Raw genomic sequence first — 71,678 nt, forward strand, 5'->3', positions numbered from 1 at the left:
CTAATAGACCCTAAGTGTCCGTTACACTTTCCTGACAGGACTATCCCGCTAAAATAGGGACTCTTGGTATGTTGGTTCCCCGGGGTAAAATAGCCTGTTTAATATACATACACACCCTGATCAGCCATAACATTATGACCACTGATTGGTGAAGTGAATAACAAGGGGAATCTTGTAACCGTGGCACCTGTCAGTGTGGGGGGGGATATATTAGGCAGCGAGTGAGCATTTTGGTTATGCGAAGCAGGAAAAATGGGCAGCGTAAGGATCTGAGCAACTATGACGAGGGCCTTATTGTGATGGGGAGACGACCGGGTCAGAGCATCTCCAAAACCGCAGCACTTGTGGAGTTCCTGGTCTGCGGTGGTCGGTACCGGTCAAAAGTGATCCAAGGAAGGAAAAGCGGTGAACTGGGGACACGGTCACGATTGGCCGAGGCTCATTGATGCACATGGGGGGGAAGGCTGGCCCGTGTGGTCCAATCCAACAGACGAGCTGCTGGAGCTCAAATTGCTGAAAAAGTTACTGCTGGTTCTGATAGAAAGGAGTCAGAACATGCAGTGCGATGCAGTTTGTCGCTTATGGCACTTCGTAGCCGCAGAACAGTCAGGGTGCCCATGCTGACCCCTGTCTACTGCCGAAAGTGCCTTCATTGGGCACGTGAGCATAAGAACTGGACTGCGGAGCCATGGAAGAAGGTGGCCGGTCTGATGAATCACATTTTCTGTTACATCGGGTAGATGGCCGAAATTATCTTAATTTGTCCGGAAAAGTCCCGGTTTTGGGGTCTGATTTGTTAAAGTCTTTCTTTGTCTGGTTGTGATGTATAAAATACTTTAGAGCGTATTTAGGATGAGAATACTGTCTTTATTGTTTTTATAAATATATTTTTTCTGATAGATACAAAAGAATGAAAAGCGCAAAATCCAGGTAATAACATTTTCCTAGAAAACCCCGTATGTAGCAGCGTAAACGCAATGCATCACTTTATAACAGGGCTATGGTTTCAACCAAATCTCACACAAAAAAAAAAAAAAAACAGTTCAAAAGTTTGGGGTCACTCAGCTTTATCCATGGAAAATGAGAACATTTCTGCCTGTAACATAATTGCAAAAGGGTTTCTAAGAATCAATTAGCCCTTAAGCTTGGATCAGCAAACACAACGTGCCACTGGAACACAGGAGTGATGGGAGTGATAAAGGAGTGATGGGAGTGATAAAGGGCCACTGGAACACAGGAGTGATGGGAGTGATAAAGGGCCATTGGAACACAGGAGTGATGGGAGTGATAAAGGGCCATTGGAACCCAGGAGTGATGGGAGTGATAAAGGGCCACTGGAACACAGGAGTGATGGGAGTGATAAAGGGCCATTGGAACACAGGAGTGATGGGAGTGATAAAGGGCCATTGGAACACAGGAGTGATGGGAGTGATAAAGGGCCATTGGAACACAGGAGTGATGGGATCGATAAAGGAGTCATGGGAGTGATAAAGGAGTGATGGGAGTGATAAAGGGCCATCGGAACACAGGAGTGATGGGAGTGATAAAGGGCCATTGGAACACAGGAGTGATGGGATCGATAAAGGAGTGATGGTAGTGATGGGAGTGATAAAGGGCCATTGGAACACAGGAGTGATGGGAGTGATAAAAGGCCATTGGAACACAGGAGTGATGGGAGTGATAAAGGGCCATTGGAACACAGGAGTGATGGGAGTGATAAAGGGCCATTGGAACCCAGGAGTGATGGGAGTGATAAAGGGCCACTGGAACACAGGAGTGATGGGAGTGATAAAGGGCCATTGGAACACAGGAGTGATGGGAGTGATAAAGGGCCATTGGAACACAGGAGTGATGGGAGTGATAAAGGGCCATTGGAACACAGGAGTGATGGGATCGATAAAGGAGTGATGGGAGTGATAAAGGAGTGATGGGAGTGATAAAGGGCCATTGGAACACAGGAGTGATGGGAGTGATAAAGGGCCATTGGAACACAGGAGTGATGGGATCGATAAAGGAGTGATGGTAGTGATGGGAGTGATAAAGGGCCATTGGAACACAGGAGTGATGGGAGTGATAAAGGGCCATTGGAGCACAGGAGTGATGGGAGTGATAAAGGGCCTCTGTACGCCTATGAAGAGATTCCATTAAAAATCAGACGTTTCCCGCTACAATAGTCGTTTACAACATTAATCCCATCTGTGCTGGATTTCTGATCCATTTCATGTTAATGGACCAAGGCCTCCCAGGGCAATTCGCACCTCGCCATCATACCTGGACACTCTCAGGGTTCTTTACTGCTTTGAACATACATAAGACTCTCAATTGGTGCTTTTGCTATCACTGCTTGAATGCAGGTGACTCATTTAAGTATATCTTTAAATAATGACAAGTCAAGGATTCCACGACTACCAGTATTATAACCACTTGGTTAACACATTTGATGATTCACTACATAGAATCTGGGCTATTAAAGGTTTAACATTTCAAGCGTCTCAGGGTCGACTCATTTTGAAAGTTCGCAGGTATGGATATGATGTCATATTCTGATGCTCACCAGAGAAGACGTGATGTGGCCACTGCCTTGAGTTAGCGCTAGTCGGCCCACAGCCTGCATATACCTCTCTATATGTATTAGAATACTGCCTTATGTATAGCACGGGGGGGGGGGTATCTTAACTTCCTATTCTACTATGTAAAAAAACACAGGGTAACTTTGAAGACGTTTTTACTGACAACAACCTATCACTGCTTGCATCTGTGTCACATGACAATTAAGGGTTCCCTGCAAAACTACAGAATTTTTACTCACTAAATAACTAATTATGGGAAAAGTTTGGGTATTTAAAACTACAAAGAATGATAGTTCAAATGCTGCAGTCAGTATGTGCCACTTAAGGAGGAGGAGCTGTACATGTATGTGGGCGGGGTTTGTATGGGGTGGGAGTGGAATAGGGCAGAGAGTGGGCGTGTCTATTACCTAGCTCGCATCCTGAAGAGCGCACAATGTGACTCAGAGATTGGCCGCTTCACCCAGAGACTCCAGGTGAAACCTTGTGTGTTCCCAGGTATGATAATATTCTGTTTTTCACAGCGGTCTCCCGGTGATTGGAGGAGAGGACAACTTGCAGATCCGAGCCACGGAGAACATTTACACGACTGGAAAAGAAAGATCGAACACTTGTTGCATCGCTAACATTTCAGACGGAAATAAAACTGTATAATTCTCACGGCTTTCTAAGCAGCGCTGCAGAGTATGACGAGGCTATATAAATTAATAAATAGTAATAACACAATATTTTTCTGAAAATATTGTGTAATCAATAATATATTAATAATTTCACCAGACGAGTTACAGCACTTCAGAGGAAGTAAATATTTGTAGACTTTGTATCTTAATCTGTAAAAAATACATTTCTGTGTTTTTTTGTAAGTTTTCTATGTATTAAATGTAGCAGAAAATAAAGTGAATGCTGGAAAAACCCAGCCTTTCAGCTGCCGCATCAATAACACATTTGGTAACTTTACAGGATCCAACTCCAAGGATCTGGGTGACTTTTGGGGAAACTCAGGAGACATGACTAGAGGCACCGCCAAGTTACCTTCACAAAATAAGACACGAGACACCTGAGTTGGATTGAGAAGGCCACTGTTTTATTAACCACGAAATAAAGAGTTAAAGAATAAACACAATTGAGTGAATAGATATACATATTTAACATATTAAACGTAACCGCTCTTAACCAACTAGCTATGGCTAACCTTTAACCTTTTTGAAGATTTAGCCCAAACTAACTGAACTAGCCAGACCATAATTAACCCTCTAGCCTTCGGTAACCTGCCCAGAGGGCTCCCGTTAGTCTACCTCCTGCGCCTTCTGGCTACCCCGTGATGTAAGCTGTCACTCCATACAGGGCTTAGATCACCTCCCGCTATCTACTGGAAGGGAAGCTCGACATACTTAAGCTTTCCGACCCCCCAAAACCACCAAGGCCTTCTCAATCCCATCCTGTAACCCGGAACAAAGTATATCGAGACCAGTATAATTTAAATGAACACCATCCTCCTGAAAGATGGAAGGTAAATCGATCTCTAAAGACCGGTGCCGAAGCACGATACCCCCGTTATGGGCAACAAACTGGGAAATCGCCTTATTTACCTTGATCCTGGCCCGATTGACGGCTGCTGTAGACCTAGCCATGCGCCATACAAGCCGGGGAACAATCTCGGACCATACAATTAATAAACCTGGAATCCGTGACCATAAACAAAGCAAATCCGACTTAATATCTTTAATTAATTGGAGAATGGGAATCAAACCCAAATCATTCCCACCCGCGTGTACCAGGAGGATCCTGGGACAATTCTCGGAGAGGGAGCGCCTCAACATTTCGGACAGCACGTCACTCCACACCATACCTCGCACGCCGAGCCATCGGATGACGGCCCTAGACTTGGGAAATCCCAATTGCCTACCACTGGGATGAACCTCCGCTCTTCGCGCTGCCCCATGGATGAAAGAATGTCCCAGAATCCAAACCCTGACCGCACTGCCATCCCCTTTTGGAGCGTCGTCTACCAAACTAGACGCCGCTGACTTTCTAGACACCACAGTGCAAACGGGGCTTGCAACAGCAGAGACCGCCACGGTTTTGGCGCCAACTGGAGCGGAGACACTGGCCGCTATCCCATCAGATGCCCACGCAGACCTAGGTAGTGATGAAGAAGACTCAGACACTATAGCAGGGGGGCAAGGCCCCAAAGCAGGGACAGCACCTTCCCAATATGACACTGGCCATGGTACAACACCTTGTGAACTATAAAATGGCATATTACCCTCAAACAAGTTAGGAAGCATCTGAGACAAAAATGGAGTGGAAACCAGTGGCCACTCACCCCCTGACTGCACCACACCAGCTTGGCCAGCCGCAGGTCCTGAAGCATGATGAAACTGTCTGGGTCCTGGGACCCCCAGCATGCCTGCATCACACCCTGTATGGGCATCTTGCCTGTTGCCGAAAGCTCCACAGGGTGCACCCCCTGCGCAGGTTAAGCCGGCCCCCACACTGGAACCCAGCGCTGCAGCAGGTGCCGAAACAGTGCCAAGTACAGGCCCCCGGCCTTCCACACGCCATTTGGAGACTCCAAGCCCCTGTTGATGGTCTCTACCTCTCTGTGGCACCTCGACCACCCGAGCCGAATAGCCCGAGGGTGCATCCATCCGGCCAGATGTCTCTTCAGCGATGCTCCTCTCCGGCGAGGCCTCCCAAGTCGCTGAGCTTGGAGGCCGTCTTGACCTCTTCCTGACAGGAGCCGCATCGCTCTCGGCAGGCCCAGCCCGTCTCGCCTGGTCACTTGGGGATTGCATCACAGCTCCCACTCCACATGACGGGGTTGAGCCGTGCAGGGTGAGACTCTCGTACCTGGAAGAGGCAGACCCCTCTTGCGAGGGTCCCGACCTGAAAGAAGATGCAAAAAGAGAGGAAGAGAGAGGTAAGAAGGAGAGGGAGGCTCAGGGACCGGGGACAGAGGTCTCACTCTCACTGATCTCTTCTGGGATGAAGGTGCATACTCTCTTCGACGAGCCCCGGAGGTGGAACCCCTCTGCCATTGGCATCTGCCGTTTCCTGGATCAGAACTGTTCAGCCTTGTTGCAGGACTGGAAACTCGTCCGTTGGATGATCTCCGCGCATGACCTGCCGACACTTCTTCCTCAACGGAGACAGCCGTCAGCATGGGTCTGATGTTCCGTCGGAGCCAATCCTCTCCCTGCACCGCTGCCATGTGCCTCAGCTGAGAAAGCATTTCTTCAATCGAGGACATGACGATAAGAAACAACTTTCCTGCAGTCTGCTCTTCAGTGATTGCCCTACAAACAGACCGGCAGCAATCCTCAGATGAGTCCCATTTATTTGGAGTCAGATCCGGTACCCTTTACTGCAGCTCCACCCCTTTCCTGCAGCCCCACCCTTTTCCTGCAGCCCCATCCATTTTCTGCAACCCCACCTCTTTCCTGTAGCCCCACCTCATCAGGAATCATTAACCCCTCCTTCAGTCTGCCTGGGCCAATCACTGTGCCCTTACAGCCGGATGTTCCCAGGGCTGCCTGTATATATTTTAATAAAATATACTGGATTTTAGTGTTAAACTGCGTTTAAATTATTAAAATATTGAGCCACAAAAATCCATGGAATCTTCAGGACAGAGTCAGTAGAGTTACTGTTATAAAGGAAACTTATTGTTGTTTGGACTTATTTTGCGCATTTAGCGATAGAAATCCCTGTCAAGATATTTTCTTATGTTCTTTGTTTTATTTTTGCAGCGTAGGCTGCCTAGTCCCAAAAAAACCTGATTAGTGTTACAAAAAAGGCTTAATATGTCCAAAATACATTTATTGTCTACACAAAATGTGGCCCTTTTTACACATCAACCAGCTTCAACATTAACTTCCCCTCCCCCTGCTAGAATTGTGTTGCTAGGCAGTGATGTCATAATGATGACTCCCAGGTGATGTCATAATGATGACTCTCAGTAACTGAGCCAACATTAATCTCTCACACATCAGAGGAAGATAACATACAGCAGCCAACACACACGGCAATCAGCAACATACATACAAGCAAAACACAACATACATACACGCAAATCAGCTACATACATGTATATATATATATCTGATACATACACTCCATGCAAAGCACGCATGATTGATTCATTTTATGGAGCCGTCTGGACGTTTCTTGACTGTTTGGTGAAAGTCGGGTAGGACGATAATCTTTCTATTCTCTGTTGTTTATTTCAAACTGTATTTCTATTTGATGTTTTTTTCTGCCTTCCCTATTTTCAGTTTTTTTTCCCCATTGCTTTGTATTTTTATGTTTCCATTTTATGTATATTCGGTGGTGGCTGGTGGGTAATTCCAAAGGGGTTTCACAATCTATACATTTTGAAAATGAAATGTACCTTTACGACATAATGTACAGGTTAAAATACATTTCCCTAAATTAACCCTAAATACTCCATCAACCATAACTGCCCCTAAATGAAACCTAAACACCCCATCAACCATAACTGCCCCTAAATTAGCCCTAAACACCCCATCAACCATAACTGCCCCTAAATTAGCCCCAAACACCCCATCATCCCTAACTGCCCCTAAGTTAACCCTAAAGACCCCATCAACCATGAATAAAATATACTGGATTTTAGTGTTAAGCTGCGTTTAAATTATTAAAATATTGAGCCACAAAAATCCATGAAATCTTCAGGACAGAGTCAGCAGAGTTACTGTTATAAAGTACATTTATTGTTGTTTATTTTGCGCATTAAGCGATAGAAATCCCTGTCAAGGTAATTTTTATGTTCTTTGTTTTATTTTTGCAGTGTAGGCTGCCAAGTCCCATAAAAACCTGATTTGTGTTACAAAAAAGGTTTAATATGTCCAAAATACATTTATTGCCTCAGAACTTTGCATAAAACATCATATACAAAATGTGGCCCTTTTTACACACCAATCAGCTCCAGCATTAACTTCCCCTCCCCCAGCTAGAATTGTGTTGCTAGGCAGTGATGTCATAATGATGACTCTTAACATCAGTGAGCTTACCTTAGTCTTTCTCTCACACATTACTGGAACATAACATACAGCTACAGCATATGTAACAGCAGCCAACACACACGCCAATCAGCAACATACATGTATATATATATCTGATACATACACTCCATGCAAAGCACACATGATTGATTCATTTTATGGAGCCGTCTGGATCGGGTGCGTTTCTTGACTGTTTGGTGAAAGTCGGGTAGGACGATAATCTTTCTATTCTCTGTTGTTTATTTCAAACTGTATTTCTATTTAATGCTTTTTCTGCCTTCCCTACTTTCTGTTTTTAGTGTTTTTCCAGTTGCTTCGTATTGTTATGTTTCCGTTTTATGTATATATCAACGACTTTTTAACACATTTATTGTGAAAAATGCAAAAATATTTTTAATATGTCAGAATTTGTCCCAAATTAAGGCAATTAGCTCATAATTTTGTGTATTAACCAGCCCCCAATCCCAAAAAACAAATTTCTTAATTTCTGGTAGCCACCATAGGACGAAATCCAAGACTTTAGATGAAATCCGCTGAAAGTTTGTCATTTAACTTCTAGTCTTCCATTGGGACAAAACAATGCATAATATTGAAATTGTTTGCTTTTGTTTAACCCTTTCATGACCAGTGGTATTTATTCAACTATACTTTCTTTCCATCATTTAATGCACCCACAGATAATAAGGCGAGTCCATTGATGCTTTATTTAAATGAATATAATGCCTTATTTTGGATGTTTAAATTATAAAGAAAACATTTTGATAAAGGAAAGAAAGACGCTGAAGGAAATACCCAGACTTATCGTTCAGACATTTACCCTGTGTAAATATAACAGTGATCGGACTATTTCTTCCAGCTCTGGTGGGGCCACAAATCTCGCCCCTTTTTTTCGGCCACCAGATCTCCCGGATAGATTTGGGGAAACAGTAAGAATCTGATAATATTTTGGCACTAAGCTTTTTCACCCATTAGATACTTTTGAAAGTAATGAGAATGATTGAAGTGAAAAGCTTTGTGTTTTCCTGGCATTGGGAAGCCCACGGGCACAATTTATATTAGAATGAAATATATTGGATTTTAATATTCAGCTGCATTTAAATTTGGATTTATTTTGGCAAATTAAGCAACAGTCAGCACTGTCAAGATATTTGCTAATTTTCTTTTTTACTTTTGCTACTAATTCCAAAAAAAGCTGGTTAATGTCCAGACAAAGGCTTAATGTGGCCAAAATTCCACTTATTGTCTCAGAACTTTAAAAACAAAATGTGGCCTTTTTTTTCTCACATTAATCAGCTTTCTCATTAATTGTTTTTTTTCTTCAAAGAAAGAGCTAAAAATTTGTTGGAAAGTTTAGAGAATAAGAGCGTTAATTGAAGGCTTTTCATTTATGGTTGGATAAGTTTTTATACAACTAGCAAAAATATGTATAGAGTTTAAAAAATAATATGTGATGAAAATTGTTTGCATTGTATGCCACTGATTTTTCATTTTAGGTATTGATTTCAGTTTAGGTAGAGAGCTGCAGCCGATCACCTCCTCCATGGGCTAACATTTTGTGCTTTCTGCCCATGCACATGGAGGGGTCTATCTTTAGGAAAGATTTGGCAACTTTACAATTATAAACTTATGTTTTTGCCTAGAACAGTTTTTACAGATAAAACAATGAAGAGACTGATCACAGAAGGGGAAGATAAACACAAACAAATACTCAGACTAATACAACCAGGCACACACAAACGTAGCCAGACACTCACACTAACACAGACACCTAAACTCAAATACTTTATAGTGTAACACTTGGAGGACCAGCGTTGCAGGAAACTTTAAGAGAGTAAAATCCACAACAGGAGGATTTTCTCTGACGTGTTATCTGCTAATAGCGCTCAGTACTATGCACCCTTAGGACCACAGGACAGTGAGAGAAAACAAGTCGCTGATCGCGGAAGGGGCAGTTACACTAACACACACACAAGCACTCACAGACCAAAGCCACTCACACAAACACCAAGACACAAATACGTATAGTGTAACACTTGGAGGACCAACGTTGGAGGTGCCCGATAGAGAGTTGGTTTCCAGACCGATGGATTTTGAGCGGTGTAGCACCGAGTAATAGCGCTCAGTACTATACACCCTTAGGACAGCAGGACAGTCAGAGACAACAAGTCACTTTAAGAATGAAAGAAAGAATCACAGGTAGCCTGAAGAGACACAGACAGGTGGAGAGGTGCAGATAGAATCGGATAAGGAGGGTTTTCCTCTTATGTTGTCTGTAAAGGCTTGAGCTGGTAAAATGCAAAAGAGCTTCTCTGGTAAGTGCTTGTCGGCGACGACAGATGGGAGAAGTGGCACATCCAGAGACTGATCGTGGAAGGGGCAGTTACACTAACACACACACTCACACTAACACAAACCAAACCACTCACACAAACACCCTTAGGACAGCAGTACAGTCAAAGACGACAAGTCACTTAAAGGATGAGGCCAGAGACCTTACATGAAAGAATCACAGATAGCCTGAAGAGACATGGAGAGGTACAGATAGAATCCGATAAGGAGGGTTCTCCTCTTACATTGTATGTGATGGCTTGAGTTGGTAAAATGCAAAAGAGCTTCCCTGGTGAGTGCTTGTAGGAGACTGCAAACGGGACAAGTGGTCCATCCAGAGACTGATCGCGGAAAGGGGCTGATACACAAACACACACAAACACTCACACAAACACAGACAATGCCACCAACACAAACACCTTGACACAAACACTTTGGACCGCAGGAGAGTCAGAGACAACAAGTCACTTCAAGGATGAGGCCAGAGACCTTACATGAAGGAATCACAGATAGCCTGAAGAGACATGGAGAGGTGCAGATAGAATCCGATAAGGAGGGTTCTCCTCTTACATTGTCTGTGATGGCTTGAGTTGGTAAAATGCAAAAGAGCTTCCCTGGTGAGTGCTTGTAGGAGACTGCAAACGGGACAAGTGGTCCATCCAGAGACTGATCGCGGAAAGGGGCTGATACACAAACACACACAAACACTCACACAAACACAGACAATGCCACCAACACAAACAACTTGACACAAACACTTGGAGGACCAGCCTTGCAGGAACCTGATAGACATTAAGATTCTAGACAGATGGATTTCAAGCGGTATGGTACCTGGCAATATAGCTCAGTACTATACATCTTTTGGAACGCAGGAGAGTCAGAGACAACAAGTCACTTCAAGGATGAGGCCAGAGACCTTACATGAAAAAATCACAGATAGCCTGAAGAGACATGGAGAGGTGCAGATAGAATCCGATAAGGAGGGTTCTCCTCTTACATTGTCTGTGATGGCTTGAGTTGATAAAATGCAAAAGAGCTTCCCCGGTGAGGGCTTGTCGGAGACGACAAACGGGACAAGTAGTCCATCCAGAGACTGATCGCGGAAAGGGGCTGATACACAAACACACACACACTAACACAGACAATGCCACCAACACAAACACCTTGACACAAACACTTTGGACCGCAGGAGAGTCAGAGACAACAAGTCACTTCAAGGATGAGGGCAGAGACCTTACATGAAAGAATCACAGATAGCCTGAAGAGACATGGAGAGGTGCAGAGAGAATCCGATAAGGAGGGTTCTCCTCTTACATTGTCTGTGATGGCTTGAGTAGGTAAAATGCAAAAGAGCTTCCCCGGTGAGGGCTTGTCGGAGACGACAAACGGGACAAGTGGTCCATCCAGAGACTGATCGCGGAAAGGGGCTGATACACAAACACACACACACTAACACAGACAATGCCACCAACACAAACACCTTGACACAAACACTTTGGACCGCAGGAGAGTCAGAGACAACAAGTCACTTCAAGGATGAGGCCAGAGACCTTACAAGAAGGAATCACAGATAGTCTGAAGAGACATGGAGAGGTGCAGATAGAATCCGATAAGGAGGGTTCTCCTCTTACATTGTCTGTGATGGCTTGAGTTGGTAAAATGCAAAAGAGCTTCCCTGGTGAGTGCTTGTCGGAGACTGCAAACGGGACAAGTGGTCCATCCAGAGACTGATCGCGGAAAGGGGCTGATACACAAACACACACAAACACTCACACAAACACAGACAATGCCACCAACACAAACAACTTGACACAAACACTTGGAGGACCAGCCTTGCAGGAACCTGATAGACATTAAGATTCTAGACAGATGGATTTCAAGCGGTATGGTACCTGGCAATATAGCTCAGTACTATACATCTTTTGGAACGCAGGAGAGTCAGAGACAACAAGTCACTTCAAGGATGAGGCCAGAGACCTTACATGAAAGAATCACAGATAGCCTGAAGAGACATGGAGAGGTGCAGATAGAATCCGATAAGGTGGGTTCTCCTCTTACATTGTCTGTGATGGCTTGACTTGATAAAATGCAAAAGAGCTTCCTCGGTGAGGGCTTGTCGGAGACGACAAACGGGACAAGTGGTCCATCCAGAGACTGATCGCTGAAAGGGGCTGATACACAAACACACACACACTAACACAGACAATGCCACCAACACAAACACCTTGACACAAACACTTTGGACCGCAGGAGAGTCAGAGACAACAAGTCACTTCAAGGATGAGGGCAGAGACCTTACATGAAAGAATCACAGATAGCCTGAAGAGACATGGAGAGGTGCAGATAGAATCCGATAAGGAGGGTTCTCCTCTTACATTGTCTGTGATGGCTTGAGTAGGTAAAATGCAAAAGAGCTTCCCCGGTGAGGGCTTGTCGGAGACGACAAACGGGACAAGTGGTCCATCCAGAGACTGATCGCGGAAAGGGGCTGATACACAAACACACACACACTAACACAGACAATGCCACCAACACAAACACCTTGACACAAACACTTGGAGGACTAGCCTTGCAGGAACCTGATAGACAGTAAGATTCGAGACAGATGGATTTCAAGCGGTATGGTACCTGGCAATATAGCTCAGTACTATACATCTTTTGGAACGCAGGAGAGTCAGAGACAACAAGTCACTTCAAGGATGAGGCCAGAGACCTTACATGAAAGAATCACAGATAGCCTGAAGAGACATGGAGAGGTGCAGATAGAATCCGATAACGAGGGTTCTCCTCTTACATTGTCTGTGATGGCTTGAGTTGATAAAATGCAAAAGAGCTTCCCCGGTGAGGGCTTGTCGGAGACGACAAACGGGACAAGTGGTCCATCCAGAGACTGATCGCGGAAAGGGGCTGATACACAAACACACACACACTAACACAGACAATGCCACCAACACAAACACCTTGACACAAACACTTTGGACCGCAGGAGAGTCAGAGACAACAAGTCACTTCAAGGATGAGGCCAGAGACCTTACATGAAAGAATCACAGATAGCCTGAAGAGACATGGAGAGGTGCAGATAGAATCCGATAAGGAGGGTTCTCCTCTTACATTGTCTGTGATGGCTTGAGTTGGTAAAATGCAAAAGAGCTTCCCTGGTGAGTGCTTGTCGGAGACTGCAAACAGGACAAGTGGTCCATCCAGAGACTGATCGCGGAAAGGGGCTGATACACAAACACACACAAACACTCACACAAACACAGACAATGCCACCAACACAAACACCTTGACACAAACACTTGGAGGACCAGCCTTGCAGGAACCTGATAGACATTAAGATTCTAGACAGATGGATTTCAAGCGGTATGGTACCTGGCAATATAGCTCAGTACTATACATCTTTTGGAACGCAGGAGAGTCAGAGACAACAAGTCACTTCAAGGATGAGGCCAGAGACCTTACATGAAAGAATCACAGATAGCCTGAAGAGACATGGAGAGGTGCAGATAGAATCCGATAAGGAGGGTTCTCCTCTTACATTGTCTGTGATGGCTTGAGTAGGTAAAATGCAAAAGAGCTTCCCCGGTGAGGGCTTGTCGGAGACGACAAACGGGACAAGTGGTCCATCCAGAGACTGATCGCGGAAAGGGGCTGATACACAAACACACTAACACAGACAATGCCACCAACACAAACACCTTGACACAAACACTTGGAGGACCAGCCTTGCAGGAACCTGATAGACAGTAAGATTCGAGACAGATGGATTTTAAGCGGTATGGTACCTGGCAATATAGCTCAGTACTATACATCTTTTGGACCGCAGGAGAGTCAGAGACAACAAGTCACTTCAAGGATGAGGCCAGAGACCTTACATGAAAGAATCACAGATAGCCTGAAGAGACATGGAGAGGTGCAGATAGAATCCGATAAGGAGGGTTCTCCTCTTACATTGTCTGTGATGGCTTGAGTTGGTAAAATGCAAAAGAGCTTCCCTGGTGAGTGCTTGTCGGAGACTGCAAACGGAACAAGTGGTCCATCCAGAGACTGATCGCGGAAAGGGGCTGATACAGAAACACACACAAACACTCACACAAACACAGACAATGCCACCAACACAAACACCTTGACACAAACACTTGGAGGACCAGCCTTGCAGGAACCTGATAGACATTAAGATTCTAGACAGATGGATTTCTAGCGGTATGGTACCTGGCAATATAGCTCAGTACTATACATCTTTTGGACCGCAGGAGAGTCAGAGACAACAAGTCACTTCAAGGATGAGGCCAGAGACCTTACATGAAAGAATCACAGATAGCCTGAAGAGACATGGAGAGGTGCAGATAGAATCCGATAAGGAGGGTTCTCCTCTTACGTTGTCTGTAAAGGCTTGAGATCGTAAAATGGAAAAGAGCTTCTCCGAAGAATGTTTGTCGGAGACGGCAAACGGGAAGAATGGTCCATCCAGAGACTGATTGCAGAAAGGGGCAGTTACACTAACACACACAAACACTAACACAGACCAAGCCACTAACACAAACACCTAGACACAAATACCTATAGTGTAACACTTGGAGGACCAGATGCAGGAACCTGATAGACAGTAAGTTTCCTGAGAGGTGGATTACGAGCTGTGTGGTACCTGGTAATAGCGCTCAGTACTATACACCCTTAGGACCGCAGGACAGTCAGAGACAACAAGTCACTTCAAAGATGAGCCCAGAGACCTTAAATGAAAGAATCACAGATAACCTGAAGAGACACGGACAGGTGGAGAGGTGCAGATAGAATCCGATAAGGAGGGTTCTCCTCTTACGTTGTCTGTAAAGGTTTGAGTTTGTAAAATGCAAAAGAGCTTTCCTGGTGAGTGCTTGTCATGAGAGCAGACGTGACATTAGGCAGATCCAGAGACTGATCGCGGAAGGGGCAGTTACGCTTACTCACACAGATACTCAGAGTAATACAACTAGACACGCTAACATACACAGACACTCACACTAACACAATCCAGTGACACAAACACGTACACACAGATACCTATATTGTGGATTTCGTGGAGAGTGGTGCCTGGAAATAGCGCTCTGTAATAGACACCCTAAGGACCGCAGGACAGTCAGAGACAACAATCACTTAAGGATGAGGAAACAACAAGTCACCTTAATGGTGAGCAAGAGACCTTACAAGACATCCTCTCTGAGGAGAGGTGCAGGTAGAATCTGGTGAGGAAGGCCCACACAAACGGGGTGAGGGGTATGTCTCTCTATAGCTGTATACTCTGAAGGTATCATGGTTTTGCCAGTAGCTGAAATGTAGAGCTGTTAATGTAACTAACTTTTTCTGTTGCTTTTTTTTTTAGAAGGGTGCATGATCAGCATATGTTCTTCAAACTCACCTGAACAAGTTATTAAGTTTCAATAGGATGATATTAAGATCCACAGAGCCATCTTCACCATGTCCATTCTACTGCCAGTACGAATGTGCTTTAAACTACTGTTGAAATACTAACCTCTTATTGCCCAGAGGGATGGGCAGTCCTTTTAGCCATGGATCCCCAGAGGTTTCCCCCACAGGGGGTTTTCCTCTCCTGAGTGCTGGAGGATGACTCTAAGTGAGTCCAGAGGGCGCTTTCTGTACATTTGACTCCTACTTAACTTACTTGACCAGGCATTTTGTAAAAATTATGCTAAGTGGTACTACCTTGTAACTTTCTCTAATAAATGATACAATTTTAAATTTAAAATGTACTACTTGTCTTGTTTATTATTCTTCTTGTGACATTTTCATGTGGTTTAACCTATGGACCTCATCCTGTCTATTCACTTGGGAGAAGGGTATCTGATTTAACAATGAAAAATTCGGTATTTAGTCTCCATATCATAAAATAATTAAAACATGTACAATATTTTATATACTCCCTAGCCAATGATATTAATCGATATTAGTAGTATAGCAACTGATATTTAAGAAAGGTGGGTAGCATCTTCATGAACCATCACAGTAAGTTGGACAAAACTGAGGGTATGGGTGGAACAGGCCTCAGGTGAAGCTTATTTTAGCTCTGATCTACTAATTTTAGATTCTACAGTGACAAATACATTATTATAAGCATATACTGGAATTATCTGTACTAGAACTTCCACATAGAGTTTAAGGGATTCCAACCATTATGGAAATAAATTGATAAAAATAGGCAGCTGCACAGTTAGCTTAAAGAACATTTTTAATTAATACTAAAGTTAAGTCATAAAAACACAAGAATGATGCAAAAAAAAAAGTCTACAAACATTTTAAAAACAAAATACCGTATTTATCGGCGTATAACACGCACTGGTGTATAACACGCACCCCCATTTTTGAACAAAAAAACTGAACAAAAAAAACTTCATCAGAATCACTGCTATCTGGGAAACCACACACACACAGTAAGACACACACAGTAAGACACACACACAGTAAGACACACACACACTCAGACACACACACCCTAACCCCCCTTCTCAGGATCTCCCTTCTCTCTCCCTAACCCCATCCCGGTCACTTACCTTCAACTCCTGTGTTGGAAGCGTGAGGCGTTTGTCTCGGGTGCCGGCGCTTCACTGCTGAGCGCCGGCACCCGAGACAAACGCCTCACGCTTCCAACACAAGAGTTGAAGCGCTGAGGCAGGCGGCGGCGGCGGAGGCAGGCGGCAGGCGGCGGAGGCTGAGGCAGGCGGCAGGCGGCGGAGGCTGAGGCAGGCGGCGGAGGCTGAGGCAGGCGGCAGGCGGCGGAGGCTGAGGCAGGCGGCGGGCGGCGGCGGCTGAGGCTGAGTCCTGGATTTCTGTCAGTCAGGGGGGCCCGAGAGTTGCCGAGCGGTCGTCTTCAGCAACCGCTCGGCACCCCTTGGGCCCCCCCTGACTGGCAGAACTCCAGGGCCCGGTCGCAGTTGCGACCCCGGTAGTTCCGCCACTGGCTCTAGGATTTATCGGCGTATAACACGCAGGTAGGATTTCAGCTTCAAATTTTAGTTAAAAAAGTGCGTGTTATACGCCGATAAATACGGTATGTCATAATGGTAAAGTAACTAAGCATATCCAGTTGTAACATATTCATGGAGTCTCTTCTGCTTCAAAGGATGTGAACAATTGCGAAATAACACACAAGGGTAAAAAATAAAAAAATATATACTATATATACTTAAAAATAGAAGTAAAACGTTCTTCACTTTCAAGAAACTTCAATTTTCTCCTCTTAACTTGAAGACGTGGAACATAGGACAAAGTTACCCGGCAGAAGAACTTGAAAGCATTACTTTTTATGGGAGCTTTGACAACTGTGTGGATGAGTCTTTGTCCTCCATGATGTGTCCGTATGCATGTGGTAGGCGTGAATCCCATGCAGGTTAACAGAACCAGAGTGAACCTCTTAACACGTAACACAGATCCATTGAGTAGTTACCCACGTATGCATTTATTTCATTTGACTCACAAGCAACTTCATTGACGTGTGACCATCACTATTACCAGTCAGCTCTTCTTCACTTACTTTGAAGATTCAAATCACGTAGAATTGTAAAAAAATACACAAGTAACTATTCTTATTTTATTTAAAATCAATACTATTTGTACATTTTAACAAATTAGAGAGGAACTTGCTAACGCAATGTTGATATTCACAGCAATCGCTTTGTATTCAATTAAAAATGTGGTCATTTTATATGATCATATCTGGACTCCTTTATCTATTGTTAACGATCTCCGTTAATGTGATTGTCCATACCTACTAAAAGAAGGGGGATAAAGAGCATTGAATATACATAGCACTCAATTCAAGTTGTGTAGATGCTAAATCTGCATAAATCAGGTGGTTGGGAATGTCCAAGCAAATTCAGGGCTGTTGGTAGTTATGGAAGAGCAGTGTAACTAGGCTGGTCGGTCTGGAAGTCCTTGAAGACTGCTTAGGACTTCCTTCTTCCATTGGTGGGAAAGTCCATGGTTTGTAGTACTTGGTGTTTAGTGGTGAAGCGGGAGAACTAGCCGATTTGTAAGTTAATGTCGTTTGTGACAGTTCACAGGTGGGCTCCTGGATTTGCTTACATATTGCTTACCTTACTGTCAAGCACTTCCACTGCCCACTCAATCCCTCCTCGACTATGGAGGCCAGCAGTCTCCATATCACGGCGCCAGTTCATCATCCAAGTTGGAAGAGAATTCTCCATATAGAAACTGCCGGCACACTTTTGGAGAGAGGGAGCGAGCAGCAGGAAGCGATTGATGGTTAGGTAAGCAAAATGGGCTTTTTACTCAGATAATTAAGGTAACCATTATGCAAAGCTTACTTTTCCTAGGGGAAAAGTTTGTTCAATCATTTTCTTACGAATGAAGAACAAAGTTTCATGTCAACAATTATAACAACTAAGGAACCGAGGAAATACTCCTTGTGATTTACTACGGGAAACCAATTGCCTGCCTGGTGGCAGATTTGCTTCCGATTAGAACAGCTGGGGGGGGGTAGGGCGTAGTTGTTCACACAAAACCATTGCTGTTCATGAATTTGCTTGCATACGCTGAACTTCCACTTTACATTCAAATGGGCAAATGAAGAAGTGATACAGCTTGAGATCTCTTCATGCCACTCATGGCCTCGGCATTTATCTGGGGGCTTCTTATTATTTTCTTGTTCTCAGGTAAGTGCCAAAAAAATCTAAACTTTTCCAGGGGGACAGGGGGTAAGGACTAGTCAAATGTTCTTTCTTCACCTGCGCTTTAAGCTTATGTTCCCTGCTTTCACTACCTGCCACATTTTGGGGTCGAGGTCCCAGCGACGTATCCCAGTTTGATGACCACTTATCTATTCCTAAACGTTCTTCTAAAAATGGTAACACTTTCCCTTCACGGTAAAAGGATATATTTTAAAGTTCTAAGCTACGCTGAAAGGCTGCGTGAAAAATAAGGGGAATTCTAAAAATTGCGATAGCGAATGTTCTGGATTTTTTATTTGGGTTTTTGAAGCTTTTTACGTCTCGTGTAATTGTGCAAGAAAAAAAACGGTAACATATCATAAATCATGTGGAGGAATGTTGAAGAACGTTCATGTTCAATAACCTTCTCTGTTGTGTGTTTGTTTTAATTATTCAAAGACCATGTGATACAAGCTGAAGATGTGAGGGGCACTTCTGGCCAAACTATGACCTTACCCTGCGCATACTCTGTTAGTGGAGAAGCGTCACCCATGTGCTGGGGCAGGGGTGGCTGCCCAGTGTTCAGCTGTGACGATGTGATCATCAGGACTGATGGCAGGAAGGTGACCCAAAGGCAGTCCGAGAGATACCGGTTACTGGGGGACATGGCAAAGGGGAACGTGTCCCTGACCATCCATGGGGTGACCACCAGTGACACAGGAATCTACTGCTGCCGTGTGGAGATACCGGGAATATTCAATGATATGAAGAAGGACATAACGGTGGAGATCCAGGAAGGTGAGCAGAGATCTCACGGCAAGTATATGTATTCCATTACACAATCACAGGGATGTCACGATCGCATTAAATGGTCCATGTGCACGCCACTCAAGTCTCCATCTTTAGGACTGACTGTCCCTCTCTGTGACCCAAAACCCCCCCTGTTGCTTTTTCCTCCCCTGATGTACCTCTTTTTTTTACATAATCCCCCAGACAGGGTATCCAGAACGGGGGTGCTTGCACACCTAATATGAAACGCACTGGGTGTTGACCAGAGGAAACATCTCTAGTCTTCGGCATTGTTGATGCACGCAAAGACGACCGCACACATTGTCAAATAATACATTGGTTTCGTTATGAGTCATCGCCTCTTCTGGTGTAATTTCAGTGCTTAAAGACCCAAACCATAAACATTATTAAGATGACATTGAAGTAGGTTTATTTAGGAGGATGGTTTGTGATAGAAACATAAAAAATATACAACGCAAGTAAACAAAAAATGCAGGATTTTCTGAAACACAAAAAATATACAACACTGTAATTATTATTTGTTTTATCATAAAAATACTACTACTACAAATCAACTGTCTACTTGTAGAACTACTAGGCAAATATTAATCTGTTATTATCCTTAATAGCACATTACATTAAAAATAGAACAGAAGATAAAGAGAACTTGTTCTAGAATATATAACTGTTATAGATCCCTCTAGTGAATCAATTTTCATTTAAATCTAGACTAATGATGTCATAAACGGGATCTTAAAAAATTTCTTCAAAATCATAGAAAAAGAGGGAGGAAGACTTGGGAGCAGGGGGGTGGTGATAAAATATCACAAAACCCCCAAAAGGGGAAACTTTGTGAACCTAAATTAAAGGGACAATTTACAACAAGTAAGGTCGGATTACGAATGAGCTGCTGCTGTGGCAGAGCTGCCCCTTCTTTAGCCATATTAGCCATGCTAAAGAAGTGGCAGCTCTGCAGCAACGGCTCATCCGTAATCCAACATTACTTGTTATTGATTGGTTTCTTGAAGTAGCCAATCAGTGGCCGGAATGCACAGGGGTTTAAAGAGACACACGTTCGACCAAGCCAGCTGATTTCAGGGTGGCAGCTGGGGGACCTGGAAGGGACAAATGTATATGGGGAGCGCCACAACGGCATATAATAGCTGAAGAGTCCCTTTAAATGAAAGAAACAATTCTCCTTATTGTGCCCGTAATCTCTGTAGATATTACTCATTTCATGATTTATTTAATTTGTAGTTCCCAGCCTTTCAACAGCGATTCCTACAACAGCTCTTCAAGAAAACGGCTCGTATTCCCCTAAAGAAAACCTGGTATGAGACGCATTATCGCTGTTATTTTCATTACAGGTTAAATGATAATTGATCCGCTGACCCGCGTTACACAAGCATACGATGCAATAATTCATCCAACGCACAAGCCTTTAAAAGGACAAATACAATTTAAAAGAAAGTCACGGCACAATTCTTTAAATGTGATATTTTAATAATATTAATAATAATAGTCAGATCTGTATGCACATATAAATAATCTACTATTAAAATATAAATACATGTAAATGTGATTCTGCTACAAAGTTTCAAAAGCAGTCCAATTAACCTGGCGACCAATCAACCACAGACATTCACGCCGGATTCACGCCTTATTTGAAAAGATGTGTTTAGCTGCTCTTTACTCGTCACAAATGACAAACGGCTCTAATCACCTTTATTTTAATTTTTCCACCCAATAATTTTAGGAGATTCCCAGCTCACGGAATGAGAACATGGTGGTTTCTCATATTATTGTTCGTGTTGTCCTCACGTCTGCGATTCTCCTTTCCGTGGCGAGATTGTTATACGGGTGTAAGTACTGTGCTAATGCCCCTTTAATAATTTATACCCCCTCCCCAACATTAGCATGGATATGTGTGACGGAGACAGGCACAGCGTTGGATTCTGGAATAAGATGACTAGGGCAGCAAGTCTATGGGGGGCAGCAGTCTCCTGCCACGAAAACAGGAGGGATATCGCCCTCTTTGTGCGATCAGACCCCCTGGCGTCCCATTGCTCAAGAAGCCAGTGACGAGCGTACCTGGGAACTTTCAGGCACCAGCGGCCTGGAAGCCCTCCCTTCGAGGTCCCAACTCATGCTGCAGGAAAGCGTAGTTGGAGGGGCAACCACACAATGATCAGACAATTCTATAAACTGCATCTTTTAGCCAGAATTGTAATACAAAATGTTGACCACCCAGCGAGCTTTGCTGAGGGTCTTCCCTCTCCATGTCTCTATCCATGTGATGATGTCAATGCCCGTGTTTCTAAACGTCATCCCATAGGTATGAAATCAGAACTCAGCTGTGTGCAGTTATATTACAGAGCTAATAGACCCTAAGTGTCCGTTACACTTTCCTGACAGGACTATCCCGCTAAAATAGGGACTCTTGGTATGTTGGTTCCCCGGGGTAAAATAGCCTGTTTAATATACATACACACCCTGATCAGCCATAACATTATGACCACTGATGGGTGAAGTGAATAACACGGGTAATCTTGTTACCGTGGCACCTGTCAGTGGGGGGGATATATTAGGCAGCGAGTTAACATTTTGTCCTCAAAGGTGATGTGAAGCAGGAAAAATGGGCAGCGTAAGGATCTGAGCAACTTTGACGAGGGCCAAATTGTGATGGGGAGACGACCGGGTCAGAGCATCTCCAAAACCGCAGCTCTTGTGGAGTTCCCGGTCTGCGGTATGCTCGTGAGAACACATGGAACGCATCCATGGAGGCCGCACCTCGCAGCTTACAGGACTGAAAGGATCTGCTGCTAACGTCTTGGTGCCGGATACCACAGCACAGCTTCAGAGGTCTAGTGGAGTCCATGCCTCGACGGGTCAAAAGGGGGACCTACACAATATTAGGCAGGTGCTCATGATGGCTGATCGGTGTGTGTATATAATATAAACAACTTCATTGATTGCAAAACAAAACAAAAGCAGAAATTATCTTAATTTGTCCGGAAAAGTCCCGGTTTTGGGGTCTGATTTGTTAAAGTCTTTCTTTGTCTGGTTGTGATGTATTAAATACTTTAGAGTGTATTTAGGATGAGAATACTGTGTTTATTGTTTTTATAAATATATTTTTTCTGATAGATACAAAAGAATGAAGAGCGCAAAATCCAGGTAATAACATTTTCCTAGAAAACCCTGTATGTAGCAGCGTAAACGCAATGCATCACTTTATAACAGGGCTATGGTTTTAACCAAATCTCACACAAAAAAAGCAGTTCAAAAGTTTGGGGTCACTCAGCTTTATCCATAGAAAATGAAAACATTTCTGGCTGTTACATAATTGCAAAAGGGGTTTCTAAGAATCAAATAGCCCTTAAGCTTGGATCAGCAAACACAACGTGCCACTGGAACACAGGAGTGATGGGAGTGATAAAAGGCCATTGGAACACAGGAGTGATGGGAGTGATAAAGGGCCATTGGAACACAAGAGTGATGGGAGTGATAAAGGGCCATTGGAACCCAGGAGTGATGGGAGTGATAAAAGGCCATTGGAACACAGGAGTGATGGGAGTGATAAAAGGCCACTGGAACACAGGAGTGATGGGAGTGATAAAGGGCCATTGGAACCCAGGAGTGATGGGAGTGATAAAAGGCCATTGGAACACAGGAGTGATGGGAGTGATAAAAGGCCACTGGAACACAGGAGTGATGGGAGTGATAAAAGGCCATTGGAACACAGGAGTGATGGGAGTGATAAAAGGCCATTGGAACACAGGAGTGATGGGAGTGATAAAAGGCCATTGGAACACAGGAGTGATGGGAGTGATAAAGGGCCTCTGTACGCCTATGAAGAGATTCCATTAAAAATCAGACGTTTCCCGCTACAATAGTCATTTACAACATTAACCCCGTCTGTGCTGGATTTCTGATCCATTTCATGTTAATGGACCAAGGCCTCCCAGGGCAATTCGCACCTCGCCATCATACCTGGATACTCTCAGGGTTCTTTACTGCTTTGAACATACATAAGACTCTCAATTGGTGCTTTTGCTATCACTGCTTGAATGCAGGTGACTCATTTAAGTATATCTTTAAATAATGACAAGTCAAGGATTCCCCGACGACCAGTATTAAAACCACTTGGTTAACACATTTGATGATTCACTACATAGAATCTGGGCTATTAAAGGTTTAACATTTCAAGCGTCTCAGGGTCGACTCATTTTGAAAGTTCGCAGGTATGGATATGATGTCATATTCTGATGCTCACCAGAGAAGAGTGTGATGTGGCCACTGCCTTGAGTTAGCGCTAGTCGGCCCACAGCCTATATATATATACCTCTCTATATGTATTAGAATACTGCCTTATGGGTATAGCATGGGGGGGAGGGCATCTTAACTTTCTATTCTACTATGTAAAAAAAACACAGGTTAACTTTGAAGACGTTTTTAATGACAACAACCTATCAGTGCTTGCATCTGTGTCACATGACAATTAAGGGTTCCCTGCAAAATTACAGAATTTTTACTCACTAAATAACTATTTCTGGGAAGTTTGGGCATTTAATACTGCAAAGAATGATAGCTCAAATGCTGCATTCATTATGTGCCACTTAAAGAGGAGCTGTACATGTATGTGGGCAGGATTTGAATGGGGTGGGAGGGGAATAGGGCGGGGAGTGGGCGTGCCTACTACTGCTCTGGCATCCTGTAGAGCGCACGATGTGACTCAGAGATTGGCCGATTCACCCGGAGACTCCAGGTGAAACCTTGTGTGTTCCCAGGTATGATCACGGTCTCCCCGTGATTGGAGGAGAGGACAGCTTGCAGATCCGAGCCACGGAGAACATTTACACGATTGGATAAAGAAACATCAAACACTTGGTGGATCGCTAAAATTTCAGACAGAAATAAAACTGTTTCATTCTCACTGCTTTCTAAGCAGCCATGCAGAGTATGACGAGGCTATAAAAATCCATAAATAATGATAATACAACATTTTTCTGAAAATATTGTGTAATAGGATATATAAATAAATATATATATATAAATATATATAAATATAAAATATTGTGTTTATAGGAACCAACTCCAAGGCACGGAACCACATAACATCACATGAGATTCTGTCCATGGTCCACGGCAATATGATATATAGGTGGGGGGTGATGTCATGGGGAGTTCCAATATTATGATGATGATGGTAGGAGACACGGATATGGTGGTTGGGGGATATGACTTATATGAATTATGATGTGTGATGAGCAGCTCTACACTTACACATACATACATACATATATACAATCTAATACCTTACACATACATACATACATACATACACACATACACACACACACACAGCCTCTCCAGCACCATACACTTGCACGTAATTACATGCACACCATCTAAGCACTATGTGTGTCACTACATGAGCAGAAAGAATTTACCCCTAGACGGTGTCGGAATCTGGAAACCTCTAATTTCCCCAAAAGATATCCCATTTCTGACGCCATACATTATACATCCATTTTATTACTAAAATTGTAGGTCTTCTGAAGATATTTATTAAAACATGTCTTGGGCATATTTGTTAATCTGTACGTTTCTCATTTGATCTATACACACGATGCAGGGTTTGCATGTGTTACTCGTTGATTCATGCGCGCGTACTGCCCAGTGAAAGCAGATAAATGGAGAGTAAAGCCGGGCCTCGGGGACATCCCCTGGAATTCAGGTTCCTCTGGCATAAGGCTGGCTGTGTATAATAGGAGTTTGCATGCTGGACATGGCCGGGCTGACACAGCACTTTAAGTGTATTTAAATTGTAGTAGTTTAAGTATTTAACCCCCTTGCTTCTTGCTGTGTAATCTCACATGTTTCTTACAGAGACCCACCTCCTGCCAAGTGCCCGTTTATATATATATATATATATATATATATATATAGTGCCCTATAGACTCTGATTTAATTCCTAGTGTTTTATGAAGACAAAAAACCCTTTTATGACCAAGGATATTTGTTCAACTATAATTCCTTTCCATCATTTAATGCAACCAGGGGCGTAATTAGAAACCACGGGGCCCTGGTGCGAAAAATTGGAAGCCTTGGAAACCCCGTTTATTTCAGATTTAATAACATGCATACAATCGTTACACACATGAGTAGATTCAGAGTGCCCTTTCCTGCAGCCCCACCCCTTTCCTGCAGCCCCACCCCTTTCCTGCAGCCCCTCCTCACCAGGAATCATTAACCCCTCCTTCGGTCTGCCTGGGCCAATCATTGTGCCCTTACAGCCGGATGTTCCCAGGGCTGCCTGTATATATTTCAATAAAATATACTGGATTTTAGTGTTAAGCTGCGTTTAAAATATTAAAATATTGAGCCACAAAAATCCATGGAATCTTCAGGACAGAGTCAGTAGAGTTACTGTTATAAAGTAAACTTATTGTTGTTTATTTTGCGTATTAAGTGATAGAAATCCCAGTCAAGGTAATTTTTAATGTTCTTTGTTTTATTTTTGCAGTGTAGGCTGCCAAGTCCCATAAAAACCTGATTAGTGTTACAAAAAAGGCTTAATATGTCCAAAATACATTTATTGTCTACACAAAATGTGGCCCTTTTTACACATTAATCAGCTTCAATATTAACTTCCCCTCCCCCTGCTAGACTTGTGTTACTAGGCAGTGATGTCATAATGATGACTGCCAGGTGATGTCATAATGATGACTCTCAATAACAGAGCGCCAACATTAATCTCTCACACACCAGAGGAAGATAACGTACAGCAGCCAACACACACGCCAATCAGCTACATACATACAAGCAAAACACAACATACATACACACAAATCAGCAACATACATGTATATATATATCTGATACATACACTCCACGCAAAGCACACATGATTGATTCATTTTATGGAGCCGTCTGGATCGGGTGCGTTTCTTGACTGTTTGGTGAAAGTCGGGTAGGACGATAATCTTTCTATTCTCTGTTGTTTATTTCAAACTGTATTTCTATTTGATGCTTTTTCTGCCTTCCCTACTTTCTGTTTTTGTTGGTTTTCCCCTTGCTTCGTATTGTTATGTTTCCGTTTTATGTATATATCATTGACTTTTGCTAAAGTATTTTTAATGTGTCAGAATTTGTCCCAAATGAAGGCAATTAGCTCATAATTTTGTGTATTAACCAGCCCCCAATCCCAAAAACCAAATTTCCTAATTTTTGGTAGCCACCATAGGACGAAATCCAAGACTTTAGATGAAATCCTCTGAAACTTTGTCATTTAATTTATAGTCTTGCATAGAAAATACTTGCTTCTGCTTAACCCCTTCATGACCAAGGATATTTGTTCAACGATACTTTCTTTCCATCATTTAATGCCCCCACAGACAATTAGACAAATCCCTCGCTGCTGTATTTAAATGAATATAATGCATTATTTCGAATGTATAAATGATAAAAAGATACATTTTGATAAAATACTGCATTAGATATTTTTGAAAGCGAGGAGAATTATTGAAGAGAAAAGCTTTGTGTTTTACTAAAAGCGATGGACATTTTTGTGAAGGTCCTGTGAGGATTAATGTAACAAAGTATAGATTTATTCTATCAGAACTTTATGTAAAACATTGTATACAAAATGTAGCCCTTTTTACACATTATTCAGCTTTCACATTAGCTTCCCCTCCCTGCTTGGGATGCTAGGCAGTGATGTCATAATGATGACTGCCAGGTGAGGTCATAATGCAGACTCTCAACATCAGCATTAGTCTTTCTCTCACACATTACAGGAAGATAACATACAGCAGCCAACACACACGCAAATCAGCAACATATGTATATATATACACATATACACACATATAATACATACAATCCATGCAAAGTACACATGATTGATTCATTTTACACATCAATCAGCTTCAACATTAACTTCCCCTCCCCCTGCTAGAATTGTGTTGCTAGGCAGTGATGTCATAATGATGACTCTTAACATCAGTGAGCTTACCTTAGTCTTTCTCTCACACATTACTGGAACATAACATACAGCAGCCAACACACACGCCAATCAGCTACATACATGTATATATACATCTGATACATACACTCCATGCAACGCACACATGATTGATTCATTTTATGGAGCCATCTGGATCGGGTGCGTTTCTTGACTGTTTGGTGAAGGTCGGGTAGAACGATAATCTTTCTATTCTCTGTTGTTTATTTCAATCTGTATTTCTATTTGATGCTTTTTCTGCCTTCCCTACTTTCTGTTTTTAGTGTTTTTTCCCCTTGCTTCGTATTGTTATGTTTCCGTTTTATGTATATATCATTGACTTTTGCTAAAGTATTTTTAATGTTGTCAGAATTTGTCCCAAATGAAGGCAATTAGCTCATAATTTTGTGTATTAACCAGCCCCCAATCCCAAAAACCAAATTTCTTAATTTTTGGTAGCCACCATAGGACAAAATCCAAGACTTTAGATGAAATCCGCTGAAAGTTTGTCATTTAACTTCTAGTCTTCCATTGGGACAAAAAAATGCATAATATGGAAATTATTTGCTTTTGCTTAACCATTTCATGACCAGTGGTATTTATTCAACTATACTTTCTTTCCATCATTTAATGCACCCACAGATAATAAGGCGAGTCCATTGATGCTGTATTTAAATGAATATAATGCCTTATTTTGGATGTTTAAATTATAAAGAATACATTTTGATAAAGGAAAGAAAGACGCTGAAGGAAATACCCAGACTTATCTTTCAGACATTTAACCTGTGTAAATATAACGTTGATCGTACTATTTCTTCCAGCTCTGGTGGGGCCACAAATCTTGCCCCTTTTTTTGAAGTGTCGGCCACCAGATCTCCAGGACAGATTTGGGGAAACAGTAAGAATCTGATAATATTTGGACACTAAGCTTTTTCACCCATTAGATACTTTTGAAAGTAAGGAGAATGATTGAAGTGAAAAGCTTTGTGTTTTCCTGGCAGTTGGTGGCCTGCATTGGGAAGCCCACGGGCACAATTTATATTAGAATGAAATATATTGGATTTTAGTGTTCAGCTGCATTTAAATGATTGAAATAGCGAGCCACAAAAATCCATGAAAGTCAGCACTGTCAAGATATTTGCGAATGTTGTTTTTTTACTGTTGCTATTCGGGAAATTCCAAAAAAGCTGGTTAATGTCCAGAAAAAAGGCGTAATGTGGGCAAATCCACTTATTGTCTCAGAAATTTAGAAACAAAATGTGGCCTTTTTTCCCCACATTAATCAGCTTTCTCATTAATTGTTAGTTTTCTTCAAAGAAAGAGCTAAAATTTGTTGGAAAGTTTAGAGACTAAGAGCGTTAATTGAAGGCTTTTCATTTATGTTTTTATACATCTACCAAAAATATGTATAGAGTTGAAAAAATAATATGTGATGAAAATTATTTGCATTGTATGCCACCGATTTTTCATTTTAGGTATTGATTTCAGTTTAGGTAGAGAGCTGCAGGAGATCACCTCCTCCATGGGCTAACATTTTGTGCTTTCTGCCCATGCACATGGAGGGGTCTATCTTTAGGAAAGATTTGGCAACTTTACAATTATAAGCTTATGTTGTTTGCCTAGAACAGTTTTTACAGATAAAACAATGAAGAGACTGATCACAGAAGGGGAAGATAAACACAAACAAATACTCAGACTAATACAACCAGGCACACACAAACATAGCCAGACACTCACACTAACACAGACACCTAAACTCAAATACTTTATAGTGTAACACTTGGAGGACCAGCGTTGCAGGAAACTTTAAGAGAGTAAAATCCACAACAGGAGGATTTTCTCTGACGTGTTATCTGCTAATAGCGCTCAGTACTATGCACCCTTAGGACCGCAGGACAGTGAGAGAAAACAAGTCGCTGATCGCGGAAGGGGCAGTTACACTAACACACACACAAGCACTCACAGACCAAAGCCACTCACACAAACACCAAGACACAAATACGTATAGTGTAACACTTGGAGGACCAACGTTGGAGGTGCCCGATAGAGAGTTGGTTTCCAGACCGATGGATTTTGAGCGGTGTAGCACCGAGTAATAGCACTCAGTACTATACACCCTTATGACAGCAGGACAGTCAGAGACAACAAGTCACTTTAAGAATGAAAGAAAGAATCACAGGTAGCCTGAAGAGACACAGACAGGTGGAGAGGTGCAGATAGAATCCGATAAGGAGGGTTTTCCTCTTATGTTGTCTGTAAAGGCTTGAGCTGGTAAAATGCAAAAGAGCTTCTCTGGTAAGTGCTTGTCGGCGACGACAGATGGGAGAAGTGGCACATCCAGAGACTGATCGTGGAAGGGGCAGTTACACTAACACACACACTCACACTAACACAAACCAAACCACTCACACAAACACCCTTAGGACAGCAGTACAGTCAAAGACGACAAGTCACTTAAAGGATGAGGCCAGAGACCTTACATGAAAGAATCACAGATAGCCTGAAGAGACATGGAGAGGTGCAGATAGAATCCGATAAGGAGGGTTCTCCTCTTACATTGTCTGTGATGGCTTGAGTTGGTAAAATGCAAAAGAGCTTCCCTGGTGAGTGCTTGTCGGAGACTGCAAACGGGACAAGTGGTCTTTCCAGAGACTGATCGCGGAAAGGGGCTGATACACAAACACACACAAACACTCACACAAACACAGACAATGCCACCAACACAAACACCTTGACACAAACACTTGGAGGACCAGCCTTGCAGGAACCTGATAGACATTAAGATTCTAGACAGATGGATTTCAGGCGGTATGGTACCTGGCAATATAGCTCAGTACTATACATCTTTTGGAACGCAGGAGAGTCAGAGGCAACAAGTCACTTCAAGGATGAGGCCAGAGACCTTACATGAAAGAATCACAGATAGCCTGAAGAGACATGGAGAGGTGCAGATAGAATCCGATAAGGAGGGTTCTCCTCTTACATTGTCTGTGATGGCTTGAGTTGATAAAATGCAAAAGAGCTTCCCCGGTGAGGGCTTGTCGGAGACGACAAACGGGACAAGTGGTCCATCCAGAGACTGGTCGCGGAAAGGGGCTGATACACAAACACACACACACTAACACAGACAATGCCACCAGCACAAACACCTTGACACAAACACTTTGGACCGCAGGAGAGTCAGAGACAACAAGTCACTTCAAGGATGAGGCCAGAGACCTTACATGAAAGAATCACAGATAGCCTGAAGAGACATGGAGAGGTGCAGATAGAATCCGATAAGGAGGGTTCTCCTCTTACATTGTCTGTGATGGCTTGAGTAGGTAAAATGCAAAAGAGCTTCCCCGGTGAGGGCTTGTCGGAGACGACAAATGGGACAAGTGGTCCATCCAGAGACTGATCGCGGAAAGGGGCTGATACACAAACACACACACACTAACACAGACAATGCCACCAACACAAACACCTTGACACAAACACTTGGAGGACCAGCCTTGCAGGAACCTGATAGACAGTAAGATTCGAGACAGATGGATTTCAAGCGGTATGGTACCTGGCAATATAGCTCAGTACTATACATCTTTTGGAACGCAGGAGAGTCAGAGACAACAAGTCACTTCAAGGATGAGGCCAGAGACCTTACATGAAAGAATCACAGATAGCCTGAAGAGACATAGAGAGGGGCAGATAGAATCCGATAAGGAGGGTTCTCCTCTTACATTGTCTGTGATGGCTTGAGTTGGTAAAATGCAAAAGAGCTTCCCAGGTGAGGGCTTGTCGGAGACGACAAACGGGACAAGTGGTCCATCCAGAGACTGATCGCGGAAAGGGACTGATACACAAACACACACACACTAACACAGACAATGCCACCAACACAAACACCTTGACACAAACACTTGGAGGACCAGCCTTGCAGGAACCTGATAGACAGTAAGATTCGAGACAGATGGATTTCAAGCGGTATGGTACCTGGCAATATAGCTCAGTACTATACATCTTTTGGAACGCAGGAGAGTCAGAGACAACAAGTCACTTCAAGGATGAGGCCAGAGACCTTACATGAAAGAATCACAGATAGCCTGAAGAGACATGGAGAGGTGCAGATAGAATCCGATAAGGAGGGTTCTCCTCTTACATTGTCTGTGATGGCTTGAGTTGGTAAAATGCAAAAGAGCTTCCCTGGTGAGTGCTTGTCGGAGACTGCAAACGGGACAAGTGGTCCATCCAGAGACTGATCGCGGAAAGGGGCTGATACACAAACACACACAAACACTCACACAAACACAGACAATGCCACCAACACAAACACCTTGACACAAACACTTGGAGGACCAGCCTTGCAGGAACCTGATAGACATTAAGATTCTAGACAGATGGATTTCAAGCGGTATGGTACCTGGCAATATAGCTCAGTACTATACATCTTTTGGAACGCAGGAGAGTCAGAGACAACAAGTCACTTCAAGGATGAGGCCAGAGACCTTACATGAAAGAATCACAGATAGCCTGAAGAGACATGGAGAGGTGCAGATAGAATCCGATAAGGAGGGTTCTCCTCTTACATTGTCTGTGATGGCTTGAGTTGATAAAATGCAAAAGAGCTTCCCCGGTGAGGGCTTGTCGGAGACGACAAACGGGACAAGTGGTCCATCCAGAGACTGATCGCGGAAAGAGGCTGATACACAAACACACACACACTAACACAGACAATGCCACCAACACAAACACCTTGACACAAACACTTTGGACCGCAGGAGAGTCAGAGACAACAAGTCACTTCAAGGATGAGACCAGAGACCTTACATGAAAGAATCACAGATAGCCTGAAGAGACATGGAGAGGTGCAGATAGAATCCGATAAGGAGGGTTCTCCTCTTACATTGTCTGTGATGGCTTGAGTAGGTAAAATGCAAAAGAGCTTCCCCGGTGAGGGCTTGTCGGAGACGACAAACGGGACAAGTGGTCCATCCAGAGACTGATCGCGGAAAGGGGCTGATACACAAACATACACACACTAACACAGACAATGCCACCAACACAAACACCTTGACACAAACACTTTGGACCGCAGGAGAGTCAGAGACAACAAGTCACTTCAAGGATGAGGCCAGAGACCTTACATGAAAGAATCACAGATAGCCTGAAGAGACATGGAGAGGTGCAGATAGAATCCGATAAGGAGGGTTCTCCTCTTACATTGTCTGTGATGGCTTGAGTTTGTAAAATGCCAAAGAGCTTCCCTGGTGAGTGCTTGTCAGAGACTGCAAACGGGACAAGTGGTCCATCCAGAGACTGATCGCGGAAAGGGGCTGATACACAAACACACACAAACACTCACACAAACACAGACAATGCCACCAACACAAACACCTTGACACAAACACTTGGAGGACCAGCCTTGCAGGAACCTGATAGACATTAAGATTCTAGACAGATGGATTTCAAGCGGTATGGTACCTGGCAATATAGCTCAGTACTATACATCTTTTGGAACGCAGGAGAGTCAGAGACAACAAGTCACTTCAAGGATGAGGCCAGAGACCTTACATGAAAGAATCACAGATAGCCTGAAGAGACATGGAGAGGTGCAGATAGAATCCGATAAGGAGGGTTCTCCTCTTACATTGTCTGTGATGGCTTGAGTTGGTAAAATGCAAAAGAGCTTCCCCGGTGAGGGCTTGTCGGAGACGACAAACGGGACAAGTGGTCCATCCAGAGACTGATCGCGGAAAGGGGCTGATACACAAACACACACACTAACACAGACAATGCCACCAACACAAACACCTTGACACAAACACTTTGGACCGCAGGAGAGTCAGAGACAACAAGTCACTTCAAGGATGAGGCCAGAGACCTTACATGAAGGAATCACAGATAGCCTGAAGAGACATGGAGAGGTGCAGATAGAATCCGATAAGGAGGGTTCTCCTCTTACATTGTCTGTGATGGCTTGAGTTGGTAAAATGCAAAAGAGCTTCCCTGGTGAGTGCTTGTCGGAGACTGCAAACGGGACAAGTGGTCCATCCAGAGACTGATCGCGGAAAGGGGCTGATACACAAACACACACACACTAACACAGACAATGCCACCAACACAAACACCTTGACACAAACACTTTGGACCGCAGGAGAGTCAGAGACAACAAGTCACTTCAAGGATGAGGCCAGAGACCTTACATGAAAGAATCACAGATAGCCTGAAGAGACATGGAGAGGTGCAGATAGAATCCGATAAGGAGGGTTCTCCTCTTACATTGTCTGTGATGGCTTGAGTAGGTAAAATGCAAAAGAGCTTCCCCGGTGAGGGCTTTTCGGAGACGACAAACGGGACAAGTGGTCCATCCAGAGACTGATCGCAGAAAGGGGCTGATACACAAACACACACACACTAACACAGACAATGCCACCAACACAAACACCTTGACACAAACACTTGGAGGACCAGCCTTGCAGGAACCTGATAGACATTAAGATTCTAGACAGATGGATTTCAAGCGGTATGGTACCTGGCAATATAGCTCAGTACTATACATCTTTTGGAACGCAGGAGAGTCAGAGACAACAAGTCACTTCAAGGATGAGGCCAGAGACCTTACATGAAAGAATCACAGATAGCCTGAAGAGACATGGAGAGGTGCAGATAGAATCCGATAAGGAGGGTTCTCCTCTTACATTGTCTGTGATGGCTTGAGTAGATAAAATGCAAAAGAGCTTCCCCGGTGAGGGCTTGTCGGAGACGACAAACGGGACAAGTGGTCCATCCAGAGACTGATCGCGGAAAGGGGCTGATACACAAACACACACACACTAACACAGACAATGCCACCAACACAAACACCTTGACACAAACACTTGGAGGACCAGCCTTGCAGGAACCTGATAGACAGTAAGATTCGAGACAGATGGATTTCAAGCGGTATGGTACCTGGCAATATAGCTCAGTACTATACATCTTTTGGACCGCAGGAGAGTCAGAGACAACAAGTCACTTCAAGGATGAGGTCAGAGACCTTACATGAAAGAATCACAGATAGCCTGAAGAGACATGGAGAGGTGCAGATAGAATCCGATAAGGAGGGTTCTCCTCTTACGTTGTCTGTAAAGGCTTGAGATCGTAAAATGGAAAAGAGCTTCTCCGAAGAATGTTTGTCGGAGACGGCAAACGGGAAGAATGGTCCATCCAGAGACTGATTGCAGAAAGGGGCAGTTACACTAACACACACAAACACTAACACAGACCAAGCCACTAACACAAACACCTAGACACAAATACCTATAGTGTAACACTTGGAGGACCAGCGTTGCAGGAACCTGATAGACAGTAAGTTTCCTGAGAGGTGGATTACGAGCTGTGTGGTACCTGGTAATAGCGCTTAGTACTATACACCCTTAGGACCGCAGGACAGTCAGAGACAACAAGTCACTTCAAGGATGAGCCCAGAGACCTTAAATGAAAGAATCACAGATAACCTGAAGAGACACGGACAGGTGGAGAGGTGCAGATAGAATCCGATAAGGAGGGTTCTCCTCTTACGTTGTCTGTAAAGGTTTGAGTTTGTAAAATGCAAAAGAGCTTTCCTGGTGAGTGCTTGTCATGAGAGCAGACGTGACATTAGGCAGATCCAGAGACTGATCGCGGAAGGGGCAGTTACGCTTACTCACACAGATACTCAGAGTAATACAACTAGACACGCTAACATACACAGACACTCACACTAACACAATCCACTGACACAAACACGTACACACAGATACCTATATTGTGGATTTCGTGGAGCCTGGAAATAGCGCTCTGTAATAGACACCCTAAGGACCGCAGGACAGTCAGAGACAACAATCACTTAAGGATGAGGAAACAACAAGTCACCTTAATGGTGAGCAAGAGACCTTACAAGACATCCTCTCTGAGGAGAGGTGCAGGTAGAATCTGGTGAGGAAGGCCCACACAAACGGGGTGAGGGGTATGTCTCTCTATAGCTGTATACTCTGAAGGTATCATGTTTTTGCCAGTAGCTGATATGTAGAGCTGTTAATGTAACTAACTTTTTCTGTTGCTTTTTTTTTTTAGAAGGGTGCATGATCAGCATATGTTCTTCAAACTCACCTGAACAAGTTATTAAGTTTCAATAGCATGATATTAAGATCCACAGAGCCATCTTCACCATGTCCATTCTACTGCCAGTACGAATGTGCTTTAAACTACTGTTGAAATACTAACCTCTTATTGCCCAGAGGGATGGGCAGTCCTTTTAGCCATGGATCCCCAGAGGTTTCCCCCACAGGGGTTTTTCTCTCCTGAGTGCTGGAGGATGACTCTAAGTGAGTCCAGAGGGCGCTTTCTGTACATTTGACTCCTACTTAACTTACTTGACCAGGCATTTTGTAAAAATTATGCTAAGTGGTACTACCTTGTAACTTTCTCTAATAAATGATACAATTTTAAATTTAAAATGTACTACTTGTCTTGTTTATTATTCTTCTTGTGACATTTTCATGTGGTTTAACCTATGGACCTCATCCTGTCTATTCACTTGGGAGAAGGGTATCTGATTTAACAATGTAAAATTCGGTATTTAGTCTCCATATCATAAAATAATTAAAACATGTACAATATTTTATATACTCCCTAGCCAATGATATTAATCGATATTAGTAGTATAGCAACTGATATTTAAGAAAGGTGGGTAGCATCTTCATGAACCATCACTGTAAGTTGGACAAAACTGAGGGTATGGGTGGAACAGGCCTCAGGTGAAGCTTATTTTAGCACTTCGGAGCTCTGATCTACTAATTTTAGATTCTACAGTGACAAATACATTATTATAAGCATATACTAGAATTATCTGTACTAGAACTTCCACATAGAGTTTAAGGGATTCCAACCATTATGGAAATAAATTGATAAAAATAGGCAGCAGCACAGTTAGCTTAAAGAACATTTTTAATTAATACTAAAGTTAAGTCATAAAAACACAAGAATGATGCAAAAAAAAAGTCTACAAACATTTTAAAAACAAAATATGTCATAATGGTAAAGTAACTAAGCATATCCAGTTGTAACATATTCATGGAGTCTCTTCTGCTTCAAAGGATGTGAACAATTGCGAAATAACACACAAGGGTAAAAAATAAAAAAATATATACTATATATACTTAAAAATAGAAGTAAAACGTTCTTCACTTTCAAGAAACTTCAATTTTCTCCTCTTAACTTGAAGACGTGGAACATAGGACAAAGTTACCCGGCAGAAGAACTTGAAAGCATTACTTTTTATGGGAGCTTTGACAACTGTGTGGATGAGTCTTTGTCCTCCATGATGTGTCCGTATGCATGTGGTAGGCGTGAATCCCATGCAGGTTAACAGAACCAGAGTGAACCTCTTAACACGTAACACGGATCCATTGAGTAGTTACCCACGTATGCATTTATTTCATTTGACTCACAAGCAACTTCATTGACGTGTGACCATCACTATTACCAGTCAGCTCTTCTTCACTTACTTTGAAGATTCAAATCACGTAGAATTGTAAAAAAATACACAAGTAACTATTCTTATTTTATTTAAAATCAATACTATTTGTACATTTTAACAAATTAGAGAGGAACTTGCTAACGCAATGTTGATATTCACAGCAATCGCTTTGTATTCAATTAAAAATGTGGTCATTTTATATGATCATATCTGGACTCCTTTATCTATTGTTAACAATCTCCGTTAATGTGATTGTCCATACCTACTAAAAGAAGGGGGATAAAGAGCATTGAATATACATAGCACTCAATTCAAGTTGTGTAGATGCTAAATCTGCATAAATCAGGTGGTTGGGAATGTCCAAGCAAATTCAGGGCTGTTGGTAGTTATGGAAGAGCAGTGTAACTAGGCTGGTCGGTCTGGAAGTCCTTGAAGACTGCTTAGGACTTCCTTCTTCCATTGGTGGGAAAGTCCATGGTTTGTAGTACTTGGTGTTTAGTGGTGAAGCGGGAGAACTAGCCGATTTGTAAGTTAATGTCGTTTGTGACAGTTCACAGGTGGGCTCCTGGATTTGCTTACATATTGCTTACCTTACTGTCAAGCACTTCCACTGCCCACTCAATCCCTCCTCGACTATGGAGGCCAGCAGTGTCCATATCACGGCGCCAGTTCATCATCCAAGTTGGAAGAGAATTCTCCATATAGAAACTGCCGGCACACTTTTGGAGAGAGGGAGCGAGCAGCAGGAAGCGATTGATGGTTAGGTAAGCAAAATGGGCTTTTTACTCAGATAATTAAGGTAACCATTATGCAAAGCTTACTTTTCCTAGGGGAAAAGTTTGTTCAATCATTTTCTTACGAATGAAGAACAAAGTTTCATGTCAACAATTATAACAACTAAGGAACCGAGGAAATACCCCTTGTGATTTACTACGGGAAACCAATTGCCTGCCTGGTGGCAGATTTGCTTCCGATTACAACAGCTGGGGGGGGGTAGGGCGTAGTTGTTCACACAAAACCATTGCTGTTCATGAATTTGCTTGCATACGCTGAACTTCCACTTTACATTCAAATGGGCAAATGAAGAAGTGAAACAGCTTGAGATCTCTTCATGCCACTCATGGCCTCGGCATTTATCTGGGGGCTTCTTATTATTTTCTTGTTCTCAGGTAAGTGCCAAAAAAATCTAAACTTTTCCAGGGGGACAGGGGGTAAGGACTAGTCAAATGTTCTTTCTTCACCTGCGCTTTAAGCTTATGTTCCCTGCTTTCACTACCTGCCACATTTTGGGGTCGAGGTCCCAGCGACGTATCCCAGTTTGATGACCACTTATCTATTCCTAAACGTTCTTCTAAAAATGGTAACACTTTCCCTTCACGGTAAAAGGATATATTTTAAAGTTCTAAGCTACGCTGAAAGGCTGCGTGAAAAATAAGGGGAATTCTAAAAATTGCGATAGCAAATGTTCTGGATTTTTTATTTGGGTTTTTGAAGCTTTTTACGTCTCGTGTAATTGTGCAAGAAAAAAAACGGTAACATATCATAAATCATGTGGAGGAATGTTGAAGAACGTTCATGTTCAATAACCTTCTCTGTTGTGTGTTTGTTTTAATTATTCAAAGACCATGTGATACAAGCTGAAGATGTGAGGGGCACTTCTGGCCAAACTATGACCTTACCCTGCGCATACTCTGTTAGTGGAGAAGCGTCACCCATGTGCTGGGGCAGGGGTGGCTGCCCAGTGTTCAGCTGTGACGATGTGATCATCAGGACTGATGGCAGGAAGGTGACCCAAAGGCAGTCCGAGAGATACCGGTTACTGGGGGACATGGCAAAGGGGAACGTGTCCCTGACCATCCATGGGGTGACCACCAGTGACACAGGAACCTACTGCTGCCGTGTGGAGATAGCGGGAATATTCAGTGATATGAAGAAGGACATAACGGTGGAGATCCAGGAAGGTGAGCAGAGATCTCACGGCAAGTATATGTATTCCATTACACAATCACAGGGATGTCACGATCGCATTAAATGGTCCATGTGCACGCCACTCAAGTCTCCATCTTTAGGACTGACTGTCCCTCTCTGTGACCCAAAACCCCCCCTGTTGCTTTTTCCTCCCCTGATGTACCTCTTTTTTTTACATAATCCCCCAGACAGGGTATCCAGAACGGGGGTGCTTTCACACCTAATATGAAACGCACTGGGTGTTGACCAGAGGAAACATCTCTAGTCTTCGGCATTGTTGATGCACGCAAAGACGACCGCACACATTGTCAAATAATACATTGGTTTCGTTATGAGTCATCGCCTCTTCTGGTGTAATTTCAGTGCTTAAAGACCCAAACCATAAACATTATTAAGATGACATTGAAGTAGGATTATTTAGGAGGATGGTTTGTGATAGAAACATAAAAAATATACAACGCAAATAAACAAAAAATGCAGGATTTTCTGAAACACAAAAAATATACAACACTCTGTAATTATTATTTGTTTTATCATAAAAATACTACTACTACAAATCAACTGTCTACTTGTAGAACTACTAGGCAAATATTAATCTGTTATTATCCTTAATAGCACATTACATTAAATATAGAACAGAAGATAAAGAGAACTTGTTCTAGAATATATAACTGTTATAGATCCCTCTAGTGAATCAATTTTCATTTAAATCTAGACTAATGATGTCATAAACGGGATCTTAAAAAATTTCTTCAAAATCATAGAAAAAGAGGGAGGAAGACTTGGGAGCAGGGGGGTGGTGATAAAATATCACAAAACCCCCAAAAGGGGAAACTTTGTGAACCTAAATTAAAGGGACAATTTACAACAAGTAAGGTCGGATTACGAATGAGCTGCTGCTGTGGCAGAGCTGCCCCTTCTTTAGCCATATTAGCCATGCTAAAGAAGTGGCAGCTCTGCAGCAACGGCTCATCCGTAATCCAACATTACTTGTTATTGATTGGTTTCTTGAAGTAGCCAATCAGTGGCCGGAATGCACAGGGGTTTAAAGAGACACACGTTCGACCACGCCAGCTGATTTCAGGGTGGCAGCTGGGGGACCTGGAAGGGACAAATGTATATGGGGAGCGCCACAACGGCATATAATAGCTGAAGAGTCCCTTTAAATGAAAGAAACAATTCTCCTTATTGTGCCCGTAATCTCTGTAGATATTACTCATTTCATGATTTATTTAATTTGTAGTTCCCAGCCTTTCAACAGCGATTCCTACAACAGCTCTTCAAGAAAACGGCTCGTATTCCCCTAAAGAAAACCTGGTATGAGACGCATTATCGCTGTTATTTTCATTACAGGTTAAATGATAATTGATCCGCCGACCCGCGTTACACGAGCATACGATGCAATAATTCATCCAACGCACAAGCCTTTAAAAGGACAAATACAATTTAAAAGAAAGTCACGGCACAATTCTTTAAATGTGATATTTTAATAATATTAATAATAATAGTCAGATCTGTATGCACATATAAATAATCTACTATTAAAATATAAATACATGTAAATGTGATTCTGCTACAAAGTTTCAAAAGCAGTCCAATTAACCTGGCGACCAATCAACCACAGACATTCACGCCGGATTCACGCCTTATTTGAAAAGATGTGTTTAGCTGCTCTTTACTCGTCACAAATGACAAACGGCTCTAATCACCTTTATTTTAATTTTTCCACCCAATAATTTTAGGAGATTCCCAGCTCACGGAATGAGAACATGGTGGTTTCTCATATTATTGTTCGTGTTGTCCTCACGTCTGCGATTCTCCTTTCCGTGGCGAGATTGTTATACGGGTGTAAGTACTGTGCTAATGCCCCTTTCATAATTTATACCCCCTCCCCAACATTAGCATTGATATGTGTGACGGAGACAGGCACAGCGTTGGATTCTGGAATAAGATGACTAGGGCAGCAAGTCTATGGGGGGCAGCAGTCTCCTGCCACGAAAACAGGAGGGATATCGCCCTCTTTGTGCGATCAGACCCCCTGGCGTCCCATTGCTCAAGAAGCCAGTGACGAGCGTACCTGGGAACTTTCAGGCACCAGCGGCCTGGAAGCCCTCCCTTCGAGGTCCCAACTCATGCTGCAGGAAAGCGTAGTTGGAGGGGCAACCACACAATGATCAGACAATTCTATAAACTGCATCTTTTAGCCAGAATTGTAATACAAAATGTTGACCACCCAGCGAGCTTTGCTGAGGGTCTTCCCTCTCCATGTATCTATCCATGTGATGATGTCAATGCCCGTGTTTCTAAACGTCATCCCATAGGTATGAAATCAGAACTCAGCTGTGTGCAGTTATATTACAGAGCTAATAGACCCTAAGTGTCCGTTACACTTTCCTGACAGGACTATCCCGCTAAAATAGGGACTCTTGGTATGTTGGTTCCCCGGGGTAAAATAGCCTGTTTAATATACATACACACCCTGATCAGCCATAACATTATGACCACTGATGGGTGAAGTGAATAACACGGGTAATCTTGTTACCGTGGCACCTGTCAGTGGGGGGGATATATTAGGCAGCGAGTTAACATTTTGTCCTCAAAGGTGATGTGAAGCAGGAAAAATGGGCAGCGTAAGGATCTGAGCAAGTTTGACGAGGGCCAAATTGTGATGGGGAGACGACCGGGTCAGAGCATCTCCAAAACCGCAGCTCTTGTGGAGTTCCCGGTCTGCGGTATGCTCGTGAGAACACATGGAACGCATCCATGGAGGCCGCACCTCGCAGCTTACAGGACTGAAAGGATCTGCTGCTAACGTCTTGGTGCCGGATACCACAGCTCACCTTCAGAGGTGTAGTGGAGTCCATGCCTCGACGGGTCAAAAGGGGGACCTACACAATATTAGGCAGGTGCTCATGATGGCTGATCGGTGTGTGTATATAATATAAACAACTTCACTGATTGCAAAACAAAACAAAAGCAGAAATTATCTTAATTTGTCCGGAAAAGTCCCGGTTTTGGGGTCTGATTTGTTAAAGTCTTTCTTTGTCTGGTTGTGAGGTATTAAATACTTTAGAGTGTATTTAGGATGAGAATACTGTGTTTATTGTTTTTATAAATATATTTTTTCTGATAGATACAAAAGAATGAAGAGCGCAAAATCCAGGTAATAACATTTTCCTAGAAAACCCTGTATGTAGCAGCGTAAACGCAATGCATCACTTTATAACAGGGCTATGGTTTTAACCAAATCTCACACAAAAAGAGCAGTTCAAAAGTTTGGGGTCACTCAGCTTTATCAATGGAAAATGAAAACATTTCTGGCTGTTACATAATTGCAAAAGGGGTTTCTAAGAATCAAATAGCCCTTAAGCTTGGATCAGCAAACACAACGTGCCACTGGAACACAGGAGTGATGGGAGTGATAAAAGGCCATTGGAACACAGGAGTGATGGGAGTGATAAAGGGCCATTGGAACACAAGAGTGATGGGAGTGATAAAGGGCTATTGGAACCCAGGAGTGATGGGAGTGATAAAAGGCCATTGGAACACAGGAGTGATGGGAGTGATAAAAGGCCATTGGAACACAGGAGTGATGGGAGTGATAAAAGGCCATTGGAACACAGGAGTGATGGGAGTGATCAAAGGCCATTGGAACACAGGAGTGATGGGAGTGATAAAGGGCCTCTGTACGCCTATGAAGAGATTCCATAAAAAATCAGACGTTTCCCGCTACAATAGTCATTTACAACATTAACCCCGTCTGTGCTGGATTTCTGATCCATTTCATGTTAATGGACCAAGGCCTCCCAGGGCAATTCGCACCTCGCCATCATACCTGGATACTCTCAGGGTTCTTTACTGCTTTGAACATACATAAGACTCTCAATTGGTGCTTTTGCTATCACTGCTTGAATGCAGGTGACTCATTTAAGTATATCTTTAAATAATGACAAGTCAAGGATTCCCCGACGACCAGTATTAAAACCACTTGGTTAACACATTTGATGATTCACTACATAGAATCTGGGCTATTAAAGGTTTAACATTTCAAGCGTCTCAGGGTCGACTCATTTTGAAAGTTCGCAGGTATGGATATGATGTCATATTCTGATGCTCACGAGAGAAGAGTGTGATGTGGCCACTGCCTTGAGTTAGCGCTAGTCGGCCCACAGCCTATATATATATACCTCTCTATATGTATTAGAATACTGCCTTATGGGTATAGCATGGGGGGGGGCATCTTAACTTTCTATTCTACTATGTAAAAAAAACACAGGTTAACTTTGAAGACGTTTTTAATGACAACAACCTATCAGTGCTTGCATCTGTGTCACATGACAATTAAGGGTTCCCTGCAAAATTACAGAATTTTTACTCACTAAATAACTATTTCTGGGAAGTTTGGGCATTTAATACTGCAAAGAATGATAGCTCAAATGCTGCATTCATTATGTGCCACTTAAGGAGGAGCTGTACATGTATGTGGGCAGGATTTGAATGGGGTGGGAGGGGAATAGGGCGGGGAGTGGGCATGCCTACTACTGCTCTGGCATCCTGTAGAGCGCACGATGTGACTCAGAGATTGGCCGGTTCACCCGGAGACTCCAGGTGAAACCTTGTGTGTTCCCAGGTATGATAATATTCTGTTTTTTACAGCGGTCTCCCCGTGATTGGAGGAGAGGACAGCTTGCAGATCCGAGCCACGGAGAACATTTACACGATTGGATAAAGAAACATCAAACACTTGGTGGATCGCTAAAATTTCAGACAGAAATAAAACTGTTTCATTCTCACTGCTTTCTAAGCAGCCATGCAGAGTATGACGAGGCTATAAAAATCCATAAATAATGATAATACAACATTTTTCTGAAAATATTGTGTAATAGGATATATAAATAAATATATATATATAAATATATATAAATATAAAATATTGTGTTTATAGGATCCAACTCCAAGGCACGGAACCACATAACATCACATGAGATTCTGTCCATGGTCCACGGCAATATGATATATAGGTGGGGGTGATGTCATGGGGCGTTCCAATATTATGATGATGATGGTAGGAGACACGGATATGGTGGTTGGGGGATATGACTTATATGAATTATGATGTGTGATGAGCAGCTCTACACTTACACATACATACATACATATATACAATCTAATACCTTACACATACATACATACATACATACACACATACACACACACACAGCCTCTCCAGCACCATACACTTGCACGTAATTACATGCACACCATCTAAGCACTATGTGTGTCACTACATGAGCAGAAAGAATTTACCCCTAGACGGTGTCGGAATCTGGAAACCTCTAATTTCCCCAAAAGATATCCCATTTCTGACGCCATACATTATACATCCATTTTATTACTAAAATTGTAGGTCTTCTGAAGATATTTATTAAAACATGTCTTGGGCATATTTGTTAATCTGTACGTTTCTCATTTGATCTATACACACGATGCAGGGTTTGCATGTGTTACTCGTTGATTCATGCGCGCGTTCTGCCCAGTGAAAGCAGATAAATGGAGAGTAAAGCCGGGCCTCGGGGACATCCCCTGGAATTCAGGTTCCTCTGGCATAAGGCTGGCTGTGTATAATAGGAGTTTGCATGCTGGACATGGCCGGGCTGACACAGCACTTTAAGTGTATTTAAATTGTAGTAGTTTAAGTATTTAACCCCCTTGCTTCTTGCTGTGTAATCTCACATGTTTCTTACAGAGACCCACCTCCTGCCAAGTGCCCGTTTATATATATATATATATATATATATATATATAGTGCCCTATAGACTCTGATTTAATTCCTAGTGTTTTATGAAGACAAAAAACCCTTTTATGACCAAGGATATTTGTTCAACTATAATTCCTTTCCATCATTTAATGCAACCAGGGGCGTAATTAGAAACCACGGGGCCCTGGTGCGAAAAATTGGAAGCCTTGGAAACCCCGTTTATTTCAGATTTAATAACATGCATACAATCGTTACACACATGAGTAGATTCAGAGTGCCCTTTCCTGCAGCCCCACCCCTTTCCTGCAGCCCCACCCCTTTCCTGCAGCCCCTCCTCACCAGGAATCATTAACCCCTCCTTCTGTCTGCCTGGGCCAATCATTGTGCCCTTACAGCCGGATGTTCCCAGGGCTGCCTGTATATATTTCAATAAAATATACTGGATTTTAGTGTTAAGCTGCGTTTAAATTATTAAAATATTGAGCCACAAAAATCCATGGAATCTTCAGGACAGAGTCAGTAGAGTTACTGTTATAAAGGAAACTTATTGTTGTTTATTTTGCGCATTAAGTGATAAAAATCCCAGTCAAGGTAATTTTTAATGTTCTTTGTTTTATTTTTGCAGTGTAGGCTGCCAAGTCCCATAAAAACCTGATTAGTGTTACAAAAAAGGCTTAATATGTCCAAAATACATTTATTGTCTACACGAAATGTGGCCCTTTTTACACATTAATCAGCTTCAATATTAACTTCCCCTCCCCCTGCTAGACTTGTGTTACTAGGCAGTGATGTCATAATGATGACTACCAGGTGATGTCATAATGATGACCAGGCCCGGACTGGGACAAAAAATAGGCCCGGGCATTTAAGCCTGAGCAGCCCATATTTATTTATTTATTTATTGTTAAAGCCCACCCGTACCATCTTTGCATTTAATCATTCACACAAATCATTAACACATTCATTAATGCAGTCTCACAAATCATTCAAGCAATTCATCCTCACATGAATTCATTGTCATACGCATTCACACAATTCATCCACACATTTATTCATTCATTCTCATACGCATTCACACTAGCCCCTCTCTTCATCTTATCTGCCCCTTCTCACTATGTTCCCCCTTTTCACTATGTAACCCCCTTCCCCACTTCTCAATATGTACCGCCTCTATCTATCCCCTCTCCCCCTTTCTCACTATCTAACCCCCCTCTGCCCCTTCTCACTGCACCCCCTCCCTCACCCTACTTACCTTGTTGCCGGAGCAAGCAGCAACTGCGACCGCGCCTGTGCCAGGGCAGGATTGACTTAGGGGCTGATGGAGCTGCAGCTCCAGGCCCCCACCTTAAAATAGGTCCAGTCAGGACTGGACTGACTGGTCCTATATGGCCGCATTAACGCAGAGCCCCTTAAGCCTGCCGCAACTACCCCCTCCTAACTATCTACCCTCTCCCTCTTTAAAGTTCACTTACCTTTCAGGAGTCCTGTGGTGGGGGTGCAAGGCCTCTGCCTCCCAGCTCTGCCACTGTATGGAACAGTATAGAGTGATGGGAGTTATGATGTACTTTTAGAGCATAATTAGACATTCTAGACATAATTAGATTCTAAACAAAATGTGGCCCTTTTTCCCACATTAATCAGCTTTCTCATTAATTGTTAGTTTTCTTCAAAGAAAGAGCTAAAAATTGTTGGAAAGTTTAGAGAATAAGAGCGTTAATTGAAGGCTTTTCATTTATGTTTTTATACATCTAGCAAAAATATGTATAGAGTTTAAAAAATAATATGTGATGAAAATTATTTGCATTGTATGCCACTGATTTTTCATTTTAGGTATTGATTTCAGTTTAGGTAGAGAGCTGCAGCAGATCACCTCCTCCATGGGCTAACATTTTGTGCTTTCTGCCCATGCACATGGAGGGGTCTATCTTTAGGAAAGATTTGGCAACTTTACAATTATAAACTTAAGTTTTTGCCTAGAACAGTTTTGACATATAAACAAATACTCAGACTAATACAACCAGGCACACACTGACGCAGCCAGACACTCACAGTAACACAGACACCTAAACTCAAATACCTTATAGTGTAACACTTGGAGGACCAGCGTTGCAGGAAACTTTGTAAAATCCACAACAGGGGGATTTTCTCTGACGTGTTATCTGCTAATAGCGCTCAGTACTATGCACCCTTAGGACCGCATTAAGTCACTTTAAGGATGAGCCCAGATGAATCACAGAAAGCCTGAAGAGACACGGACAGGTGGAGAGGTGCAGATAGAATCCGATAAGGATGATTCTCCTCTTAACGTTGTCTGTGAAGGCTTGAGTTCTTAAAATGCAAAAGAGCTTCCCGATGAATGCTTGTCGGCGACGGCAGACGGGACAAGTGGCACATCCAAAGACTGATTGCAGAAAGGGACTGATACACTAACACACACAAACACTCACAGTAACACAGACCAAGCCACTAACACAAACACCTAGACACAAATACATATAGTGTAACACTTGGAGGACCAGCGTTGCAGGAACCTGATAGACAGTAAGTTTCCAGACAGGTGGATTACGAGCTGTGTGGTACCTGGTAATGGCACTCAGTACTATACACCCCTAGGACCGCAAGACAGTGAGAGACAACAAGTCACTTTAAGGATGAGGCCAGAGACCTTACATGAAAGAATCACAGGTAGCCTGAAGAGACACGGACAGGTGGAGAGGTGCAGATAGAATCCGATAAGGATGGTGCTCCTCTTACGTTGTCTGTAATGGCTTCAGCTGGTAAAATGCAAAAGAGCTTCCCTGGTGACTGCTTGTCGACGACGGCAGATGGGACAAGTGGCACATCCAAAGACTGATCGTGGAAGGGGCAATTACAGGAAAACACACAAGCACTCACACTAACACAGACCAAAGTCACTAACACAAACACCTAGACACAAATACCTATAGTGTAACACCTGGAGGACCAGCGTTGCAGGAACCTGATAGACAGTAAGTTTCCTGAGAGGTGGATTACGAGCTGTGTGGTACCTGGTAATAGCGCTCAGTACTATGCACCCTTAGGACCGCAGGAGAGTCAGAGACAACAAGTCACTTCAAGGATGAGGCCAGAGACCTTAAATGAAAGAATCACAGATAGCCTGAAGAGACATGGAGAGGTGCTGATAGAATCCGATAAGGATGGTTCTCCTCTTACGTTGTCTTTAAAGGCTTGATTTTGTTAAATGCAAAAGAGCTTCCCTGATGAATGCTTGTCATGAGAGCAGACGTGACATTAGGCAGATCCAGAGACTGATCGCGGAAGGAGCAGTTACACTTACTCACACAGATACTCAGACTAGTATATAATGCATTATTTCGAATGTATAAATGATAAAAAGATACATTTTGATAAAATACTGCATTAGATATTTTTGAAAGCGAGGAGAATTATTGAAGAGAAAAGCTTTGTGTTTCACTAAAAGCGATGGATATTTTTGTGAAGGTCCTGTGAGGATTAATGTAACAAAGTATAGATTTATTCTATCAGAACGTTATGTAAAACATTGTATACAAAATGTAGCCCTTTTTACACATTATTCAGCTTTCACATTAGCTTCCCCTCCCTGCTTGGAATGCTAGGCAGTGATGTCACAATGATGACTGCCAGGTGATGTCACAATGCAGACTCTCAACTTACATTTAACCTACTGTCTCCAAATATCTTAAAAAAGATACCCGATTAGCCGGGCATCTATGCTAACTACGGACTATTAAATACGTCTCTTCCAGGAAAATGTGGTTCTTATATCAGACAAAGGCAGGAACTTAATAAATGAATTATTTATTATGAAATAAAAAATATTCACAGAACATATAAAAAAACAATTTAATCACACCAACAGATAAAAAAAAATGGAGAAAAATTATAGAAATCCTACTTACAGACGTACTCTATTCTATTCCCGGAGGAGATTCCGACAGGAAAATGGCCACTTATTTCAAAATTAGATCTTGGCCCCCGAAATAAACACACTTAATTCCCAAGTACAGGATAATTTATACATGTTGACTGCAGGTCAGATTTAAGGAGGGCCTCTGGGATGAACGGGGAGGAAGAGTAGGAGCGGCTACGAGATAGGGCCACCTTTTTGACCCCTAGCAAAGGGGTTTTTCCATTTACAGCGCCCTACATCAAGAAAAGCTTGACATCTTGCAGTATGAATTTCCTATAAAGGTTATATTTTCAGATTCAGACTTCTCAGAATTTCCTGTTTCCATGAAGCCCTTACACAGTCAGTATGTGATCTAACACAGCAGACTTTTGTTTCTCTCTTAACCCCTTAATGACAATTGACAGTCTGGGCATGTCACCTGAAAACAAAGGGTTAACGACAATTGACATACCAGCATCATCAACCAGTGCAGAAACCGATCTACGTTCGCTTTCTGCACCCAAACGGTGTTGCTGTAATGCCTCGACGTCAAGGCATTCCGCAACACCGGAATCGGCATCAGGGGCGTCAACGTCTGCCATACACTGTATGGCGGTGGACGCCCGTTTTAAAAGAGTTTAGGAGGCGATAGTTGATTGCCTGCTAAACTTCAATGGTGTCGCTGAAATGCCTCGATCACAAGGCATTCAGCGACACTGAACTCCCACCCAAGGATGCGCCGTGACCGCTCTAGAGAGTGCTCACAACCGCCACTGTGAGTGATTTTGCCACAAAAAAACAATGGAGTTGAAAAATCTGGCTCCACTTGCAACCATGCAAGTCAAAGGAGCCCAGCTTTCTAATCACAATGATTAGTAAAATAAATAAAAAAAATAATAATAATTAGAGCTGCAACTAAAGATTATTTTCATTATTGATTAGTTGGCTGGTTATTTTTTCGATTAATCGATTAAAAAAATAAATGTAAATTTTTCATTTATTTAAAATAATTTAATTAAAAAAGTGAGAAAAATGAATTTCTTGTTTTTATTTCCCAACCTGCACCCTCAGTTATGCACATTTGAACCCAGGCTTGCCACATGCCTCCCAGATATGCCACTCCGCCCTCCCCACATATGCCTTATTTACCCTTTATGCCCTATACTCCCTGATATGCCACTGTGCCCCCTGATATGCCTTAAACCCAGGGGCCTAACTAGAAGCAATTATATATGAACAAACAAAGTGATGAAGGACAGTCTGAAAAGGGTGTATGTGGAGAAAAACAGTGACCAATATACTTCCCTTTTTCTTCTCACAAATTCCGGATGCCCAGCTGCAGCCCGTACAAAACACTCTCCGGGTGTTTTTAACCCCTTCAATCCCAGGGGTTTTTGGTACCTCAAAGCCCAGAGCAATTTTGCCATTTTTGGGGTATGTCGGTTTAGCGATGATTCTCCTTTCCTGTGAATAGTGTACCCATGTAAACTATATATTGTTTTTTCAAGGAGAGATAGAGCTTTCGTTTGATACCATAGTTGGATGATTAGCTGAAAATTTAGAATGAGAAATTTAGTAAAAACTAGCGAAGATTAGAAAAATAAACTAATTTTTTTTACATTTTCCCTCTGAATCCTCACAAAATTAGGTAAAGTGATGGAAAATCCCCTCCAAGTTTATCAATTCAGGTGTCCTGATTTCAGAAATACCTAATTTATATAGATTTTCCAGAATTTGCCATCTCCAGGGAGCATACTATTAGGTGTACAATTTTGTATAATTTTTATGCCTATGGCTTAACGGGTTTGGGGGTTGTGAACGGAGGCAGAAGGGTTATACTCGCTAGATGTTATGCTAGGGCAATGGGAAGTAAGGTTTTTTAGTAATTTTTTTATTATCTTTTTTTATATTTTTTTTTTTAATTTTTATTTTATTTTAATTTTTTTACATTTTTTTTTATTTTTTATATATTATTTTTACACAGAAATGGTTAGAGGTCCTCCTAGGGACCTCCTGAACATGCCAGTGATGTCACAATGACATCAAAGCTCACGTTATAATTTTTTTTTGCATTATTTATATTAATATTTTAATGATTTATTTTATATTATTTTTAAATCACTAACCGTTTTTTTTTTTCAGCTTTTCCGTTACAGGACGGGAGGGGGAGTGAGAGAGATGGTTTCTCACTCCCCTCCCCGCGATCCCCCTGCACCGATCACACTGTGATCTCTATGCAGGTCCTCACAGACCTGCATAGAGATCGCAGCGTCTCTGTGCCTCATCGGAGGGCAGGATATCCCCGCAGGGGATATCCTGTCCTCCGATGACCTTCCGTCGTTATGTCGTAACCCGGAAGGGAATGCCCGATCGCGCGTTTGCAACTGCGTGATCGCGCGATCGGGCAGTTTACCGGTAACAGCTTACCGACTTTCATGCCGGAAGCTGTTACGGGCGATCGGACAGCAGAAAGCCGGCGATGCCGGCTTCTGCTGTCAGTGGGGAGTCCAGGCTGTCAAACGACAGCCTGGTCTCCCATGCAGCGGCAGGGATGTGTCCCTGACGCTGCACGAAGGGCTGGACGTACCGGGACGTCCATAGGGGTTTCTTTGTGGGCGTTTTTTGGACGTCCCGGTACGTCTATAGGGGATTGAAGGGGTTAAAACAGAACAAAGGACACTAGGGGTCGCTCGCGTATACCGGTTTGGAAAATAGAAAATAAAACAGAAAAAACAATGATTGTGTAATATTATGCGTAACTAGAAGCCTCAGAGCCCCAGGGCAAGAAACATTAAACATTAAATATAGATCCAAGCCTTAACACCTGGGGGTTCTCATATGTATATTTTTTCTAACAGAATGACACCAGACAAGGTTGGGGAATCTCCAATTGTTCAATCCCTTTGTGGCAGTGGCTGATTTTATTATTTGTATATTTCATAACAATGGCTGTTTTAACATTTCTGCGCTGCTCATGTTTAGGTGTAATTTTCTTTTTTTCCGTTAACTGAACACAAGTTATATTTCTTTTCTTCAGGATAAGAAGGGCTTGCTTGTCCTGATGTCATTGTTTTGATTGTATCATATTGTTTACTATAAATAATACTATAAAATATGGTGAAAATTTTTCAAAAAAAGGACTTTTACTTGAAAAATCTTGTACTCATCTATAAAAGCTAATGAAAAAACCTGCTAAATAGATTCTACTATTTGTCCTGAGTTTAGAAATACCCAATGTTGAGGTTTTTTTTTCTGCACGTTATGGGGCAATAAGTACAGGTAGCGTTTTGCTATTTCAAAATAATTTTTTCCAAATCTGGTAACCCCCCCCATGTGCTATTTCAGGTATCTTTAATGTCGGCCAATGCAATTTACCCCATCAAACTATATATTTTTGAAAACTAGACACCCCAGGATATCTCAAATGCTGGTATTTTAACTATTTGCAGACACACGTTTTACCATCGGCATTTTTTCCGAAGTATTTTTTGTTTGTATTTTTCCCCACACGCGTACTTTAGGTATGAATTTACAGCTCCTGGTATATGTTACTGTCATACAACACCCCATGTTTTCAGGAACATCTCCTGAGTACAGTGATATCCCACATGCATGGGTTTGTTGGGTTTTTGGGGGGCTAAAAGGCCCCCCCCTGTGCTAATTGGGGCATTGTTGAACCTGGCCAATTCAATTTACCCCTTCAAATCATAATTTTTTTTAAAGTAGACACCCCGCGGGCATTTAACATGCCAGTATTTTAACTCTTTCCATGCCAGAAATGCCTTATATCCCCTATATGCCACTGTGCCCCATGATATGCCTTTTAACCCTCTAAATGCCACTGTGCCCCATGATATGCCTTTTAACCATATATGCCACTGTGCCCCATGATATGCCTTTTTACCCCCTATGTGCCACTCTGCCTCTAGAAATGCCTTATACCCCTATATGCCACTCTGGCATTAAGGGGGTTAAAATGCATATTATGGGGCAGAGTGGCATATAGGGAGGTTTAAGGCATTTCCGGAGGCAGAGTGGCGTATAGAGAGTTAAAAAGGCATTTCTGGAGGCAGAGTGGCATTAAGGGGGTTAAAAGGCATTTCATAGAACACTCTGCCTCCAGAAATGCCTTATGCCCCCCATTTAACACTCCCTCCCCCTCCCTCCTCCAAACTTACCGGTGCTTCTGACTCCCCTGTCATGTAGCCGGGGCAGTGTGTAGAGCTCTACGCGATTCGCGTAGACATCTTACGCTGCAGCCGGAAGGAGGTGTGTGAAAATCATTGCCAACTTATTTCATTATCGATTAGTTGAATCGATTTTAACGATTATAAGTGAGGGTTTTTTCAGAGCTAATGCTCTAAAAAAAAATACCCCTCATTTTATAATCCGGTTCATTCAATGTCACTTAAAGCAGTTACTACTTACAGTCCCTCCCTGCAGTCACACTGATGATTGGCACTGCCTCTTTCCTTATAGCATCCACACTGCCCAGCAACTCATCTAACAGTAAGTATAAAATTAATATTTGGGTTGCTCAAAGTTAGGGAAAGTATGGGTTATTTAAGGGGCAGTTATGGTTAATGGGGTGTTTAGGTTTAAGTTAGGGGCAGTCGTGGCTGATGGGGTGTTTAGGGTTAATTTAGGGAAAGTTATGGTTGATGGGGTCTTTAGGGTAAATTTAGGGACAGTTATGGTTGATGGGGTCTTTAGGGTTAATTTAGGGGCAGTTATGGTTGATGGGATCTTTAGGGTTACTTTAGGGGCAGTTATGGTTGATGGGATCTTTGGGGTTTTTTAGGGGTAGTTATGGTTAATGGGGTCTTTAGGAGTAATTTAGGGGCAGTTATGGTTAATTGGGTCTTTAAGGTTAATTCAGGGGCAGTTATGGTTAATGGGTTCTTTAGGGGTAATTTAATGCTGAGGACTGAGAGTTAATTTAATATAATAAGGTTAACTTAAGGTGCAGTTAGAGGTAAAGGGGGGGGGCAAACTAAAGGAATCTAAATCCTGGAGCAGTGAAGATTAATCCTGTATTTATTTATAAAAGTATTGTTTCAGTGTGCTGCAAATGAGTCTGAGAACGAGTCTGTGAACCTATGAGGGCACTATGGCATATCTGGGGGTATAAGGCATACTGGGTTTAAGCAGTGGCGGAACTACCGGGGTCGCGACTGCGACCGGGCCCTGGAGTTCTGCCACTCAGGGGGGCCCAAGCAAGGCCGGACTGGCCCACCGGGATACTGGGAAATTTCCCGGTGGGGCCGCAGATTCGTGGGCCCGGCAGCCGGCGGAGCGGGATTGGAAGGAGCGGGCTGGGCAGGGGGAAAATTGCCGAAATCTAATCTAAACGGCCACTGCGTGCTGATGCGGCCGGCCGGTGCCATATTAAATTTAAAAAAAGAAAGTATTAAAGTGGCGCCGGCCGGCCGCATCAGCACCCAGCGGCCGTGTGTGATGACCGCCTAGTGATGGGAGCAGCGTGAGGGGTGAAAGCTCCGCCCCCTCGCACTCACCTTTCACCCCTCACACTGCTCCCATCGCTATGCAGCCATCAGATTGTAAATCTAAACGGCCGCTGGGTGCTGATGCTGCTGGCCGGAGTTACTTTAACCCCCCTATAGACGTACCGGGACGTCCAAAAAACGCCCACAAAGAAACCCCTATGGACGTCCCGGTACGTCCAGCCCTTCGTGCAGCGTCAGGGAAACATCCCTGCCGCTGCACGGGACTCCCCCCTGGCAGCAGAAGCCGGCATCGCCGGCTTTCTGCTGCCCGATCTCCCGTAACAGCTTCCGGCATGAAAGCCGGTAAGCTGTTACAGTTGAAAGTTCCCGATCTCGCGATCGGGCATTCCCTTCCGGGTTGCGTCACTGCTGACGTAACCTGGAAGGTCATCGGAGGACAGGATATCCCCTGCAGGGATATCCTGCCCTCCGATGAGGCACAGAGACGCTGCGATCTCTATGCAGGTCTGTGAGGACCTGCATAGAGATCACAGTGTGATCGGTGCAGGGGGATCGCGGGGAGGGGAGTGAGAAACCATCTCTCTCACTCCCCCTCCCGTCCTGAAAGAGAAAAGCAGAAAAAAAAGTTAATTCATTTAAAAAATAATATTAAATAAATCATTAAAATAATAATATAAATAATACAAAAAAAATTATAATGTGAGCTGTGATGTCATTGTGACATCACTGGCATGTTCAGGAGGTCCCTAGGAGGACCTCTAACCTTTTTTTGTGTAAAAATAATATATAAAAAATAAAAACAAATGTAAAAAATAAAAATTAAAAAAAAATATATTAAAAAACTTTACTTCCCATTGCCCTAGCATAACATCTAGCCAGTATAACCCTTCTGCCCCCGTTCACAACCCCCAAACCCGTTAAGCCATAGGCATAAAAATTATACAAAATTGTACACCTTACAGTATGCACCCTGGTGCTGGGAAAGTCTGGAAAATCTATATAAATTAGGTATTTCTGAAATCAGGACACCTGAATTAATAAACTTGGAGGGGATTTTCCATCACTTTACCTAATTTTGTGAGGATTCAGAGGGAAAATGTAAAAAAAAAAAATTGTTTATTTTTCTAATCTTTGCTAGTTTTTACTAAATTTCTCATTCTAAATTTTCAGCTAATCATCCAACTATGGTATCAAACAAAATACAATATATAGTTTCCATGGGTACACTACTCACAGGAAAAGAGAATCATCTCCAGGGGCGGGCTGGGCAGGGGGGCAATTGCCCCCCAGGCCGCCCGAAATCTAATCTAAACGGCCGCTGGGTGCTGATGCTGCCGGCCGGCGCTACTTTAATGCTTTTTTTTTTAAATTTAATATGGCAAGCTGGATCGGCTATTAAATGAAAAAAAAAAGTATTAAAGCAGCGCCGGCGGCATCAGCACCCAGCGGCCGTATGCGATGGCCGCCAAGTGATGGGAGCAGCGTGAAGGGTGAAAGCTCTGCCCCCTCGCACTCACCTTTCACCCCTCACGCTGCTCCCATCACTATGCGGCCATTAGATTGTTGGCAATCGAATCTAAACGGCCGCTGGGTGCTGATGCTGCCGGCCGGCACTACTTTAATATTTTATTTATTTATTTTTAATATGGCAAGCCGATCCGGCATATTAAATAAATAAAAAAAAAAAGGACTAAAGTAGCTCCGGCACCCAGCGGCCGTTCAGATAAGTTTTCCATCAGTCTGATGGCCGCATAGTGATGAGAGCAGCGTGAGGGGTGAAAGGTGAGTGCGAGGGGGCGAAGTCACTTCACTTGACTTGCCCCCCAGGCCTTAGGCTGCCAACCCTCCCCTGATCATCGCTAAACCGACATACCCCAAAAATGGCAAAATTGCTCTGGGCTTTGAGGTACCAAAAACCCCTGGGATTGAAGGGGTTAATACTTTATTTATTTTTAATATGGCAAGCCTATGCAGCATATTAAATAAATAAATAAAAGAAGTATTAAAGTAGATCTGGCCGGCGGCATCAGCACTCAGCGGCCGTTTAGATTTACATTTCCAGCAATCTGATGGCCGCCTAGTGATGATGAGACTGAGAGCCAGGTGAGGGGTGAAAGCTTCGCCCCCTCGCACTCAGGCTGCTGGAGAACCGGATGTCATGTCAGTGACATCCTGTCAGCAGAGAAAACAGTGTGCAGCTACCAGGGGACGGAGGACAAGATGAAAAAGCCCCAAAGTGGAAGAAGTAGAAGGTCAGTAAACTAATTTATTGTTTGAACAAACTGTATAATATTTTTTGTATTTTTTAAAAACAAAAACAATCAGTAAGTGTGTCCGAAGGGGACAAACAACATAATGCTTTTTTAAATTATTATTTTTAAATGATTAAACAAAAAAAATCTGTCTGTATGTGTTCACAAGTTCAGCTCCCCAGTGCCACCTCTGTCCCCTTTCATCCCCCCATGTAATCTCTGTCCCCAATGAGCCCCTCCCAGTGTCACCCCTGTCCCCATTCAGCTCCCCAGTGACACCCCTGTCCCCATTCAGGAGGCAGAGTGCTCTATGATTTGCCTTTTAAGCCCCTATATTTCAGAGTGGCGTATAGGGGTATAAGGCATTTCTGGAGGCAGAGGGGCATATAGGGGTTAAAAGGCATATCAGGGGGCAGAGTGGCAAGCCTGGGGCAGATGTGCATAACAGGGGGGGGGGCAGGTTGGCAAATAAAAGGAAATAAAAACAAAAACCAAAAATGTAGCCTGAGAAAGAGGGGGGGGAGAAGGGTAGATTGGGTTGGGGGGGCCTACGGACACACTTACTGATTGTTTTTGTTTTTAAAAAATACAAAAAATATTATACAGTTTGTTCAAACAATAAATTAGTTTACTGACCTTCTACTTCTTCCACTTTGGGGCTTTTTCATCTTGTCCTCCGTCCCCTGGTAGCTGCACACTGTTTTCTCTGCTGACAGGATGTCACTGACATGACATCCGGTTCTCCAGCAGCCTGAGTGCGAGGGGGCGAAGCTTTCACCCCTCACCTGGCTCTCAGTCTCATCATCACTAGGCGGCCATCAGATTGCTGGAAATGTAAATCTAAACGGCCGCTGAGTGCTGATGCCGCCGGCCAGATCTACTTTAATACTTCTTTTATTTATTTATTTAATATGCTGCATAGGCTTGCCATATTAAAAATAAATAAAGTATTAACCCCTTCAATCCCAGGGGTTTTTGGTACCTCAAAGCCCAGAGCAATTTTGCCATTTTTGGGGTATGTCGGTTTAGCGATGATCAGGGGAGGGTTGGCAGCCTAAGGCCTGGGGGGCAAGTCAAGTGAAGTGACTTCGCCCCCTCGCACTCACCTTTCACCCCTCACGCTGCTCTCATCACTATGCGGCCATCAGACTGATGGAAAACTTATCTGAACGGCCGCTGGGTGCCGGAGCTACTTTAGTCCTTTTTTTTTTTATTTATTTAATATGCCGGATCGGCTTGCCATATTAAAAATAAATAAATAAAATATTAAAGTAGTGCCGGCCGGCAGCATCAGCACCCAGCGGCCGTTTAGATTCGATTGCCAACAATCTAATGGCCGCATAGTGATGGGAGCAGCGTGAGGGGTGAAAGGTGAGTGCGAGGGGGCAGAGCTTTCACCCTTCACGCTGCTCCCATCACTTGGCGGCCATCGCATACGGCCGCTGGGTGCTGATGCCGCCGGCGCTGCTTTAATACTTTTTTTTTTCATTTAATAGCCGATCCAGCTTGCCATATTAAATTTAAAAAAAAAAGCATTAAAGTAGCGCCGGCCGGCAGCATCAGCACCCAGCGGCCGTTTAGATTAGATTTCGGGCGGCCTGGGGGGCAATTGCCCCCCTGCCCAGCCCGCCCCTGGAGATGATTCTCTTTTCCTGTGAGTAGTGTACCCATGGAAACTATATATTGTATTTTGTTTGATACCATAGTTGGATGATTAGCTGAAAATTTAGAATGAGAAATTTAGTAAAAACTAGCAAAGATTAGAAAAATAAACAATTTTTTTTTTTTACATTTTCCCTCTGAATCCTCACAAAATTAGGTAAAGTGATGGAAAATCCCCTCCAAGTTTATTAATTCAGGTGTCCTGATTTCAGAAATACCTAATTTATATAGATTTTCCAGACTTTCCCAGCACCAGGGTGCATACTGTAAGGTGTACAATTTTGTATAATTTTTATGCCTATGGCTTAACGGGTTTGGGGGTTGTGAACGGGGGCAGAAGGGTTATACTGGCTAGATGTTATGCTAGGGCAATGGGAAGTAAAGTTTTTTAATATATTTTTTTTTAATTTTTATTTTTTACATTTGTTTTTATTTTTTATATATTATTTTTACACAAAAAAAGGTTAGAGGTCCTCCTAGGGACCTCCTGAACATGCCAGTGATGTCACAATGACATCACAGCTCACATTATAATTTTTTTTGTATTATTTATATTATTATTTTAATGATTTATTTAATATTATTTTTTAAATGAATTAACTTTTTTTTCTGCTTTTCTCTTTCAGGACGGGAGGGGGAGTGAGAGAGATGGTTTCTCACTCCCCTCCCCGCGATCCCCCTGCACCGATCACACTGTGATCTCTATGCAGGTCCTCACAGACCTGCATAGAGATCGCAGCGTCTCTGTGCCTCATCGGAGGGCAGGATATCCCTGCAGGGGATATCCTGTCCTCCGATGACCTTCCAGGTTACGTCAGCAGTGACGCAACCCGGAAGGGAATGCCCGATCGCGAGATCGGGAACTTTCAACTGTAACAGCTTACCGGCTTTCATGCCGGAAGCTGTTACGGGAGATCGGGCAGCAGAAAGCCGGCGATGCCGGCTTCTGCTGCCAGGGGGGAGTCCCGTGCAGCGGCAGGGATGTTTCCCTGACGCTGCACGAAGGGCTGGACGTACCGGGACGTCCATAGGGGTTTCTTTGTGGGCGTTTTTTGGACGTCCCGGTACGTCTATAGGGGGGTTAAAGTAACTCCGGCCAGCAGCATCAGCACCCAGCGGCCGTTTAGATTTACAATCTGATGGCTGCATAGCGATGGGAGCAGTGTGAGGGGTGAAAGGTGAGTGCGAGGGGGCGGAGCTTTCACCCCTCACGCTGCTCCCATCACTAGGCGGTCATCACACACGGCCGCTGGGTGCTGATGCGGCCGGCCGGCGCCACTTTAATACTTTCTTTTTTTAAATTTAATATGGCACCGGCCGGCCGCATCAGCACGCAGTGGCCGTTTAGATTAGATTTCGGCAATTTTCCCCCTGCCCAGCCCGCTCCTTCCAATCCCGCTCCGCCGGCTGCCGAGCCCACGAATCTGCGGCCCCACCGGGAAATTTCCCAGTATCCCGGTGGGCCAGTCCGGCCTTGCTTGGGCCCCCCTGAGTGGCAGAACTCCAGGGCCCGGTCGCAGTCGCGACCCCGGTAGTTCCGCCACTGCTTAAACCCAGTATGCCTTATACCCCCAGATATGCCATAGTGCCCTCATAGATTCACAGACTCGTTCTCAGACTCATTTGCAGCACACTGAAACAATACTTTTATAAATAAATACAGGATTAATCTTCACTGCTCCAGGATTTAGATTCCTTTAGTTTGCCCCCCCCTTTACCTCTAACTGCACCTTAAGTTAACCTTATTATATTAAATTAACTCTCAGTCCTCAGCATTAAATTACCCCTAAAGAACCCATTAACCATAACTGCCCCTGAATTAACCTTAAAGACCCAATTAACCATAACTGCCCCTAAATTACTCCTAAAGACCCCATTAACCATAACTGCCCCTAAAAAACCCCAAAGATCCCATCAACCATAACTGCCCCTAAAGTAACCCTAAAGATCCCATCAACCATAACTGCCCCTAAATTAACCCTAAAGACCCCATCAACCATAACTGTCCCTAAATTTACCCTAAAGACCCCATCAACCATAACTTTCCCTAAATTAACCCTAAACACCCCATCAGCCACGACTGCCCCTAACTTAAACCTAAACACCCCATTAACCATAACTGCCCCTTAAATAACCCATACTTTCCCTAACTTTGAGCAACCCAAATATTAATTTTATACTTACTGTTAGATGAGTTGCTGGGCAGTGTGGATGCTATAAGGAAAGAGGCAGTGCCAATCATCAGTGTGACTGCAGGGAGGGACTGTAAGTAGTAACTGCTTTAAGTGACATTGAATGAACCGGATTATAAAATGAGGGGTATTTTTTTTTAGAGCATTAGCTCTGAAAAAACCCTCACTTATAATCGTTAAAATCGATTCAACTAATCGATAATGAAATAAGTTGGCAACGATTTTCACACACCTCCTTCCGGCTGCAGCGTAAGATGTCTACGCGAATCGCGTAGAGCTCTACACACTGCCCCGGCTACATGACAGGGGAGTCAGAAGCACCGGTAAGTTTGGAGGAGGGAGGGGGAGGGAGTGTTAAATGGGGGGCATAAGGCATTTCTGGAGGCAGAGTGTTCTATGAAATGCCTTTTAACCCCCTTAATGCCACTCTGCCTCCAGAAATGCCTTTTTAACTCTCTATACGCCACTCTGCCTCCTGAAATGCCTTAAACCTCCCTATATGCCACTCTGCCCCATAATATGCATTTTAACCCCCTTAATGCCAGAGTGGCATATAGGGGTATAAGGCATTTCTAGAGGCAGAGTGGCACATAGGGGGTAAAAAGGCATATCATGGGGCACAGTGGCATATATGGTTAAAAGGCATATCATGGGGCACAGTGGCATTTAGAGGGTTAAAAGGCATATCATGGGGCACAGTGGCATATAGGGGATATAAGGCATTTCTGGCATGGAAAGAGTTAAAATACTGGCATGTTAAATGCCCGCGGGGTGTCTACTTTAAAAAAAATTATGATTTGAAGGGGTAAATTGAATTGGCCAGGTTCAACAATGCCCCAATTAGCACAGGGGGGGGCCTTTTAGCCCCCCAAAAACCCAACAAACCCATGCATGTGGGATATCACTGTACTCAGGAGATGTTCCTGAAAACATGGGGTGTTGTATGACAGTAACATATACCAGGAGCTGTAAATTCATACCTAAAGTACGCGTGTGGGGAAAAATACAAACAAAAAATACTTCGGAAAAAATGCCGATGGTAAAACGTGTGTCTGCAAATAGTTAAAATAACAGCATTTGAAATATCCTGGGGTGTCTAGTTTTCAAAAATATATAGTTTGATGGGGTAAATTGCATTGGCCGACATTAAAGATACCTGAAATAGCACATGGGGGGGGGTTACCAGATTTGGAAAAAATTATTTTGAAATAGCAAAACGCTACCTGTACTTATTGCCCCATAACGTGCAGAAAAAAAAAACTCAACATTGGGTATTTCTAAACTCAGGACAAATAGTAGAATCTATTTAGCAGGTTTTTTCATTAGCTTTTATAGATGAGTACAAGATTTTTCAAGTAAAAGTCCTTTTTTTGAAAAAATTTCACCATATTTTATAGTATTATTTATAGTAAACAATATGATACAATCAAAACAATGACATCAGGACAAGCAAGCCCTTCTTATCCTGAAGAAAAGAAATATAACTTGTGTTCAGTTAACGGAAAAAAAGAAAATTACACCTAAACATGAGCAGCGCAGAAATGTTAAAACAGCCATTGTTATGAAAGATACAAATAATAAAATCAGCCACTGCCACAAAGGGATTGAACAATTGGAGATTCCCCAACCTTGCCTGGTGTCATTCTGTTAGAAAAAATATACATATGAGAACCCCCAGGTGTTAAGCCTTGGATCTATATTTAATGTTTTAAATATAACCTTAGTAGAGGGGGGGGCTGCATTGGGAACTCCTTTGCAGGGCCAAACCGGTGCCTTTATAGCTAGGAGAGGTGTCAAATTTGCCACCTGTTCATGGTAACTTTAGGCAAAAGGACTCCCGTAATAACACAATTATGGTTCATTGGGCTCACACCGCATCTCATTTAAACTTTCGCCACTCCACCCTCATACCATCTCTGCCTGAATGGTTAACCAGTCCATGTATCTGCTACACACATATTTACAATAAACTGCCTACTGGACCTGACAACGCAAAATATAGACAAAGACCCCATTCTTTAGTCTCTGGGTAGGAGATGTGGAGCCTTCACACCAGAGATAGGCAAGAGCACAGCAAGGACAGTTACCGAAGGGGCAAATGGCACCAGGCCTATTGCTTGTACTACACGCCATAATTAAACAAAGACATATATTAAATAAGGATCTATGGTGGAGACCAATTGTTTAATTATGGCAATGATTAGGATTGCTTCCTTCTGTGAGTGCATACACCATGCATGGGGACATATAGCCCAGGGGGCCACTTTGTAGTAAAAATAAACAAATAACATGTTTATATTATCCTCCTGGGTGCAGTTAAATACTGTAAGTCTCCTCACACCAGGTCTGTATAAAAATAAGTGTGGTTCGGCCAATTGAACTAGCCAACACGTTTAATTACCGGTACCTTACTCTGTGTAGTAGACCGAGTTCTAAACCTAAAGAAACAAAACGGCTTCATTTTGGGGGATCTCTGTCTATGCTAAAAAAAGAGACATGCTTTTTTTTTTGCTGGCGTTAACGGCGCTGAACACCATGAACTCGAGTCTTCGGCAAAATGGCGAACTCCATATACAGACACCGCGTGAAACGCGTACGACAGGGAGGCGGTCGTTTGATTCGCTGACCAATAAGGGCGAAGGTTTTGATTTAAAGCGCGTGGGTTGGAAGTGTGAATTTGTATTCGGTGGTGGTTTACAGTAAGGGAAAGGTTGGGTTGTCGGCTCTAAAGCTTTTATGCTACAGCTCCCTGTTATATACGTAGAATATGTCCTGTGTCTATATGGTCATAGGGCTGAGCTGCATTATTCTTAAGGCTTTTCTATCACTTTGCGTAGTGGTTCTTGTGTTTTGTAACCAATCTGGGTAAAAAGTTCGGGTGCTTTGCCTTCCTGTACCTGTATGATAGGCGTTGTATACACTGTCCGTCTCAATGTTACCTGGATCTGGGTGGCTGCTACCTGTTCCCAGGGTGCAGCTTCATGGTCACCTGCTGTCCACTGCACAGAGTAGTAGTAGAAAGGCTCCCCTCCCTGGGACCCGGTGGCAGCAGCTGGCTATGATTAAAACTGCCTCTAGTGCCGTTGGAAATAAACCGGTAACTGGCTGAAGGAAGCATTAAGTGTGCTGATCTGTGTAGCTGGCATAGCTATCGCGTTTCTAAAAAAATCTTAGATGCAGGGAGAGATGGATTAATATAATTAATTGTTCATTTGGCCTTATGCCAAAACATTTGGGATTCTCTCCATGTCTGCTGTAATACAAGACCGGCCAGTGCTAATCCTTCAATATGTTTTGTACACTGCTGTAGCATATGATGGTGCTATACAAAGCTGGCTATTAAATTTCAGGGCTTATCTATGACTTTAATGCTGTAAATGTGATAACTTGTTAAATTTAACCTTGTCCAGGTCTTAGCAGCTCTTGTGGTAACGAAATATGGCGACTATGATCTTTGTTGAGCAGGAGAATGGTAACCTTGTTGCCAGCATGATGGCTAAAGATCGGGTGAGGCTCCCCTCAAACTCAGGTGAGTGTATCGCTGCATAAAAGCCCGATGTTATGCTGGATCGATACCGGTTAATGTAGGTTTGCTTAAATACTCAGCAGTTAAAACTAGCCATGGCTTCCCAGCCTATTCACAAGGGTCTCTGGTGAACCCTTTATAAACTGTACCTTCCAGACATCATGTGCATGACCCTTAGTCTTAAAATAAGCAATCTTGTTTTCAGAATCTTAAAGGCAGTTTCTTTACTGATAGGGTGGTGGAATAGACTGCCAACTGAAATGGTTCTGGTGCATTTAATCAATATATGGGGAGGGGGGAAATCTAGATCTGAAATGCATACAAGGTTATGGCAAGTAAGATAATGGGCTGTTAATCCAGTGTGATTGACTGACAGAAGTATTTACTGTCTGGGTATATTTATCTTCTGAATCAGCTGATATGGGTCTGCAGAATGGATTAACTTGTTGGCCCATGTCTTCTCCAACATGAGGTTGTAAGGGACATAAGCATAAATACACATACATAAATACCTAAACCAAATAACCACACACACTGATAAATAAAAACAAACACTATGCTTGGATGAAACAGGCCGTGGCTTTTATTTAGTTTATCAAACATACATACTTTCAATGTAACGAAATAACCTTGCAACCATTGTAACGTAAACATAACAAGCCCTTGGCACAAGCCCAGGTCATCCGACTAAAATCACATAATCTTGCCAACAGCCATAAAAGCCAGCCGGCATAACTTAAACTTACAGTTCCCCCTAAAGATATAGGGTAACTATACCCCGATAAATCCACGACAAAGAACAACAATATAATACAGGGTGGGTAGGAGGGCGCATCTTCATTAATTCCTCCATGGAGTCTTCAGCTTACCAGCCTCGCCACTGCTCACCAGACTCAGAGGTCAGTGCAGTGTCGGCTCAGCGGTTCGCCAGGTAAGTGCGCAATCCCCTCACAACAGCCCTATTTATAGGCGGTTTTCCCGCCCATTGCGCAGCGCGAGGCGCCCGCGAGGCAGGCACGTGGCAGCACGAGACCACTAAAAAGCGCGGCAATGCGCATGCGCAAACACTTACATAACCTTCACTTTTTTTTTTTATTTATTTTTTTTTTTTATAAACTTCTGACCTTTCCCTGACCCCACAGCCTATCCCTAGCATTAATAACCTGACCTTTATTAGCCCCCACAACCTCATGCCAGCCTGCCCTATGGTTGCAGGCTTTATCATTATTAACCAACTGCTGCAAGACGCTAACCTTGTATGAAATGTGCATAGCTTTTGAAAGTACTTGCTAACACAATAAAACCTCTCTGATTGCAGCAAAGGGGCTTTCAAGCAAAGGGCAGAATATGTTCCCAGGAAAAGTGTTCAGCGCCTCTGAAAACCAGCCCAAACCATCCAGGAAAGCACTTGGAACGGTCAACAAGCAGCTGGCACCAAACAAAATACCACAGAGTGGGGCAGTTAAAGGAAAAACCAACCTAAACCATGCTAAAAAGGCAAGCTGGGTTCTTATGCTGTGTCCCAATACTTGATGAATACATCTGATCTAAACTTTTTTTTTTTTTCTCTTCCCCTTGCTTTCTCCAGTCTTGGGTTTCTGAAAGGAAGGTTGTTGCAAAGCCTGTGAAAGAGGCATACCCTGACATTGAGAACTTCTTCCCATACAATCCTTCAGGTGTGTAACTTCGCAACTATCTATTGCTTGATAAAAAGCTAATATATTGGTGCTGCTGTGTCTGATATTGCTACTTCAAATTATATGAATATAACCCCCCCAAGCATCTAAGGTGCTAAAGTGCATCTATTGGCACTTGAACCAATTACCTGCCATTTATTATGCTAGTTGTAGGTGATCATAATAAAGTGTGTGTGTGTGTGTCCCAATGTAAACGTGCAGGGTAAATCTTCACCAAGCATTTTGAAGGTTAGGCTTTATTCTCCTGCAAAAACGCAAGGTCAGATGTGGCTTAACTGTTTCCATGGCATTGTAGAAGGAACCTGCCATTCACAAACGTCTCTGCTGACCCTGCTCTATTGCTGCTTTAACTATCCATTGTGCCTGGCAATCCTAGTCCTGCTGCAAAGCTAACTTGTAATGCATAACGTGTTGTAAAATTAAGACGCCCTACACTATCATGAATAACCCCCCTCCTAATAAAAAATGCTTGCTGTATGCACCAGTGCTGACTCCAACCAGTGACCACCTGTCTTCACCCCCTTCTTCTACCCTAGACTTTGAAAGGTTTGATGTGCCAGAAGACCATAAGCTCAGTCATCTTTGCCTTGCTGGTGTCCCCCTTATTGTAAATGACAATGATGTGGCAAGATTTGAAAAGCTGATACAATTCCAACCTTCTCTGATGGAAATCCCAACTCTTTCTTGGGAATCAGGTGAGTAGAATTGCTTACCTGAGATTGGAGTATGACACAGGGCTAGGAAACCGCCAAGCTTTGTTGGCTCTCTAAACTATGTTCCTGATACACGGCATGCAAATACAATGTATTCAAAAAACATAGCAAATATATGGAGGGTCAATTACAATAAGGCAATTCATATGGTACTGTAGAAAACAAAGTGTTAAATCACAGAAATTGATTCAAACTATAATCCATGTGATGTGTATGATCCAGGATCTTGTTCCTGTTCCAAGTCACATGGGTCTGACTGCCTCTATGTGCTGTTGGAAAGGTCAAACTTATTGGTCAATATGTGTAGGATAGTTTTACACACTTGCATGGTCAGTGGTGTTTCTCATAGCTGCCCCCCCCCAGCAGTCTGCAGGTGTTGCTTTGTGTATACAAAGTTACTTTATGCGTTTCTAACACTGATGTCTACCTGTCTTCCAGATCCTGTAAATTATTTGCCTTTCTTGGCCACTCTGGATGAAATCACACTGGATATGCCTGAAATTGAATGTTAAATGTTTAGTTGTCTGTTCTTTGTTTTTAACTTAATAAAATTACTGTTTTTAAATAATCCTTGGAATGCTTGTATGTTGCTGCCATTTGACGTTAAATGGAATTGTCACTTTGTTTTTTTGTTTTTTTAAATTAACATCTTAAACCTGTATATTGTTGAGGCTACATCTTCAAGCTAAAAAAAAAAAAAGGGGCATGCAATGAAAAGCAGCACTGAGGGTTGCATACAGCAATTGCTAGAATAGAACACAGCCTGCTGCATTGCTAGCCCACCTTGTCATGCTAATTTTCAGTCAAACATACAATTCTGCATGTTTGTGGCAACCCTCAACCACCCTAATCTGGGAGGGAGCTTTGAAAATCATATGGCTTTCATTTGGACTACAACATTGTTGATTCCTTACAGCAATGCTAACAAAGCATTCCTCCATGTGGCATATCCGTTCTGCTTACAAAAGCCTAGGTGTCTCCATTGCTGATCTCACATGGCCATCTTGGGACACTCGGAAGACCTTTTCATTGGCTCGACACAGAAAAAGTTCAGATTAAAGAAGAGAGCTCTGATGTCATGATAGCTTGTGACACTACATCTTTTTTTCTATGTTGGTGCAATCAAAGATTTAACTAAAGCTCACTCTTCTCTTGGGATACACATGTATGTAGTAACAAGTTGCTACATTCATAGAGGATTATACAAATTTGAGCATTTGCATCACTAAATGTTATAACACTTTTCCAATTTATATATCAGGACAGACAGACTAGAAATGTTCTTATCTGCCATCTGTGTTTCTATGGTCTGTTTAAAATCCATTGATGTTTTAAAGTTAAGTAGTATAATAAAGTTTAGATGCGTATTAATATCAAATATATGGTCATATTTACATTTATGGTCTTGAAACCCCTCTGAGACCAGTATAATTGTGGCTTTGCGCAGAATTATTCCAGTGTGGGCAGAGCCAGGATCACAGCGCCCGTTGTGTTCCTCGCTGCCATGATGCTCGGTTTGCTAAGACATGCGATAAGGAAGCAAATGTGGTAGTCTTAAGAAGTCCACTTCTGCATAAGTTAAAGATACAAAGTGCTGATATCGGCAGTCAAATGTTCTATAGATTAATGATTTGGTTATATAACAAGATTTGAGATTTAATAATTTAAAAGCTCGATGGATCTCCTCCAGCTGTCCATATTTTGTCTATCTGTCATACCAAATCCTGTTTTATATACCAGACTATAGTATTACATCAGCCTCTTTCAGCTCTTTGGCGTAAGGGTGACTTTTTCATATACGTTTAATATAATTTTACTACTAGTGATAAGAATGGACAAGTTGTGCTCTTCCTCGTTTTATTGCAGTGTACTTAAAAACATTACTGAAGAAAACAAATTCAATGGAACCGTAATATGTAACCTTAACTTGAGTTCCTGAACCTTTCAGGAGAGGGATCACAACAGTGAAGATGAGGATTGGGACGGGAACGACCTGTACCCCGACTGGGTACTCCCACCAATCGTTGCTTCCTTCTCCCTGTGGCTACCGGGATACCAGTGTTGCAGAGAGAAGGGGGGGACAACGCTGCAACAGGGCTGCTTTACCACTGTGGTTAGCCGAAGCTGAGCTACACTGCCTATTGTCCTGTGAAGGGATCATAGCAGCCCACCCAAGCAGCAGATGACACTTATGTTGAGGTGAAAACAGGACTCTCTTTATTTGATAATACACAGCCTTATATACAGTCCGGCAGTGGAAGGGACATAAATCACATTAACATATTCCCCATACTCAGGGCACCAAACCCCGCAATGCCTGTATAACCTTAAGCCGTCGCTCTCGAGGTGATCCCGAAGGAGCGGCGGAGATTCCGTGGTACCGATGGGTCCGACGCCATCGGCCTAGGGGACCCCAGCAGTTCAAAGTTTCCCCGGGAAGGGCTGCAAGGTGTGCGTACGGTAACCATGCTGGCTGATCTCCGCTCTCCTGGAAGTCCCAGCAACCGGGACTCTACAGGAGGCTCCCTCTCCGAACCACCCCTGGTTCGTACCCCATGACCTGTGGGTTAACTCCATAAAAGGGCACTCTGGTGGGGTCGATGGTGTCCTGGATACGAGAGGTTAAAGTCCAGGACAGGGCATGTGTAACACGGACAGGGCAGGATGTGAAGGAGAACAACGCACAAACAATAATCACCACATATACTGGGAAACACAGAAATCAAACAATAACTACTACAGACAGCCCCTATTAACCCTGTCCCAACCCCAACCCCCAGGCCAGCAGACCCAGCTAGAGTAGGAGGGTATTAGATCGGTTCTGCTCCGCAGTCTTTGGAGTCTCTTATAGTTTGGGCAACGTGGCATTCCGTACCAGGGCCCATAGTCTGTAGGGAGGAGGCTGGCCTTCAGGCCATTCCAGAAACCTAGGGCACGGGTCCCCTAGCCCGATTGCCCCTACAAGGGTAGCGCTCACCCGGCCAAATTCTGCCTCTCCCGATGAGCATACCAGCCGCTGGAGAGAAGTGCCGACTGCCCCTTCTCCCTTGAGTGTACTCAGCCGCTGGGGAGTGATGCCGCCTGCATCCCCTCCCTGATGCATCTGCTGCCGCTGGGGAGATGGGCCAACTGTGATATCCTCAGCTCCCTCAATTGGGATCTGCCGCTGGGGAGGGAGGACGGGTTCCTCCGCTCCCGGACTTGTGAGCTGCCGCGGGGGAGACTGACCGGCTGCATCATCTCCTCGGTACTCACTCAAAAAAACCCCTAAAGACCCCATCAACCTTAACTGCCCCTAAATTAACCCTAAAGACCCTATTAACCAATAATGTCCCTAAATTAACCCTAAACACCCCATTAACCATAACTGCCCCTAAATTAATCCTAAACACCCCATTAACCACAACTGCCCCTAAATTAACCCTTAACACCCCATTAACCATAACTGCCCCTAAATTAAACACCCCATTAACCATAACTGCCCCTAAATTAACCCTAAAGACCCCATCAACCATAACTGCCCCTTAAATAATCCCTACCTCCCCTAACTTTAAGCTACCCAAATATTTTATACTTACTGTTAGATGTGTTGTTAGATGTTTTATCCAAGTGATAAAATCGATTCAACTAATCGAAAATGAAATTCGTTGGCAACTTGATTTTATTGATTACTTGTTGCAGCCCTAATAATAATAATAATAACAAAAAAATAGTTTAAAAAAAATAGTAAAATAATTTCCCACTGATGTTGTCACGGTCAGGACTACTTGCCAAGCCGTGACTGTGTGGAGGGCATGGGCATGAAGGGGTTAATAGCACCAGGCCTCTGGATTTACTAACTTGACCCCTTAACAAGGCATCAGTTATACCAAATTAACCCCCAAATCCTGCCTGTATCCCCCCAGGTAGTCTGCCACCACTCACGATTTTGGTACCGGATTGGTGAGAAATCCGAATTAGAACCTTTATCTCTATATATATATATATATCAACCCACCCCGGGCAAACATATATATATATATATATATATCCTCTAGAACTTATCAATACTAGAGCCCAAAGACAGACTTAGATTTTGAATATTTTAATAACAAAAAGACAAAGATTACACAGTGCCAGAATTACAAAAAACAAGACATACAAAATAAAAATAAAACGGCAAACAGTTCTTAAAAGCAATAGGACTTAAACACAGGACCCTCACTCACGAGTTTCTCCAATAAGCAGGCCTGTGGGAACTCCTTAAGTCCAGATGGTTCTTATGATGTTGTTCCGATCAGAGTATATCATGGAGTTGTGCTTTTCGGTCACTGCATTGTCCCTAAATCAGACTCTGTTTCAAGAAAAACACCCCTCTGACCACATGGCCAATTATATGACACCTTTTCCAAGAATTGGTTCCCATCTTTGATGTGCCAATAAGTTATGGTGGGGTAAAGGTGATGGAAACCCCTCCACTTAAGATAGGAATGGAATTCCTGTAACTCAGGGTCCTTATCTGTTAGGCCATGAATCACCACAGGGGTCCTTTGGAAAGATGACACCTCTAGCCAGAACAGATACAGAGGGCATGCTCAAAAACACATTTAAATCAGATTAACTCATTGAATGCTTAAACAAAGAAACTAACCACCTCTGCTGGGTTACCCTTCCATGCATCCACGTTATATGGGGAACCTTCAAGTTCCAAAAAAAAATAAATGTAAAAAATGTAAAACAAAAAAAGGCAAAAAAATAAAATTATATATATATATAAATATATTCTTATGAGCAAGTCCTAAAATTAGCGCTTTAGCTTAAAACAATTCTTGCATGGAAAGAGTTAAAATACTGGCATGTTAAATGCCCATGGGGTGTCTACTACTAAAAAATGTATGATTTGAAGGGGTAAATTGAACTGGCCGGGTTCAACAATGTCCCAATGAACACAGGTAAGGCCTTTTAGCCCCCCCCCCCAAAAAAAACCCGACAAACCCGACAAACCCATGCATGTGGGGTATCACTGTACTCAGGAGATGTTGCTGAACACATATTGGGATGTTGTATGACAGTGATGTATACCAGGAGCTGTAAATTCATACCTAAAGTACGTGTGTGAGGAAAAATACACACAAAAAACTACAAAAAATGTGTGCAGGCAAAGAGTTAAAATACCAGCATTTGAAATATCCAGGGGTGTCTAGTTTTCATAAATATATGGTTTTATATGGCACACTGAAATGGCCAAGCTCAAAGATGTACCAAATAGGGCATGGGCAGTGGATCATCAAATGTCAAAAGTTTAACATTGAAAAATATGCATGCCCCAAATGTGGCCCTTTTGCCCCCAAACAGCCAGGCAAACCCATTCATGTGGGGTATCACTGTAGTAAGGAGATGTTGCTGAACCCTCGTACCATCTCTACCTGAATGGGTAACCAGTCCATGTATCTACTACACACATATTTACAATAAACCGCCTACTGAGCCTGACAGCGCAAAAGACAGAGGCGCCATTCTTTAGACTCCCTCTTTAACTATGTGTAGGAGATGTGGAGGATCAGATCCCCAAGATAACCCTCACACCAGAAATAGGCAAAGAGCGCAGCAAGGCGCATTACCAAAGAGGCAAATGGCTTTCACAAGGCCTACTTCTAGTTGTACGCACCATAATTATTAGGAATGCTTCCTTC

General features: G+C 43.0%; 2 protein-coding genes and 1 long non-coding RNA gene across 3 annotated transcripts; 2 read left to right on the forward strand and 1 right to left on the reverse strand.

Moving 5' to 3' along the window:
• Positions 1 to 18,523: 18,523 nt before the first annotated feature.
• On the forward strand, positions 18,524 to 20,708 carry LOC128490387 (hepatitis A virus cellular receptor 1 homolog). Its single transcript, XM_053462243.1, has 3 exons — positions 18,524 to 18,588; positions 19,042 to 19,380; positions 20,629 to 20,708. The coding sequence occupies exons 1-3, from the start codon at positions 18,531 to 18,533 to the stop codon at positions 20,706 to 20,708; spliced, it is 477 nt and encodes a 158-aa protein (XP_053318218.1). The 5' UTR covers positions 18,524 to 18,530.
• Positions 20,709 to 29,814: 9,106 nt separating this feature from the next.
• On the reverse strand, positions 29,815 to 47,445 carry LOC128490683 (uncharacterized). Its single transcript, XR_008353968.1, has 3 exons — positions 47,011 to 47,445; positions 34,395 to 34,596; positions 29,815 to 29,854 (listed from the first exon to the last, which is right to left on the reverse strand). It is a non-coding gene; the product is annotated as an uncharacterized LOC128490683 (long non-coding RNA).
• Positions 47,446 to 63,508: 16,063 nt separating this feature from the next.
• Positions 63,509 to 66,574, forward strand: LOC128490388 (securin-like). The gene is made up of 5 exons (XM_053462245.1): positions 63,509 to 63,599; positions 64,915 to 65,093; positions 65,185 to 65,272; positions 65,830 to 65,988; positions 66,445 to 66,574. Exons 1-5 carry the CDS (start codon positions 63,509 to 63,511, stop codon positions 66,516 to 66,518), a joined length of 591 nt encoding a protein of 196 aa, XP_053318220.1. The 3' UTR covers positions 66,519 to 66,574.
• The last annotated feature ends 5,104 nt before the right edge of the window (positions 66,575 to 71,678 follow it).

This window comes from Spea bombifrons, chromosome 4 (genome assembly GCF_027358695.1).
Source record: "Spea bombifrons isolate aSpeBom1 chromosome 4, aSpeBom1.2.pri, whole genome shotgun sequence".
NCBI classification, from domain to species: domain Eukaryota; kingdom Metazoa; phylum Chordata; class Amphibia; order Anura; family Pelobatidae; genus Spea; species Spea bombifrons.

What these genes read in the sequence shown, in the direction of transcription:
- LOC128490387 (XM_053462243.1), top strand. Translation starts at nt 18,531, where the DNA reads ATGCCACTCATGGCCTCGGCATTTATCTGGGGGCTTCTTATTATTTTC. An exon ending in TATTATTTTCTTGTTCTCAG is followed by an intron (nt 18,589 to 19,041) that starts GTAAGTGCCAAA and finishes AATTATTCAAAG; the next exon opens with ACCATGTGATACAAGCTGAA. An exon ending in AACGGTGGAGATCCAGGAAG is followed by an intron (nt 19,381 to 20,628) that starts GTGAGCAGAGAT and finishes TTTAATTTGTAG; the next exon opens with TTCCCAGCCTTTCAACAGCG.
- LOC128490388 (XM_053462245.1), top strand. Translation starts at nt 63,509, where the DNA reads ATGGCGACTATGATCTTTGTTGAGCAGGAGAATGGTAACCTTGTTGCC. An exon ending in GAGGCTCCCCTCAAACTCAG is followed by an intron (nt 63,600 to 64,914) that starts GTGAGTGTATCG and finishes CTCTGATTGCAG; the next exon opens with CAAAGGGGCTTTCAAGCAAA. An exon ending in AACTCTTTCTTGGGAATCAG is followed by an intron (nt 65,989 to 66,444) that starts GTGAGTAGAATT and finishes CCTGTCTTCCAG; the next exon opens with ATCCTGTAAATTATTTGCCT.